The sequence below is a fragment of the Acipenser ruthenus genome, chromosome 16, assembly GCF_902713425.1.
Source record: "Acipenser ruthenus chromosome 16, fAciRut3.2 maternal haplotype, whole genome shotgun sequence".
Lineage (NCBI taxonomy): Eukaryota > Metazoa > Chordata > Actinopteri > Acipenseriformes > Acipenseridae > Acipenser > Acipenser ruthenus.
The window spans coordinates 27,005,104-27,067,581 of NC_081204.1; the positions used below are offsets into that span (position 1 = coordinate 27,005,104).

At 39.0% G+C, this 62,478-nt stretch overlaps 5 protein-coding genes across 5 annotated transcripts; 2 read left to right on the plus strand and 3 right to left on the minus strand.

Moving 5' to 3' along the window:
- Positions 1-8,322: 8,322 nt before the first annotated feature.
- On the minus strand, positions 8,323-12,299 carry LOC131697802 (cis-aconitate decarboxylase-like). The gene is made up of 6 exons (XM_058989217.1): positions 12,174-12,299; positions 11,935-11,995; positions 11,544-11,731; positions 11,191-11,283; positions 10,240-10,445; positions 8,323-9,897 (listed from the first exon to the last, which is right to left on the minus strand). Exons 1-6 carry the CDS (start codon positions 12,189-12,191, stop codon positions 8,973-8,975), a joined length of 1,491 nt encoding a protein of 496 aa, XP_058845200.1. The 5' UTR covers positions 12,192-12,299; the 3' UTR covers positions 8,323-8,972.
- Positions 12,300-12,397: 98 nt separating this feature from the next.
- On the plus strand, positions 12,398-20,227 carry LOC131697800 (uncharacterized). The gene is made up of 11 exons (XM_058989216.1): positions 12,398-12,567; positions 14,106-14,280; positions 14,649-16,115; positions 16,509-16,601; positions 16,733-16,837; positions 17,274-17,383; positions 17,577-17,774; positions 17,912-18,074; positions 18,640-18,805; positions 19,101-19,195; positions 19,297-20,227. The coding sequence occupies exons 2-11, from the start codon at positions 14,124-14,126 to the stop codon at positions 19,380-19,382; spliced, it is 2,640 nt and encodes an 879-aa protein (XP_058845199.1). The 5' UTR covers positions 12,398-12,567; positions 14,106-14,123; the 3' UTR covers positions 19,383-20,227.
- A 7,486-nt stretch (positions 20,228-27,713) lies between these two features.
- LOC117963477 (uncharacterized) lies at positions 27,714-34,345 on the minus strand. The gene is made up of 9 exons (XM_058989218.1): positions 34,204-34,345; positions 32,910-33,023; positions 30,783-32,465; positions 30,564-30,663; positions 30,014-30,162; positions 29,655-29,767; positions 29,446-29,535; positions 29,075-29,197; positions 27,714-28,682 (listed from the first exon to the last, which is right to left on the minus strand). Exons 1-9 carry the CDS (start codon positions 34,268-34,270, stop codon positions 28,503-28,505), a joined length of 2,619 nt encoding a protein of 872 aa, XP_058845201.1. The 5' UTR covers positions 34,271-34,345; the 3' UTR covers positions 27,714-28,502.
- Positions 34,346-38,038: 3,693 nt separating this feature from the next.
- LOC117963469 (glutamine amidotransferase-like class 1 domain-containing protein 3, mitochondrial) lies at positions 38,039-43,235 on the plus strand. Its single transcript, XM_034903662.2, has 5 exons — positions 38,039-38,490; positions 38,980-39,104; positions 41,581-41,752; positions 42,085-42,286; positions 42,591-43,235. The coding sequence occupies exons 2-5, from the start codon at positions 38,997-38,999 to the stop codon at positions 42,781-42,783; spliced, it is 675 nt and encodes a 224-aa protein (XP_034759553.1). The 5' UTR covers positions 38,039-38,490; positions 38,980-38,996; the 3' UTR covers positions 42,784-43,235.
- A 3,643-nt stretch (positions 43,236-46,878) lies between these two features.
- On the minus strand, positions 46,879-51,253 carry LOC117411819 (L-threonyl-[L-threonyl-carrier protein] 4-chlorinase-like). Its single transcript, XM_058989220.1, has 6 exons — positions 50,955-51,253; positions 49,773-50,007; positions 49,061-49,152; positions 48,646-48,785; positions 48,121-48,225; positions 46,879-47,639 (listed from the first exon to the last, which is right to left on the minus strand). The coding sequence occupies exons 1-6, from the start codon at positions 51,088-51,090 to the stop codon at positions 47,544-47,546; spliced, it is 804 nt and encodes a 267-aa protein (XP_058845203.1). The 5' UTR covers positions 51,091-51,253; the 3' UTR covers positions 46,879-47,543.
- Positions 51,254-62,478: the final 11,225 nt, after the last annotated feature.

Consider the following 62,478-nt stretch of genomic DNA (forward strand, 5'->3'; position numbering starts at 1 on the left):
ATATTCATGTTATATATATATATATATATATATATATATATATATATATATATATATATATATATATATATATATATATATTGAAACATCTTCTGACGGGAAAATATGGTATGCTGTGATGAATAAAATCTCATTTTTAAAGCGGTAGTGATGACAATATCAGAGATTTCACTGTGAAGCATTACTATGTGTTGCTACCTGTTAGCAATGTGTGCAAAGCTTAAATCCCAACTGCAATACTGGTATGGGTTCTATACACTGAAAAGACTGAAAAGACTATGACCATATGGAACATTTTTTAAACTTCCATACTAATGTACTCAGGTACTTTTTACCTGTCATCATTACAATAGCCATATAATAAGTTTTGGTTAAAATTCGTCCTCATATTTTGCTATAAGATTATCAAATAACTGTGTTGACCTCCTTCTAACTTGCACAGTGCATAAAAAAGTCTACATCTGTACATGTAGATTACTGTACATGTTGATTGCTCCTAGCATTAATAAATTGTAGGGCTAGCATCAAATGCACATATTCATTATATTAAAGGAACCTGCCTTCTAAGCAGGTGTAAGTACTATTTATTTATATTTTAATTTGTTAACCAGGTATGGTGAAAGGGAACAAGGGGTTTTTTAAGGACCCTGGCAGCAGCTATAGAGAGATAAATACATATGAGCACCATTTAAATGTGTAAAGCAGCTAAGATACATCTAAATAAATAGCAATATACAATAAATGCAAGAAGAAAAGGTGTGAGTCGCAGTACCTGGGATGACCTGCAGGACCCCATTCTCTCAGTCTACGTCGTCCAGGGCCAGCCACACAGAAGCCACTGAACCCCCCTCAAAACCCCAGTACCTGCCATTCAAAATCACACTCAGGGTCAGTGATGATTTAAGCATCATCTCCACAACTACAAGACCCCCCAGCATCATTGCATTAACAAGCACCCTCTTATTTTCTTGTTTTAAGGTTAAAAAATATTAGATTAAGTCTAATGCCAGACAAACTTCCAGTTGAACTGTGACAAAAAAAAAAGACAGGAGCACTTTTCAGTAACCAAGTTTGATTCAATAAACAATACAGCACCTTCATTATGTCAGTGTTTAATGTAGACATTTAATCAAAGGTGCAATAAACAGGATTGCTATAAAAAAAAAACCTTAAAGCTTTGTGGCCATAACTTTTAAAGGGAATGTGGAAAGAAGTTTGTAAAGGGAAGTGGTTACATTTGCCTCTACACGTAATGCACAATATCGCCCTCTGGTGGACATGAAACAACCTTGTGGCCAATTATTACTATAATTAATAAACTTCATTCCATACATGTGTATATGTGTATAACATGAGGCATGTTCACCATAATAATTGTATTGATATTTTTCTACACTACTAACCTGATATCCTGGTGCCAGGCAACAAAGGGAAGCCCGTGATTATGCTGACCTCCACAGGGGGCGCTGTGATATTGCAGTTCCCCACAGGGAGTGCTGCTGTTCTGTTGTTTTCCACAGGCAGCTTCGGGTATTTGCAGATGAAGCGTGAATCAAGGAGGATGACGTTGGGTCCCAGGATCCCCTTGATTGGCTCCAGCACCTTGGGATGGGTGGCCAGAGACATCACCCAGCGGTACTTCAAGTGCACGGTATGGAGACTGTACTGGGCATACTCCAACCCTACAGTGGAGAGAGTAATAGAGGTGAGGACAGGCACTCAGCAGTGCATTCATACAAGCCATGGCAAATGAAGAGATTTTACATTTATTCAAATTGTACAACCAAACAACATCCTAGGCATATACTCACCAAACTCCCTCTCCAGTCTACTGAAGCCCTCTGTAGCTCTCTCCAGCTCTTTGGGGTCTAGCACTGGCACCCCTGTTAGGAAGCCACGGTTGCAGTAGGTGGCACACAGTTCAGTCAGGGAGGGGGTCATTGTTGAGTTGAATTGGAGGTACTTACAGCTCCAAGCTCCCGCCCTTGTTTCCCTCAAAGCTCGCTCTCTTTGTTTCTAGTTTACTCTGTACTGTCTCAACTGACTCTCAGCACTTCCAGCTCACTCACTGAGCTCACTCTGTACATGCCCAACAACTTAGGAATTACTCTTCCCTTGCTCAAACTTCACATTCACGCACACAGCTTATGCTATGCAATGTGAGTTCTCTCTACTCTCTTCAGAACACAGATTCTCCTGTTTTCAGAACAATACTCACACCCGCTTGACCTGATCTCACTTTTTCCCAACAGCACACGTGCCACACTTTGTACACTCCCACTTTGCAGGATTTCTGCTCACTCTTTTAGCACTTAATGTTCACTTGCCTAAATCTCTATTCCTTATCTAAACTGGCTTTTTTTTTTAAAAAACTCTCTCATTCTGCGCACTCTTAGTTTACACAATACAATTTTAGCTCACACTCCAAGCCCTCTGTTCCCTCACTCGCCATGCTCACTGTTTTTTTTTTTTTTGTTAAATCTCAGGTCACCCAACTCAATTTATTTTCTAGATCCCCTTGTGCACTATAGCTCTAGTGCAGTATATTACAATCACACTGAGCTCACCCTTTCACTCGTAGTGCACTCTGTAAACTGGCCCACTCTCTACCCTCACAGCTGTCTCCTCAAAGTCAGAGTCCCAGCAGATCCAGGGGCTGCTTTTTAAACCCCGCTGGATCATTTTTTGAGTGTTTACGAGTTTTTTATTTGATAATAAAAAGACAACACCTGAATTTGCTTTAACAGATGAATATCTGCATTACATTAAACATATGAGTAATTCATTTATAACTTCTGGGTACAGGTGCTTTTTTCCAGCTAGTCAACTTCCTTGTGTCAAGAAAGTGGAGGAAGCCAATTACATTGTTATAGATTATTGCGGTCAATGCTTTTTCTTTTGATGCACATGTTGCTACTGTTACAATTACATGTTTTTATATAATTTGGCCAGAATTTACATGTGTACCGATTAAAGCAACTTTATATCTGATGTGTAGGACATTCACATTAGCAGTTTTGTTGCAGATTTAACATTTCCCTTGCATCCAGAACCTCTTGATTCTGTAACATCATACTAGCACTACGATGTATGATCGATCAGTCAAAAGAAGAAAAAAAAAATAAGCCTCATGGTTTAGGAACTTACAAATCTTAGAGGGTTGCTCACCAAGAAACTAAAGTATTACTGCTTTAAAAAAAACTAGTATGTTGGCGTTTGTAATTTTGATTTATGGTTATCCGTTGCATAACGCCTGTCTGATTACTTTAATCTACCTACCATTTAAATTTAAAAATAGAAAACAAAAGAAAAGCACAAACATGCTTATGAGATAATAAGTGTGCCACTAGCTATGCTGTCTATATGACATCATCTTCACCTATTCACACCTAATTCAATTTGCTTTAAGTTTTTTTTTAGTGATGCTATTATGATTTACATATTTTGTATGACAAAGGGGAAACTTTATGCAGTTACAGAAAACCCAGTTTTTCTTGCTTTACTGGTAATATAGGTTACATTGTGTGCTTATGTAATGATGGTATCTGGGTCTCTGGCAACACATATGCTGGCCTGTTAGATTTAAAATAGAAGTTTTGTGGTCTTTCTTTAAAACTCTTCAAAAAGGGCATTAAAGTCAAATAAAGATCCCTCTAGTCCATAGGTTAAACCTCAGTTCAGAAATTCAGGTTTTTTTCTGAGCTTTTTGAGAAACGTTAGTTAGTAAACCTGATAAATACATAATGATCAAAGCAGAAAAAGCAATCACGAATGAGACAAAACAAACCCAGGAGTCTATTTCAATGATCTAAAGAGTGGCATATGTAAATACCCCTGCTCTTTATCTCAGTGTTAACCCAGCTGGGATTTACTTACAGTATTAACATTACAAATACAGTGTGACAAAGTCGTGAAAAATCTAGATTTACATTTTTAAAATAGACCCCATAATACAATATAAAAGAGAGTGTTAATCATGTATTCTCCTTGTTGCTTAGGTTCACTTTGCAAATTAAATAATTTCAGTCATTACATCCTGGTGGCTTTTTAAAAGAGAAGTTTAAACAAGCCCTCCCCAGACTAAGTGTACAAATTATCTAAGAGGGGCGTCTAGTTTGTGAAGTGCATAAAGTTTAAAGGAAACAAAAACTAAAATAAGTAAATAAATAACACATTGATGAAGCAAAATGAAAGAAAAGGAAGAATGACAAATAAACACCAGTGTAATGAAGAGGTGAAAATGAGAGAAAGGGGGGTAAGGGAAATGTCTCTGGGGATATTTTTGTTTGTTTGTTTTCCAAATGGTTAACAAACTCTTTACTTAAGAAAAAATGAGCACCACTGTTGGTCCAGTTCAGGAAATGGCAAGGGTCTAGAAAGGGGATTTTTAAATGAGGCACAGATTGTAGCAGGGCAGCACGTATGTCATACTAGAAGGGTGTTTGAGGAAATACTGTAAAAGAAGAGTAATGGAGAGTCCTGCATACCTTCACTGGGTGGGTGTCCTTCCCCTGAATGCATCTCATCATTTACATATACAGTGCCTTGCAAAAGTATTCAGACCCATGACCAATTCTCTCATATTACTGAATTACAAATGGTACATTGAAATTTTGTTCTGTTTGATATTTTATTTTAAAACACTGAAACTCAAAATCAATTATTGTAAGGTGACATTGGTTTTATGTTGGGAAATATTTTTAAGAAAAATAGAAAACTGAAATATCTTGCTTGCATAAGTATTCAACTCCCACACATTAATATTTGGTAGAGCCACCTTTCGCTGCAATAACAGCTGTAAGTCTTTTGGGGTAAGTATGTACCAGCTTTGCACACAGTGTCGGAGTGATTTTGGCTCATTCTTTTTGGCAGATTTGCTATAGGTTGTTCAGGTTGGTTGGACGACGCTTGTGGACCGCAATTTTCAAATAGTGCCACAGATTCTCAATGGGATTGAGATCAGGACTTTGACTGGGCCACTGTAGGACATTCACCTTTTTGTTCTTTTTTTCCACATGGTCAACAGACTCTTTACTTAAGAAAAAATGTGCATGATGAGGAAAGTCAGCGTGCAACAATCTCTGTCAGTTCAGGAAATGGCAAGGCTATAGAATGGGGATTTTTTTTTTTTTAAATCAGGCACAGATTGTAGCAGGGCAGCACGCATGACATACTAGAAGGGTGTGTGAGGAAATAGTGTAATGGAGAGTCCTGCATACCTTCACTGGGTGGGTGTCCTTCCCCTGAATGCATCTCATCATTTACTCATAAGCTTCCCGAGGCAATGTAACACAATCCCATTTTACTGACAACCTTTTACTATTTACAAGTGTTTTATTTGATAATAAAAAGACAACACCTGAATTTGCTTTAACAGATGAATATCTGCATTACAAATTACACCGTGTAACAATTTTTTTTTTTTTTTTTGTTCCTGGTTAGTAAGTGTTATTTCCTAATTGCTTATGCCTCAAAAGTATAGAAAATGGCTATTATTCCCCACAAACTTTGCTTTTGTGACCAGGGCAGTGATATTTTGAAATGTACCTATTTTCCAGAACATTCCAGATAGATTCAATGCTGAGTAAACTTGGAGTAACTTCTAGAACTTTCTAGGACTTTCCAGTAATATAAATAGTAGTACACATACAGGGGCCTTAAGCCCACCAGTTCAGTTTAGTTCCAGCTGCCTAAGTGGATACATATCTGCATTTTTCTGAGATGGCATCAAGAGGCTGCAAGCATCCGGCAGACGCATTTTGAGACTTCAAAATGGTGGCATTCCTGATGGGTCTCCAAGGCGGTTTTACCAAGTTTCCATGCTATCTTTGCCTTTGGGACAGCAGGGACACCAAGGCGCACTACCACAGGCGGGACTGGCCACAGCGGACCCTTGTTCTCTGTGGGGAGGAACAACGTCAAGTGGGAGCCACTGGTGGACCCCCGGAAGGTGCTGTGCCACCACTGCACATCAAATTTGGCCTTATGAAACAATTTGTCAGAGCTCTAGATAAGGAGTCGGCAGCCTTCAAGTACCTTCAAGACTTCTTCCCTAAGCTGTCTGAGGCAGAGGTCAAAGCCGGTGTCTTCGTCGGACCACAGATAAAGAAGATCCTGGAGTGCAATGAATTCCCCAAGAAGCTCACTAGTAAGGAGAAAGCGGCTTGGAACAGCTTTGTCGCAGTGGTTCGGGGATTCCCGGGGCAATCACAAGGCCGAAAACTATGTGGAGCTGGTTGAGACTCTGGTGAAGAACTACGGCACAATGGGCTGTAGGATGTCCCTCAAAGTCCATATCCTTGATGCTCATCTTGAGAAATTCAAGGAGAACATGGGAGCGTACTCGGAGGAGCAAGGCGAGCGCTTCCACCAGGATATACTGGACTTTGAACGTCGCTACCAAGGACAGTATAACGAGAACATGATGGGAGACTACATTTGGGGGCTGATTCGTGAAAGTGATTTACAGTATAATCGTAAATCTCGACTTCTACTCACTTCTAAATCTTTTGTAGTCATTTTTGTATTACTTTAATATAAATACATGTTAATTTGGATTCATATGTTGTTTTTTTCTGACTTTATGTGAACGAAAAGATACAAATTCGCCTGTTTTCTCATTGGAAATAGGTAAATTTCAAAATATCACTCCTGGTCACAAAAGCAAAGTTTGTGGGGAATAATAGCCATTTTCTATACTTTTGAGGCATAAGCAATTAGGAAATAACACTTACTACCCAGGAACAAAAATTGTGTTACATAGTGTTATCTAAGAGGGGCGTCTAGTTTGTGAAGTGCATAAAATTTAAAGGAAACAAAAACTAAAATAAGTAAATAAATAACACATTGATGAAGCAAAATGAAAGAAAAGGAAGAATGACAAATAAACACCAGTGTAATGAAGAGGTGAAAATGAGAGAAAGGGGGGTAAGGGAAATGTCTCTGGGGATATTTTTGTTTGTTTGTTTTCCAAATGGTTAACAAACTCTTTACTTAAGAAAAAATGAGCACCACTGTTGGTCCAGTTCAGGAAATGGCAAGGGTCTAGAAAGGGGATTTTTAAATGAGGCACAGATTGTAGCAGGGCAGCACGTATGTCATACTAGAAGGGTGTTTGAGGAAATACTGTAAAGGAAGAGTAATGGAGAGTCCTGCATACCTTCACTGGGTGGGTGTCCTTCCCCTGAATGCATCTCATCATTTACATATACAGTGCCTTGCAAAAGTATTCAGACCCATGACCAATTCTCTCATATTACTGAATTACAAATGGTACATTGAAATTTTGTTCTGTTTGATATTTTATTTTAAAACACTGAAACTCAAAATCAATTATTGTAAGGTGACATTGGTTTTATGTTGGGAAATATTTTTAAGAAAAATAAAAAACTGAAATATCTTGCTTGCATAAGTATTCAACCCCAACACATTAATATTTGGTAGAGCCACCTTTCGCTGCAATAACAGCTTTAAGTCTTTTGGGGTAAGTATGTACCAGCTTTGCACACAGTGTCGGAGTGATTTTGGCTCATTCTTCTTGGCAGAAGAAAGCCAACAAAAAACACTGCTCACAGAGCCAAATAAACACAAATACCTCCACCAAAGAAGTAACAATTGTCTCTTTTCTTTTGATACTTTCTCCTTCGCTTACTTGCTTGCTTAGTAGCTCGCTCACGCTCCTCCTTCCTGCGCACCCACCCAGGTCAGCAAATGCTGCGGGTTTTTATAGATGTGGTCATCTCCGGATTAGCAAACACTTAATCAATCTGGAGATGACGAGTTTGCACGAGTTTATGGGGGTGGGTTTTTAACATTAACAAACATTCACCCGTTCTAAATCAACACAAACAATACATTTAAATCATACAATAATAACATCATTTGTTGCTGAATGCATGTCAATGCATACCCTGCATTCGTCTGTTTCACCCGCTAGACACAAATTACAGCACCAGCTCAATTGGAGCTCCAACTCTTAGCTAATCAACCTCTATCCCTCAGGGATAAACCACACCCGGAATTGGGGAGATTTCTGGGGAGATAACTATTTTGTTAGGTGAGGAAAGACTTATTTGGGGAAGTTTGACAGGTTATTTACATTCCCAGATGATTCTAGGTTAGGTAGAAGCTGGCTGCAAACACTAATATTAAAAATGATCCCATAAGTTTACAGAAAAGTTCATTTGAAGTTTAAAATGTTATTATTTTTGGTTAGGACATTTCTCATTGTAGTCTCACACTGCAGTTTGTCTATTGATGTAATTTGAAGGAGAGGAAAGTAAATATACCCTTGCATGAGCAATTGATTTCAAAAGAGAACACTTCATTTTACCAATTTATTATCTGCAGTATATACAATACATTTATATCACTTAACAATGAAATTACTGTATTATTGTACACCTTAAACACTGTAAACTAATAATCTTTTTCAATTAAATAAAATATAAACACCAAAACAATTACAATTGTTTCATTTGTATTATATTTGCACACTTGGGGCATTACACTGATTTCACATTTGATGATTGAATTGATTGAATTGACAGATGATATCTTCCAAACTAGTGACCTGTTACACAAATCAACAGTATTGCAATCCCGATACAAAAGTCTGAAATTACACACAATAAATCTTTGTAAAAGATCAAATAAAATAACAAGAATTCAATAAATAGGGCAATAGTGAGATTCACAGTGCTATCAGAATTGAGAGTATATACATTGCATAATCCATGTGAACTGTGCTTTACTTACAATTGAGTATGACTGGCAAATAATCACTAAAATTCTGCACTATATAACAACAACAACAACAACAACAACAACAACAACAACAACAACAACAACAACAACAACAACAATAATAATAATACAGTAAAACAAAACACAAATGGCATGAAGATCGTTTCCCCAATCATTTCATATTGTTTTCTTCAAGTGTACGTCATCAAAGGATGTCATGAAGCCCTTCACTCCAGGTGCATGGTGAGGTGGGAGCAGTCCTGCATGTCTTCTATGTTCTCCACAGCATCAATGATGGCCTCCACTCTCTCTCCTGGCAGGACTGCCCCAGCGTTGGCCCGGAACTTTTTCAGCAGACTGTCACGACTCAGTGGCTTCCTCCAGTGTCCATAAAAGGTGTCGCAACGACCCTTCAACACATCGCCAGTTGTGAGGGTCACCAGCACCTCTGCGTACATCTTATTGAAATTGGCAGGGTTGTCCTGGGGGTGCTCGACCTGTACTCTGCTCAGGAGGCTGAGCAGCTCAGGACGGTCCAGGAAGGCTGGGCTGAAGGATTGTACACTGACCTCGCCGTCCAGCAGAGCAGTGCAGGCGTTGAACTGGAAGGAGTGTCGGGCCTGGTGCTCGGATTCAGGGAAGGGCCGGTTGATATATTTGGAGAGGGGGATTCTCAGTAGGATGTTCTGGATCATAGAGGGGTGGAACCCCCCTACGGTGTTGACCAAAAGCTCCCGTGCTGCGCACGCTGCGTCTGCCACCCAGTGCATCCCCAGGTGTGCAGGGAAGCGCTTGAAGGCTATGTCCTGGTCCTCCAGCAGGAAGCGGGGATCCTGTTCCACCGGGGAGGGCAGAGCCTGAGGCAGGTAGTCGTTGTAGAAGGCACTAAAGCCAGCGCAGCCTGGGGTCGAGTCCAGGATCAGTGTGCTGGCCTCCAGGCCCCGGGATGCCAGCAGTGCCGCCTCCAGACCAAGTCGGGCTGCGTTCCCAATATGAAGAGGCTTGGATTGAGTGGCAGCGTTGGCCATGGGAGCCCCTGCCAGCGAGGCAGCAATCGCCAAGGCGTTTGAGCACTGCGAGCGATCCAGGGAGAGCAGACGGGAGCAGGCAGCAGCACTACCCAGAGGGCCCACTACAGTCGGGGGATGGAACCTGAAGGGAGAAACACTGGCATGACCATCCTGGTAACTGAGAGAGTATTTTACATTATATATGCTTTTAATGGTTTTAAAATTCTGATTTAAAAACAACCTCGGGTAGACAAACGTTTCTTATCATGCCTTCTAAAAAAACATGTTATTTTGCTAGGAAAGTGTAATAATTTCCAATAAAAACAACATAATCACTGTGAGGCTAAAAAACCACTGAAAAACAGATTAAGATTTGCTTTCAAATTCAAACACGGTCTCATTCATGCTGGAAGAATATTGGCACACTTCCTTCTTGGCAGCACTACAGTATTGTGCCAAGTTTGTTCGGCAGCAGTCTCCTCACCTGTTGGGGATGTTTTGGGCTTCGTTGGAGAACCTCATGAGCCGACCCTGAATCTCAATGCCCACGTTGAAGGCTAGCAGGAGGTCCATCCCACTGGGCTTGGCGTTGCCAGGTAACATCTCAGCAATAGCGAGCAGGGCAGGAAGGACTGCCCCTGAGGGGTGGGTGGCTGGGTGCCAGGTATCATCGAAATCCATTGAATGGACCTGCAAAGAAGAACGTGCGGGCACAGTAAGCACCTGGTACAGTGTGATCTCCACTGACATTCCTGATTGTGAGGAAGCCTGGCAGTGCCCCATCTTTCTACAAAAGAAACCTCAAGGACATGAATACAAACCTGAGCTTTCACTTTTCAAAAAAAAAACAAAAAAACAACAGGATAAATGGAATGTGTCCTGAATACAGTCACTCCCTGATGGGCAAATATCCAGTATAATGAACAAATTAAATTATTTAAGTATTATATTTAAACAATTAAGGCATTACATTGGTTTTTAATTTTCTGCATTATGAAAATGTTTAGCCTCAGATCTCAGAAGTTTTTCTCCTTTGACTTTCTCATAGAACTACTCCTTAATCATCTGTTAAGTAACCTGTAAAGTGCTCTTGTTTGCTTTTCTCAAACAATTACTTAAAACTTGAGATAAAACAAACGTTTAAACTATTTTATGTTGAAATAATAACACATCATCTCTTACAAGATCTACTGATTTGTGTATGTACTGTATATACTAACATTTTGGAATGCTGTATTTCAAGAGGTGTTTTCACGGAAATTAGTTGCAGGCAGTGTAATGAGGAAATGACCAGCCACAGACATGAGCTGCAGAGCTCGTCAGCTGCTAGAATGTGCTCATTTCATGGACTACATTTTTACAATTTGAAAGGGCTGAGCACTGTGTAAACAAACCTGACATTAAAATATGCCAGCCAACAAATACACTGACTTACCGCAACTCCATTGACAAAGGCTGCCAGACTTGGAGAGAGTCTTGTGTGCCTTCGACCAAAGACTGAACTGATGTAATCTGGAGCATACATTTGCTGCAAAGAGAGTTAATCACAGATCATTATAGGGTCTCAATGTTCTTTTAGATGGAAACAAGCAAGTTAAATTCTTGATTATCATCACCCTGGTTTGACAATGCAAACCTCAACTGGAACGGTGACTGTTCAAAGAAACTTTTCAAAAATGGGGTAAGTACTGAAGGAATGGTTGATATTAAAATTGTACAGCCAGGGCCCACTTCTTTGGCCATCATTTTAGGACCATAGCCCAGTGTAAGCCTCAGCTGAAGGATTACCTGGCAGTGCTGCAGAGCCAGCTCAAAGACATGGGAGCTGCTTCCCAGCAGCCCCACCCCGATGCTGTCCAGGATCATCCTCTTACTGCGGTGCAGCACAGTGTCTGACAGCTGGCCTGGGTGCACCAAGTGGATGAACCCTCCAAAACTGCTGGTGATTGTCTCCTCTGGGGCAGGTCTTTCTTGCACTGCAGGACAACAAACAGCAGATCAGTCTCTGCCTGTGCTTCACTTTAGTATTCAGAGCATCAACTCTACAATAATGCACTAAAATAACAACACTTAAAGACAACTGGGTCCATTGAATTGGTGATGGTATGAAATCCTTAAAATTAACGTTATTTACACAGTTTTTTTTTTTTTATTAAATAGCTTTTTAAAAAATGTTTACCTTCAACTGCAGATTTATGTAGAAGTCGCAGGCAGGAAAAGTGCCTTGAGGTTCTCTGAAACTAATTTAAAAAGGGAAAAAAATGAAATAAAATCAATATGATATATGACAGAAAATACTACTACGACTACTATGACTACTAATACTACTACTACTACTACTAATAATAATAATAATAATAATAATAAAATAAAAAATAAAAATGCATACATTTCTAAGAGTTTCAGCGCAATAATTACCTTGAGTGCTGAGAGCATGATGGTGTTCAGTAGATTGCTGTGTACAACAAAGTTCTGTCACTGAGCTGATATTTTGCTGTGGTTCCATCCTCTCTTTATATTCTTTCATACCTGGATGCTGATCGTCCTCCAGGTTCCAAAACCCCTCCTTCTTTTAGTGAAACTATTCAACTAATTGGGGGGATTTTTCTAATTTGACCAGGAAATGGGTTATGTATTGACCAAGAAGTGGTCTGGAATGTTGGGGAATAACCCTCTTTCTGTTCTGGGAGGACACTTACTGAGAACTTGGCACTGGGAGACTCCTCCCCTGCTTGAGAGAGAGGTTCTATAAAAAATAAACTCTCACCTCCTAAAGTTCACACTGCAGCTGAAGAGACACCTTGTTGGCCAGGTACTGTAATACCAATCTTGTTTCATATTTTTACAGTTAGACAAATGCTTGTTTGATTATATAGAAAATATTTAAATGTATTTGTTTAATGTAAATTATGTTATATAGTGTGTGATCATTTTTTGTATTATTAAAAATACCAACTGTATTTTAGTTAACTAGTAGAAATGTAGATTATTATAAAACATATATATCAAATACTGCATGCATTTGGGGCGCCCATCCTCATGAGTGTGTTAATAATTATTATCACATACCATACAGTATATAATAAAGGAAACACAAAGACTGCGCAGAATATTTCCTTTACAAACACTAAAGATAAATAGATCAAAATGGCAAACTTTTTCATAAACCAGTATAATTAATGTATTACGTTTTTACGTGAACAAACAGTTAAGTTTACAAAGTATATATACAGTGTGGGTAATATATTTCATTAAAAAAAAAAAGATATATATCATTATAATCATTTGCATTCATAGAATATCTACATGGTTATCTGACATATGCTTTCATTAGTCACCATACTATATTGAACTATACTGTACTGAACAAGTATGCTTAAGACTTAAATAAAATGCCTCTGTCATAAACTGGCACTGTGGAAAATAGGTTGTGTTTTTGAAAAGACCACTTAGTTCAGTTTACTACTGACACAGATTATATTACCCACAATTTAATAAAAACATGTATTTATTCATTTATTTATTTGTTTGTTTGTTTGTTTATTTATGTAGTTTGTGTATATGTATATACAAATAATGGGGTGGATATCCCTTTTTTTCTCTTAGTACATGGTTATGCAGTTTCATTTGTATGCTTTATGGTGCATTAAGTTGGTACTGGTATTGCTAACTGTTCCTTGGCTGGCAGGCAGACAGATCACTGATAGCTAGATTCAGGAATGTCCTCATGCATGTCGACACTCCTGGGTGTTTTGTTCAAGCCTTTTCTTCTTTTTCAATAGCATTGTGTATCAGTCATGCTTGTTTAAGGAAGTAGTTTGACTCTGATTTTGCGATCAGCTGTTCAGTGTTTACCATATAAATCAGTCAGATGTGCATATGAACTCCAAATCACTTTAAAGGAAAAGCAGACAATAAACATTTTGGTGTATCCATTTAAATTGTTTATCTGGGCAGTACCAGATATCTAAATGGAACAACATTACTGAAATGCCAGTTTCTCGGGTTTGTTGTTGCTGAAAGATGCTGAGCTCCAGTCGAGCTGACAGGCTGTGATTGGCTGATTTGGCAGTTGTGGGTACAGACTGGTTGCTTTCATCGCTACAAAGTATTGATTGGCTGTTTGTGGTGGATAATACAATAAATGTGTACCAATTGTGTCTTTGTTTGGTATTTGCTGTCCAATAGAACTAAGCTTTCATTACGGCAAGTCAAAATGAAAAGCCGGCTCTTGCACTGATTGATTTTAAGTTTGATTCACAGTTGATGCTGTGACGTTCCAGTGGGCACCGTCTCATAGAAGCCTGCTAGAGTTGGCTGAGTGTACTCAATTGTTTTCTAATTTGACAGAGTTTTGACGTTAAGAAGATGGCGAGTGCAGATGAATTTGCGGCCATGTTCTATGGAGAGCCGGGGGTCCTGGGCCTCCTGGCCAATGGAATCAGTGCTTTCCTCGTTCTTCTGCAGAACTTCAACGGAGCACAGACTGGTGTACCATCCCAGGGAGTGGAGCACATTCTGGCTGGTAAAAACACAATCTATCTGTGTCTTAGGCAAAAAAGGATTCCATGTTCTCTAAACACCAATTCTTCCTGTACTGATCTCTTCTATGATATTTAAGATGTTTCTTAATATTGTATTACTCTTATATGCTTCAATACAGTCTTACAGACCATGGGTGTAAGGCTGAGGTGCAGCAAATAAAGTTGGTATTCTATTAGAAAAACAATATGAACATACAGTGACCCTGTATGCTAATTTTTTAAAAAAGAAAAGAAAGATCTTCAGCACAACAATAGTTGGACCTGTAATAGCACAGCTGATAATTACTTTGAAGTTTGTTTGTTAGGTGACCTTGCTGGACTCTGACTTCTACCTATCTACATTTCACAGGTGTTCAACTGATTCTGATTGGGGGGGTAACTCAGCTGTTGGCTGGGCTCCTATCCTTCCGGAAGTATGATCACTTAAGTGGGACAGCCTTCATCGCATTTGCTGCTCTCTGGGGCAGTTATGGGTCTACCCGTATAGTCCTGGGTGCCTTTCCACCCTCTATTAACAGCACCAACATCACTGACCAGCTATATCCAGCCAACAGCACTTTTCCAAATACAGAATTGGCTACTCCACCAATCGGTCAGTCTGCTATAGCAGGGTTAATCGCTTACATTTCCATCTCATTTATCCTGTCCTTCTGCTCTGCCACTGTAAACTACATCATGCCTTTTGTCTTTGGGGCCATCACCTTGACGCTGATCTTTGAGGCAGTGGGGCTTGTCGGGGGGTGGGCTCTAGTGGTCTCCGGGGTCCTGGAGCTGGTGATCCTCATGTGTGGGCTTTATGGAGCGGCAGCCTTGCTCCTGAAAGGTGTCACGCAACGTTACATCCTCAAGGGCTTTGGGACCCCCCTTTTTGACGTGCTGCTCCTGGGGACGGCCAATAACAGCAACTCCCAAAAAATAGGGGAAGAAAAGAAGAAGAACACCCAATATGCTGAACCCATGGCACTGGGCTACCTGTGCGACACAATCTCTCCTTTCATCTTTGCCTTCTTCTGCTTTGGCTACCTACCTTCCTTCTTTGTGGGCACTATTTGGGTCACTATCAACGCTTTCTCCCAGCTTTTCTCCAGTTACTATGCCTACCTCCGAAAAGACGTCTACCACACAACCAAGTTTTGTCTGCACAGCACCTACTGGCTGGTGAAATCATGGGAGGAGTTTGTGCTGTCAGTTCTCATCGACAGAGAGGGAGCGGTCAGCGGGCGAGAAAGGATGGTTGGTGACTGGTTCTTCCTAGCGACCGCCATTGTTCTCTGCTTGATGTCACTCAACATGGATGTGCTAGAGGTGGCCCATAACTTGCTATTCCTCCTGCTCACGGTATCCACAATCTCCCAGATCCCACTGGGGGGCTACTACATCTTCTTTGGGGTGATCTGCAGCTTGTTCACAGCCCTGTCTCTCTACGGTACCTTTGCCCGACTCATCAATTCCATAGGGGAGAAGACCTTGATCCCTGTTGGGGTGCAGCCACTATCCACAGAGAAGCTCCAGGATGTCCTGGGACTCATCAAACGGTGCTGGGTGAAACCCCAAGACCTCCCTCGCAGCACCGTTACACAGCTACCTGATGCCCTTTTCTACGTGACCAATGGCATAGCTGCCCTCTCTGCCATCCACAGCCAGGACGTGCACCCCACCTTCCTCCATCTCACCATGCCCTGGGTACTGATCCCTGGAGCAATCATCCAGGTTTACGTGAGCCGACTGGGCATCCAGAAGGGAAGGCGCTTTGGGCCCATTATCCCATCCTGCTATGCTGCCATCTGGGCTACCTGGACCTGGTATCGGTTTGCAGGTATGTTTTAATAAGGGGAAAAGGCAATGCCAGTTGTCTTTTTAAGTAAATTCACATGATAACTTTACAGTGATCGACCAATTTGTTATAATAAACCCCTGTAGTAGGCAACAGTCATGTCAGTGGAAGTGCAACCTGTTTTAATTAAATAAAGTGGTTGAGGAAGTATATAGGTGTTGAAAGTAATAAATAAAAGATGTGTGTCCCTGTTGTAAAAAAGAGTAGCTCTGTTTGACTGCACACATGATATAAGGATTCTAGAACAAGCTAAACACTTTCTATTTGTGAAATCCCCCTGAGGATGTCCATGACTGTCCTGCACCTAATTCATGATTTTCTTAGTTGGGAATGTCTTGCTTTTAAAATTAGTAAAATAATGTCTTTATTTTGTAGGTGTGTTACTTGGCATTTCTACTGATTTTGCTGGTGGATTCACAGCTGGGGCTGTAGCATTCTTGGTACTTAATGGCTTCCTAATGCTTATAGGTAAGTAATTTTAATGGAATTGGATCTTCGTCTAACATTTAGGGGTTTGTTTAGTTGGAGTGAAAAGTGTCAGAGTAAATGGATGGAAAATATTAATGTGTGTTGCTGTGTGTTTTCCTCTCTTTCTCAAGGTGCCTATGTAAATGTTGTGCTGCTGTTGCTGACTCTTGTCATGGAGGTGATTGTGGTGTGTTTCCTGCTCTCCACACTGGGCAGACTGCCTTACCAACTGGAAAGTAAGAGTCTCCCCTTCTCCTTCCCCAAAGTCAAACCTGGAGCAAAGATTAACAGCAACTTGTTATTTAAACAATTTGAATTAGGAAGGTAGACATCTATCACCCGAACACCATACATAATGGCTAATAATTTATCCTTAATGAAAACATATTCTGTGTTTGGATTGGCAATCAAACGGGTTAAGTTCTTGACTAAATGTTTTCCTTAGACTAGAGTATTCATCTTTGGCTTTTGATTGAACTGAACTCAACAGATCCTAGACTTTTGGCTCACCCACAGTTCACGCATGGCAATCTCTCCTGTTTCTCCCCAATGTTACCATTGTTGGGTCTGTTTTGTTACACACATGCACTACCTCTATGGAGCCTGCCTGTAGACTCCAGTACATTTTCTTTCCAAGGATGGTGATAAAACTAAGTTGGTTTTCCATTACAGTTGCGATGCTGGCCATCTTCTCTTTGATCTGTTTGTATGGTACTCTGGCCTCCCTTGCAAATTCCATCTTCAGAAAGGAGCTGCTGCCTCTCGGGCCCCCATTGCTGAAGGTAAAGTTGTCATCCAGCTATATCGGAATTAGTTTTAAAATAATGTTTTTTTTTCAAAATAATAAAGATTTTTAATAGATCCTTAAACTAAGGTATGTCCACGAAGCCTTTGAATTCCCAGTGGTCATTACAAAAGTGCTGAAGTGGATTGTTGTAGATTTGAGCATGCTTTTAAATGCACTCTTTCTTATAGGCTACACAGGAAAAAGCTGACAAAACTCCCCCTCCTCCTCCTTGTTCCATCGCCACCTCAAGAAAGACCAGTGGGCTGCTGAGCATCTCAAAACTCCTGGATGCTGGTGGGGTCTGTGGTATTCCCACTGATACTGTGTACGCATTGGCAGCATCCTGCAAACACCCACAGGCTATAGAGAAGATCTACAATATCAAGGTATGGACTGGCGTATTTATGTGTTTGTTTGTCTGTGCTGTACAAAATAAGCACTCAAGAGTTATTTTGCATGGAGGCAGGAGTAGAGTCACTTTCCAGAGCCATGCTCTCAGCTCACACTTCTGTCCCTCTTTCAGGATCGCCCACAGGAGAAGCCCATCTGTATCTGCATCTCCAACTTGGAGCAGCTGTCAACTGCCAAGCCCCCCTTCAGCCCCCTGCTCTGGGAGTTCATGAGGAACGTCTACCCAGGAGGCATCAGCTGCATTGTCAAGAAGGGCGAGTGGCTCAATAGGCTAGGTGAGTTCAGACAGGCTCTTCCATCTAAAGGAAATGATCCCTGCCACCGTACAGGCAGTTAGGTCAGCTACCGTTTGTATGTATATAGGATTTTACACAGTACGTTTTTGTTATTTAGTTGTATTACTGATATTACTGGCAAATGGAAAAAAAACTTAAGTGTAATATGAACTATTTAAACACCTGTTAATTTAATGAAACTACTTTAAAACTCCTGTTGAAAGTTTAGTTGTATGTTTCTAGTTTTGTAACATTAATAGATGTTTTTGTCCTTCCAAAAATTGGAATGTATAATTTAGAGAAAAAAGCGAGGTCTGTGTTTCAAATCCTGGCAGTCACTGCATTGGTCTAATAGTTTATGGGTGTTATGGCAATTTCTGTGTAAAACCACAGGTGACTTCACTCTCCCTTTTATAGCACTGCTACATCTGTTGACTCTTTTACTCATATGGAAGGCTATCATTTGTTTCCTTTAAGAAAATCCAAAAACCTGTGTGAGTTTAGTTTGTAAGAGAGGCTCTGTCCAAAGACCCACGCTCACAGCCTTCTCTTGGTTCTGGTTTAGGAGTCGGGGCAGCCTATAACAGAGTGGGGACTAAAGAAAGCATCATGATCAGAGTCCCTGACCACACAGTGACCGCCCATCTGTGCAATATGACTGGACCACTGGCCATCACTTCAGCCAATCCAAGTGGAGAGCCTGATAGCACACACCATGACATGGTGATAACGTAAGTATTTGTGCTGTATGCTAATGACCAGGTGACAGCCACAACAGCAGCCGTTAAGGAAGATTCATTTCTATTCTAATTGTTAGATACTATATTCATGGCAGTGTGAGGTTGGTCCTAATTATCGAGCGTCTACTGGGTACTAATGGGAAAAAAGTGTTGTATCATGGATACATAATATTGCATGTTAGAATAATATTTACCTGCATTAAAGGACCTACTGGGCTAGTGTAGGAAAGCTAATATTTTGTAGTCACTGTTATAAATGCTATAATTTCCTTTTTGTTTCCCACAGGCGTCTCGGGCACAAAATCAGTGGGGTTCTGTGTGACGGAGAATCAAATGAAGCGGTCGGTTCCACTGTGGTCAACTGTTTGAAGATAGATGAAGGTATTTCCTTGATATTTTTCCTGTTCCCTTTTGTTTAAGGCAGCCTGGACTGAGAGCTTTTTTTACTGAACACTGTTACTCAGTTTTATTTTCTCTTTCAGGTACAATCACTATTATACGAGAAGGCTGTTTTCCTGCTGCCCAAGTTAGACACATTTTTGAAAAAGTCAAAAATTCCATGGAGTAAAGACAAGGAACACTCACTACAAATAACAGTAACGTAGTGAATCACTTCTCAGGATGTGAGAAGTGTACTAGCTGGTGAAAATGTGAGCAGTGATCTTCAATTAGAACTGAGATGATGTAGTGACATCACTAGGATAATAAATTATTATTATAGTATTTATAATTATAAAAACTGTGCCATTTAATTTATTCTTAAACTTGTTTCTGTGAAGACTGGCAACATTTACTCCTGAAATGAAGATTTCAAATTTTACAGTCCACATTTGTGAATAATGTATATAGTAATAAAGTATAAATAAACATTTTGTGTGTGCATATATTGAAAACACTTTGATGGTAAATTATAATACAATTTGTGTATGCTATGTACTTTATGTAATTATATTTGTTATAGGTTTGTATTTATAAACTAATAAAACAAATCAAATAATTTGGTGAATCTTACCCCTGAATGCTATTTGCTATGATTGTCTCAAAATCCTGGATATAAAAGAACTGGTCAAGCAATTAAATGCATAGTATAGGCATTTGAAAAACATGGCCAAGTGTTAAAAATTATATTTGTCCGGGGTGACATTTCTGTTTTGTATCTGCTGTGAATTTCCTTCCTTAAACATGTACTGTTTTATTTCATAAGACATTTTTAATACTGTGTATATATGTATATAGATATTTTTTTTTCTATTCTTATAAAGTATACTATGTCTAGGAAGAAGTGACTGGATTTTGAATCTGTAATTAATCCTTGTTAAAACTGTATAAACTGTTCAATGTCTTATAATTACAACATTTATTCTGTGATTGTCCTTATCAATGACCATCAATAAAGTATAATTAAGACTCAAATGACTAATACTTGATACTTAACAAGATTACATTTATTTAATTTCCAAAGCACAACTTACATGTATTAAACTTCCATTACATTTAGTTGCAGCATCCAACAGCAGATTTAAGATAATGGCCAGGTTACCTGTTTTCTGCTGGGAGGTGATGGTATATGACTCCTTCACATGGTGGATAGGAGATCTGGAGGTGTTGGAATCATCTTGGGATGTCTCACTACCCTTATATCTATACTGAAAACATGTTTAAAAATAAGATGAGGCCCCTTAACTATTTCCTTTTAGCTTTTCTCATGAAACTGGTCATAAACCAATTTCTGTCAAACAAGTCAATATGTTTATATCCCAGCCATCACCTTACAATATATACCATAGGTTAACTATCGGTCAGTGCATATATATTCTCCTGCCAAAGCTTGATATAATACATCTGCCGAAGCCTGAACGCATCTTTGGTACACTCAGGCATTTCCCCTTGACATTTTTACTTTCTATACATAGTTCACTGAGGACATCATTAAAACTCCCTCTATGTGTTATCTGGATTTGAGACTTGAGTTTTACAGCAACTCAGACTTTCTTAATTGGTTAAACTCAAATCGGTCTCTTACTCACCTTTCATCATAGACAGTTCTAGGTGTATCGACAGACAGCTGAGAAAAAGTCAACTTTTCATTATAACTAAGGACAGTAGATCTAAATCATTAAACCAGTCAATTACACAGTACAGCAGTCTAGTCCAGTACAGCTCCAAATTATGCTGTATTGCTAAGCAGGCGCGCAGCTTGATAAAAGGAAAGTAATTCTGAATTCAGCTGTTTAATTTAGGTTTGGAACATACTAAATACAGACCAAAAGGTTTGGGATGAATCCTGAACTAGGATCGGTAAAGTGATATCTTTCACTATTAAAAGTTAGAAGTATCAAATCCCTGAGAATTACCCCTGAGAAGTACAGCCCAACCCCACCACCGCATGACCCAGTACATCACAACCCCACCACTGCGTGACCCAATACAGCGAGACACCTTTACAGCGACAGACCTCCATCATGAGCCCCGTTACAGCGCATCACTGCGCACAACTTTGTAGCTATACTTGCTGCCTGCCTGAGATGCATTCAGGGTCTTAAGTTATTGTGAAGTAGCTGCCTGGTTTGTTTCAAGTCATTATCATTGTTATTATTTATTATTTTTATTTTATTACACATTACCTTAACAAGTTGCTCTTCTTCAGTAAATACGTGTTTTCCATGCAGAGTTTCGATAAAGGACACTTCAGAAGCAATTCATGTTCAAAGCACTCTTTTTTTATTATTATTTGGCTTACAGTACCAAAATAAATAAGTAAAGTCAAAACAAAGTGAAACGAAATTCTGCTTCCCTCTCTAACAAAAATAGTTCCAGTGTCACACTAATATCTGCTCGGTTGGAAAATAAAACTTAAAAAAAATAATAAATATTATTATTAATAATAATAATAATAATAATAATAATAATAATAATAATAATAATAATAATAATAATAATAACCCTGGCTTCAGGAAAGAACAAAACAAAACAACTCCTAATTACAAGAGAGGATGACAGACATACAAATACAAGTGCTCACATCGAATTAATAAAAGTGTACATAATTAATAAAATAAAGTGCCGTTCCAAAATATATAAAGTAAATAAAGCAAAAATGAATACATTTACAAGACCATCACTGTGTTACATCAACATAAAAATAAGTAAAACGCAAATGTGATTACAAAACATGCACCCTGTTAGCAACTTTAATATAATATTTCTCTCCATGGCCGTAACAAGCCACCTTAATACAGAACATGTTGAATAAAGTTTAAATAAAGTATTTCACTAACAGCTTCCCCACCATACAATAAGCTATATCACTGATACAGTGCCGCTAACTAAAAAATACAGAAATAATAATAATAAACACAGCAGGTCAGGGTTATGATATTGATTTCCTTTCCATTCATGTTCTTTTTAACAATAACCACCCTCCCCCACAGACTATAAACATGCAACGTTTGCACTGAACTTTAATTAAAATGTATAATTTAAGCCAGTTCATATTATTAATGTTAATTCTGGCGGCTATCTACATTTTAGTTGTACACAAAGCCTCAAATCTAATTCTGTATTTCAGATATGTGGAACTATTACGATGCGGTGGAGCAGCACGTACCACGCACAACCAATTCGGTGGAAGGATGGCACCGCGCTTTCGGGGAACTTCTGGGATCCCGATACCCCTCCATTTGGACATTCGTTGAGGGAAAAGGAACAGACCCTCAATGAACTGAAAATGGAGCAGCCTGTTGCTGGCAATTTGCCACCAGAGGGGTTGTCATTGAGTTGATTGTCGCTGATTACCACAATCGTCCTCTATGCGACTGTTTGCGCGGCATTGCACATAACATTGAGTTCCAGGTGTAACTTCACCAGGTTAATTATCAACCAGAACCCATTCCAACTGCAAAAAAGCTACAGAAACATCTTATTATACAATACAGTTTGACCATTTAAAACAGTTTTCCTTTCACCGTTTCCACAGCACAGTCACATTGTATAACACAGTCCCAAACTAACATCACTGATATTTCAGCTATTTTACCAAGAGCTAAGAATAGCACTAAGAAAATACGGTTTGTCATGAATCTGAACAGCAGAGTGTTTGTGATTTCTGGACTTTCCAGACAAGGATATTTATGACACTCCTTGAACTTGTTGAGCTCAAGAAGGATAATATTGTATGTATGATGTTCCTGTCTTGTGTAGCAACCACAAAAGGAAGCTGGGAATTCACAACTCAGGAAGAAGACATGTTTTTCATGCCCATTACGTGCTATTTTAAGATTCTTACCAATGTATCTCAGATCAAGAAAAGCCAAAATAGTACTATAGAGAGGATATTGCAAAGGTACCGTGCTTTTCATTATTCTGAATAACGTATCTTCTAAAATGAGACAACATTTTTTTTATTTTATTTTAGTGTGTCACCAAATAAGCAAAATCCATGAACACTAGTCTACAACATATTTGAGGGATTCTGGAGATAAAACCAGAAAATAAGAACTTACACCAAAAAACAGCAAATCTTTATTGGCATGAACAAACTAACATGCCAAACTGAAGAATGTCTTTGGTAATATCTCAGCATAGGGCATACTGTGTATATCCGGTGTAAATTAATACACACAGAACTGAGAACATTCCTTATTTACTCTGAAATACCTTCAGTACCTGTGTCCTTCAAAATTTGGGCACTTGGTTGACCTAGGCTGAGGTCCACAAGGAGCGCTACCATCGGATCTTTCGCTCCCATAGGCCAGGCAAGGGAAACTTGTCTGGGGATGGTTTTTCTCACCATTCCATTGCAACCCCTAATGGTCAGGTGTCACAGGAGGCCTGATAGTGCGACCAAGCTGAACCCTGTCCTCCTGGGATCAGTACAGTAGCATTGGGAACATCTGCTGCTTAGGGTCACCAGGTAAAAGGAGATGTTTAGTTTCAGGCTTCAGTTCTCCTTACCATTGTGGGTTACATCCATGAGGTTACATTTAAAATGGTCATTTCAAATAGGGGAGAAATGGGAGGTAAATAGCTGGATGGCACTTCAATTAGAATAAAAACATATAATTAAAAGATGCTATCAAAAATGGTTTATAAAGTCTTTAGATTGGTCTCATTGAGGAATGTTTAATTATGTTTTTTGGGTCAGTTATGTACTTTTTGTTAAACGTTCCAGGAAATGACTACCTAATCCAAGCAGTTATGTAACACAGAACTGGATGTGCAACTTCACCATCAGATACCAATGACACAATTGATTTTAAGTTTCCAGAGGTGTGGTGACACATAATGGTACAGTATGGGCTTCTCTAGATGGGCCAGTACACCTCAGGAATGTCATTTGTCTGGAACAACCCATTACAGATGCTCTTCATGCCTACAGCCAAGTTGTTGCCTAATTATATACTGTACACAACTGTGTTCTTGTTCCTAGGTCTGTACAATGACCAGTTTTTATTGTGTTATTGTTCTTGGCAAGAGAATGTCAATCCATCATGGCTTTCCAGCGAAACATCAGCACACCGTCTGGGAATTCACAGCTCTGGGGAATGACCCTGGACCAGGAAACATACCTAGCCAGCCTCTGGAGAAATAAATAAACAGGGGGGTCTAACTGACAAAGGTACATACTCTCTCTGTGCTACATAAATATTAAAGTACCAAACACATATAACACATCCATTGTGAAAAAAGAAAACATGATAGATCCATCTGTTCTGATTATCCTCCACCAAGATTATTTTATACTTCATTATTTGTTGCAGCTTTGGTAACATGTTAATTTAAAAGGCTATTTTCTTTATCATCTTCATTTAGTTTCCTGTTTAATGTCATAGTATTCTGTATAATGATCCATTGCTGTTCCTCCTAAGATGAATAATTGCTTACTAACTACTCCAGAAAATCGGAGGGAAAAAACCCCCCAAAACATTAGGGTGATAAATTCATTATGACAGAGATGCATTGGAAGGTGTTCACAGGAAAATACCTCTCTCAGGAGGAGTGTTGCTGTGTCGTTCGATTTAATCTACTAATGCATGACAGATAACTAGAGTTGCCCATTAACCGTATAGGGCGGAACAAGAAAATTCATTGTGTAACTAGAAAACGAAACAAGTGGATTATATAACAATGATTAATTTGCACTGGCAAGGTGTTAGAGGATGCCTGACGGAAGCTGAACTCTCTCCTTCTGGGAACAGTACAGTAGCTTTGACAACATCGGCTGCTTAGGGTCACCAGGTACAAATGATTATTACTGGAAGAGAAACAAGTGGATTATATTACAATAACCCTACATTTCCTGTTCAAATACATTAGTCAATGATGCTCAAGTTGGAATTTTTTTCTAATTTCTTTTGGGGCTTTATACATTTATTTTTTAAGAAGTCATTGAAAGGAAAAACAAGAGAAAATAAACAACAGTGCATGCTTACATCATGTCTTTGAACAAAAAAATAAACATAAAATGGCTTGAAAATGTCCAGCATTCTGATTGGCTGCTGACATTCCAAAGGTATACATTTAAAACAGTATAACCAATGGTTCAAACCTGTTTTCATTCCATGCATTCAGATCAATGCATTTCTGGGTCAACAGCTTTTATGATTGCCAAATTGCTTTCTCTCAGCTTTTTTGTCCCTGCCCACTGTAATGCAACATGTTTCGTGATTAGGGCCCTGTGTTTTATGCGACCTGCTTTCTTAGGCTGCACTTCCTCCCACCGCAAGGTGGTCATGTAGTCTGCTTAATTAAACCACTTACTGGTTAATAATCTCCTGATTCCTTTAATCATCTCAATTAGTCATTCTATTAACACGCATTGACGCGTTGATTAGGCGGCAGCAGCAGCTACGGACATTTATTTAGTCATGCATCCCTTTATTACTAATACGTCTTATTCAATATTATTTCTTAGAATGTGTAAATAAATAATTTAAATGTTTCAGTTTACTATTAGGAACACATAATTTGTCAACAAATATTAAAAAAAACAGCACTGATTCCCGGAACAATTTATATAAAATACTGAAATCATAACATCAATGCTGTAACATACATATTACAAATATAACATAATAATAATAATAATAATAATAATAATAATAATAATAATAATAATAATAATAATAATAATAATAGTAATAATGCAAGGTTGTTCGCAAGCAACACATTAAGTGCTTAAGTTTAATAGCAAGTGTCACTTGCTATTAAACTTAAGCATCATCAGTTGGTTAACCCTGCCTTCTTTCAGATTGACGTTGTTCTGTAAAAACTTGGCCATAAGAAGAAACACTTCTTTCAGCATCTACAGAATTGGTAACAACTGACAAATATATTTTAGCCTTTCGTGTTAAATTGGGAAATAATTCTTCAGCTTTAATCCAAACTTAATTCACTTCAAAGTCATTCTACTGCTGTTTTCTTTTGCATATGGTAGGTATTTGTCCATTTCTGATTTACAGTCAGCATCAAATCCTGGAATAGAATATAATGGGAGGTATTCCAGATCCAAACTACACACTTATTGTGGGTCGAATATCCTTACTGCCATCAGAAAGTTATGAGCTGGTTGAAGAAAAAAGTGGTTTCTTTTTGCATTGATCCGGGTTGTAGTAATCAGTTTTTCAGAAATGTCAAGGAAGGTTTTTACACATAGATTGTTTATTGTGGTGTCTGTGCTGTGTACCTCTTGTGCCATTGGTCGGTATGTATTTATTAATTCTGCAACTTTATTATATCTCTGATGGACTCTCAGTTCATGGCTTTCAAACCACTGTATCAGATCCACCAGTGCCTTGGCATGCATCGCAAGTAAGGAGAGATGAGATTTTAAACTTTGCACATCTTTAAGCAATTTCTGGAGGTCCAGTGTTTGGTAAAATGTGTATTTCCTTTTCCACGAAGCCTGCTTAAAAAGGGATGTATTTGGAATGATATTCAACAGCAGAAAACCAAGTGCCCCATCGTGTTATGCATGGCTTAGGTGGCAACTTCATGGGTAAAGTACAGCCTTGTTGGATTGCCCCTGTCAGGAGGACAGATCTCAAACCCCAGTGCACCAGAGTGGCCATTTTGAAAAGATCTTTGAAACAGACTTTCAAGTTATAAGAGTAAAATGTTGTCAGGATGTTTAGAATGAAAATAAAAATGACATGTACGTCATTTAAACAGTTGTAGCAACACATGGGGACGTATAACGCTATATTTTTCAGAAGGTTTTATAGGTATTGGCTCAAAAAATATATTCTTCAAAAAGATGAGTGAATTATTATATTTTCACCACATGATTTACGCTGAGCCCCAAATACAATATACAGTACACAAATCTATGATTACAGTACTCTAAATATATTTGTAAATGTTTATAACGTAATGTGTAAAATTTTAATCCAGAATACATTTGTTGAAACAGATGTGTTTAACGTGGTAATGAAGGTATAGTGGCAAGATCAATTCAAAGGGCAGCAGTGTGGAGTAGTGGTTAGGGCTCTGGACTCCTGACCGGAGGGTCGTGGGTTCAATCCCAGGTGGGGGACATTGCTGCTGTACCCTTGAGCAAGGTACTTTACCTAGATTGCTCCAGTAAAAACCCAACTGTATAAATGGGTAGTTGTATGTAAAAATAATGTGTAAAAAATAATGTAATTGTATGTAAAAATGTGATATCTTGTAACAATTGTAAGTCGCCCTGGATAAGGGCGTCTGCTAAGAAATAAATAATAAACACTAGCTTTTAAGTCTGTTGTAAGTGGAAATTGAACACCTGGTTCCTTAAATATCCACTTACTCTACAGCTGAAGAAGAGTCTTGAAAGCTAGTATATGTATATTAGAGTTAATCTAATAAACAGCATCAACTCTTCAAATGTATTAGTGAATAACAAAGTGACCACACACACATGTAAAAAACATAAAAGCTTTATTCAAATAATCTATTGACTTCCAACTGTAATTGTCTCTCGCTGGAAACAATTTGACTGTAATGTTGCTGTTCCTTTATGAGTTACGTCCAAAAGTTATTAGCAAACCGTGTGTGGGTGTTTTATTTGTGTAATCCTGAAATAACACTTAAAAAAGAAATACAAAAATGATATATATAAATAAAAAGCTACATTGAAAAAAACAAACTCACAGACATTAATCACATTGATAGCTTCAGAAAGCATAAAATGATAACTGGAATAGCTTTACAAACCAGTACAATCTGCTTTAAAGCTTCCTTTATTTCAACACTACTATTATGTTCAATTAAACTTTCATAGGATTAAGCCTGTGGCCCCCTGCCAAGATTGACAGCTCAACACAATCGTATACCTCAACAGCGTATTTGCTTTGCCTACATCTAAATAAGAACATATTGACTTCACTCATTTTTGTGTGTGTTTACAAAGGCAGTTGCCTATACAGTATATACAGTGAGCAGGATTGACAGAGAACAGTAGCTGGGTCTACTTATTTACAGTAATATTATTTTACCTGTGCAACAAGTCAGGCTAGCTCAGCCAAGCAGACATGTCACAATAGTTGCTATTCAACCATAAGATACCTGTATGTTTGAGTACTTCTTAGGAGTATATAGCTTGTGAGCATCCTCATCCTCAGGTATCCACTTCAAATAAGAATCTGTTCTTGAATGTTTCACCTTGTGTAGAATCTTTGAAATAATAGCCTTGAAATTCCTATAGACCTCCCTATTTGTCTTGCCCCTCTTCTTGAAGTTCGACCTCCTCCTTCACAGAGCTAAGCTCTCCTTTGGAGCGAACAGCCATCTCGGGAGTTGTGGTCTCCTCAGCGATATCAGTCACGAAGGCAGTATTGTCCACTCCTCCTCCTTTGTGTTTTCTCTGAACCCTCTCAAAGATTTGCAGCACCTTTGATTCAGAACATAACTTTCAGCAGAAATACACAGATACCATGCAGACCATTTTGAAATGGAAATCACAATGCTGCCAAGAATGGTTAACCAGAATGAATCCTAGCAGACCAGCAATGGCAACAGTACTGCACAGTGGTAATGATACAGTAGCACACTGGTACCAATGTGATACTGGTGCTATGAATTACCAGTGTGTGTACTGGTTCCTACCACTGTGAAGTACCAACAATTGTAAGAGTTTTGGGTAATTTTAGCTGTTGTGATATAACCATTGCAATTATATTTCACTGTTTTTGTATAACAGTAAACAGCAAAGCCAAACTCTAATATTAAAATGGTTTGAAACCACCACTGAAGCCCACACTGTCCGAGGTGGCAGGGAGGTACCTGGGATTTGGGGAAGATGCCCACTCTGAAGAAGCCAATGTTCCCGCTTTCTATCTTGGTGCAGTCCACAACGGTGGAGGCAATATTCTCCGGGGAAGGCCCATCACACAAAACCCCGTCCACCTGCGAGAGAAAACAAGCGACTTCTCTAATAACACGTTAACAACTACTACTAATAATATAGCTGCTTAAACTCCTTATTTACTAAATCACGACATCAATGTGTAGTCATACTCTTTCTTTTTCAAGTCCAACTGTTTTAAGCTGCCACAGATACCTGTTGATACTGGGATTGTTTGAGTGTTTTGGTCCAAGCTTGGTTTGTTTCTATATGTGTGTGTATCTCTGTTACTGTATCTCAGCTGCCCCACCTTATCTCCCAGTTTAGCGTAGACCTGGTTGTGGTGGGTAGTGTCTGCTTCTCCTGTTGGATTTGCTGACGTCACTGCAATGGGACCCACCTGTCCAGAAAGAAGTGGTTTGTTTAGATAAGACTCTCCAGGGGTATTATCATATCGCTCAGGGATTTAGGCCTCGACCTCATACAGTTGGTCTCAACCTTTAAACCAACACTCCTTACCAAGTCGATGAGGTGCGTGGTGACGGTGCAGTTGGGGTTACGGATGGCGATGCTCTGAGGGGTGCCGATGTACTTTGCTGAGTCTTTCAGACCAAAGCACTCAAGCCATTTACCTAGGAGTTAAAACAAGCACCAACTGTTAACAGAGCATGACAACACCAACGCAGAGAACTACTGGGGTGTAATACAGAACGGAAGCACAGTTCACTTACTACATATAGATAGTCCACTGTCCGTGTACAAAGCAAAGACAGACCAACCATAAACAATGCAAGCCACCAATGTAGGAATCAGATTAATCCTTACCCACCCAGTCCTAGCGGTACATGACCCCAACCCAGCTCTACAGTGCCTCTTACCTCGCAGGATGACCATGCTGATGGAGGAGGGCCAGGCTGCCTCCATGAAGTCCCAGAGCAGTGGGTTAATGAGGTGTCTGGCTGGCTCTAACTGCTTAATGCTGGAGATCCACAAGGACATGGGCCGGTCCTGAGCATGCACCTTCGCTCTGGAACAGAAAAATAGCAAAGTTTAGGCAAATGCATACTGAGACATCAAACTGTAGACATAAGTGCTCAAGGTAAACGTAATCTTTACTACATAAGTTTTCATTTCTCTATGACCCATATCTGTGAGCTGGTCGTGACTTTTAAACCACCCTATGAATTTGTCTTTCATGTCTAATATTTGTTGTTTCAGCTGTTGTGAAGGTGATTGCAATACAACTATACGTCTGAGCTGCCTTAAAAAGTAAGGGGAAGAAAGTATACAGTAGATAAGACAAGTTGATAATATTGTACATGATTAAGGCTCCTATTAAAAGACAGAAGACAGATGGATGAAATAATACACAGATAGAATGATAAGATAAGACATGGAATGCGTACTGTAACCTCAGTAAAAACTTACTTGTATGCCTTTTCTACAGCATCGGGCCGATTGCAAGCAGCAACCAGCACATAGACTGTGTCCGTGGGGATCCCACAGGTGCCACCGTTCTTTAGGATGTCTGAAACCAGGGGGGATAAAAGTTTATATTCACTTTCAGATATCCCTGCTAATATAAAAAATAGTGAAATTAATGAGTAATAATAAAATTTAACCTCATCACCACAGACGTCAAAGTACCTGCAATCTTCTGAACAGAGGTAGCCTTCCTGGCAGGGACATGGGGACACTTGCCACTGCCGCCCCCGTAGCCGCTCAGCTTGATGAAGGGCTCGCCGACAGGCAGCTGGGGGCTCTGGAAGCTGCTGTTGAAGAGGTTGGCCAGGAAGCAGTAGAAGCTGACCAGGCCGAAGATGATGGTCACCCCGATGTCGTAGCCAAAGGGGAGCGCGTTGACTGCGTCCAGCAGGAAGCTGATCAGGATGAGCTCGAAAGTTAGAGCGTAGGCAAACCAGGCCTTGCTGAGGAAGAGGGTCCCCACCATCACAAAGCAGTTGAAAAGCATGAAGCAAATGATGCCCACGGCCACGTTGAAGCCCCTTGTGGCACCATAAAGACCGCCATATCTGGTCAGCCCCCACACCACCCACATGATGCCATAGAGGATGAAGGCCGTGCTCTCTAGGGTCTTGCCTCGTGCGAATGCCACCGAGCCAGACAGCAGTTGGAGGGCTCCACCAGCTACCACTGCCCAGGGCAGGATCACGATGTCCAGGGGTCCACTTGGGCCGACAGTTGCAGTAATGGCAAAGGCAGCTAGCACACTGCAGGCATGGCCTAGCACTTCTGCATCAGCATATTTGGAGTAACCCAAGTAGGGCGCGTGCAAGTCCTTATCTTGCTCTCGTAGGTTTAAGGCACTGGTCCTGGAGACTAAAGCCTTGACCAGCCCTTCTCCAGTGGGGATCCTCCAAGGTGATGCCATGTTGTGGAGAGAGACAAGTACCATGATGGCAGAGACAATGAAAATGGCGGCTTGGACTCCCTGGGTACCTCCCTGGAAGAAGCCTTGGGGCTGGGCAGCAATGGCAATGCAATAGGCCACGTAGAACAGGAGGTAGAGCCCATCTGCCAGACTCTTCTGGGTAATGAAAAGGGCCAGCACAAAGAATAGGATGGAAAAGACAGCAGGGAAGGGGACTGGGAAGTAGGGCTCAGTTGGGCTCCAGACAGTCAGAAGGAGGGTGTAGCCTTCAGCGAATTTCAGTACCGAAGTGAAACCGTAGAAGGTGGCAGAGAGTGTGTCAAGGCAGCGGTAAGACAGGATGCACACCCCAATCTGGTAAACCCCAGCTGTCCACAGCCATGGAACCTGACCTTGGAAAAGAGTGGAGACCACCCCTAACAGAGAACAGGCGAAGACGCTGGCCGAGAGCAGGTTCATCACCAGGCCAGTTATCACAATGTCGTTCTTGTCCTGAGCTTGCGAGGCTGTTAGCTTGTCTTTCTTCACCAGGCCGGTGCCTGGTAGCTGGAGCTTGCTCTTGGTGATGTATTTGAGCATTCGCCCTGTGCCAAAGTATGCCCCCAAAAGGCAGACCAGCAGGTAATTGGCGGCCGTGGCCCCCTGTCCAAAGGAGCGATCATACAGCCCAGCAATTTCATGTGCACATGCCAGGCACACTGCGAAGGAGATGACCGACAGGACAACCTCCCTCTGCATGACCCCCACCACCCCTATTATCAGCAGAGCCAGGGTAAATGCCGCCAGCCCTGGAACCAGGGCATCACGCAGCCCAGCTTGCCCCACCACCACCCCCTGCCCAGCCAGGATATGAACAAGTCCTGAGCCACACCACAGGGCTGAGATGGTAAGAAACACTGACACAAACAGAGGGGCATGGTTCAAGCTCCGTCTCACACCTGCAGTTTGGGGGGGGTGGGGGGGGGGGGGGTGGAGAGATAAACACAGCAGTCAGCGCCAACCCTAGTATACAGTCAAGATGACCACCTGTCCAATTATTTCATTAAAGTCACTTTGCTATTTAGATTAAAAGGTTACCCACTTGTAAATGTTATCTCTCATGGCTGTGTATCTTTATCAAGCGGTAACTTTGTATAACATTACTTTCACTCAATTGACTGCATACACTTGTGGTTTATAGAAAATTGAATGCTGCAGGATTCATCAGACACTGATACCAGAAGGGATAAAGCTATACATATATAAGTAACATGTGCGGCTCATGTGATCCACATGTTTGCATGTGGTTGACATAATTAATATTGCCACAAATGGTTCCCCTGCATGGGTTACCCTAGTTATTCATTAAGTGTACTGCAGAGCCTGTGGCGATCACCACTTACCTGCATAGGCCAAGAGTGCAGCAACGATGAGCAGCAAGATTCCCAGTGCAGTGCTTGGAATAAATGGGCCTGTCTGGGTGTGACTGTAGCCATTTACCAACAGCAAAAGGGCACCTGGGAGTATTGAGACATTATTATATACTAGTCGTTAGTCCTGCTTATTGGTTTTCACACTACACATGCATTTCAAAATCATTAGAGAAGGAAGCAATTGTTACCGTTATTGTGTCACCTTTTCTTAACAAATTCTTAAAAAAAGGCAGAATGACGAGACATTGTGTAACGTCCAAAAATAAGGAAACACTGCAAAGTGGTTAACCTGTTACAGAAATAAACATTACTGCATTATTCTTATTATATTAAACGGAGTAGTTCAGTTACATAAATTAGTACTACTGCAGCACAATTAATTTAACTGCAAAAGAGATTTTGACTGAGTCGTGGTGTAGGGTAGACTGTCAGCTATACATACATCATTGACGTGTTGCATGATATCATTTCAAATGGACCGAACAGTTAATCACAAATAGTAGTTAACTATCGGTGACAACCATAAAATCTATCGAAATAAGCATTAACACACAGAACAAGTGCTGTTACAACACATGCCTTATTGCGTATTGTACCGATTAATTAGTGTTCAACGTGCTGTATGCCGTATTCTGCTACCGTACTTTACATTTAAATAACGTACAGAAAGGTACTTGCATGTAAAACGTGAAATTCTATGTTTTTAATTGACTGAATAATTGGTGGAAATCAGGTGTATGGCTGAGTGATGATAACCGGAGTGTGACAGAATCGGAACTATTACTGTGTCCCCTTTTGGCCGTGGTGATAATAAGCGGGTTTGACGGTATTTACACAGGTAGACTAAATTACACAATAAACGAATAGATAAATAAAGCAGTCAGATGTACGTTGTAAAACGCACTGAATTTCTATCCTACAAGTATTGAATTAAGAGTCGTAAAAATAAATTATTAAATATTTCACTACTACATCCCTACATCTGACTGAATCATTTAGTTTAAAATAAACTATTAATTTACTGGGCAAGAAAAAAAAAAGTACTGTACTAAGCCATGTTTTGACAAAATGTAACCCAGTACAGAACACGTTAAAAAAGAAAAAAAAAAAAAAAAAAAAAAAGCACTTGTAAGTCTTGAAAGGGATATTTTAATATATGTATAATAACTTAAGTATGACACACAAAGTTATTTTCACATTGTGGTTTTAACTTCAATTTTGTAATAACACAAAACTTAGACATTGGGTTCATATAGTTTCCTACCTGCGGATATTCCAAGGATGCCAACAGAGAAATGCAGGGACTCAATCTCTACCCGTGGCTCAGTCATCGCGGACGCTCGCAGTTGAATTCAGGAATACTAACTTGCTCAAACTTCTCCACCCCAGTATCTATATAGTGCTGCTGATTAGAAAGACTCCCACTAGAACGTCACTCTAAAACACAGGGAAAAAAAAAAAGAAAAATCTTTCCTCTTCCGTCGCCGTAAATCATTTGCATCAGTTCCCCAACAGGAGAGGTTGTTTTAATAAGGAAGTTAGTGTAGAACATGCAACTTATTTCTTGTGAAGCCTCTGTTAATACTGATTTAAATACAAAATAAAAAAATACACTGCTACCTCAGACAGACTAGTGTGACCTCACCTGCCTGTGGAATTCATTTTGTCAAGGTGGGTAAATAAATACATATGTTTGTGTTATTTGGATTAAGGGTACAAAATGGAATATAGAAAATTCAGTAATTTGCTGTATGAGTCAACAATCCCAATACAGTGGAACCTGCATAAGAGATTACAGTACAATCACTTATTTTCTATAGATTTCCATAGGACATATGTCAGATTTCAGCAGCACTAAACAGAGACGTAGGTCTGCTTTTAAGCAGGATAGTTGTGCAACAGGAAACCAATGTGAAGCAGTTACATTTACACAACCTATCCCTTATGTGCAATCTATAGCTACCTGAACTTCAATGTTATTTTAAGGTTCTATATCCCCAGAAATCCCACCCCCCCCCCCCAAAAATGGATGTACTCACATTTTGGACAGGGGACTCTTTAGATGCAATTCTAACATTTGATCACCAGGTTGCACTGTTTTCAATGTTATTATTCAAACTGAAATTGCAATATTTGGTCGCCGATGAGGCAATGTGTGCAAAGCAAAAATCATATTGGATCGAATAAGAGTAATGAAGCTCTGAAAGGCAACATATGATTGTACTTCAAACCTACAGGGGTATTGAAGGTTTTTATATGCTGATTCTAAAAAGCGATCAGCTAAGAGTGGCACTCCCCCACACACAATACTGAATGACACTTCAACTCCGGGGGCGCAGTGTGAAGCATGAATAAGATTCATCACACTCCTTAAATACATGCACATATACATGAGTGTTTAGAGTAGTACATTGTTTTCTAAAAGGTTTTATTAACATATCACCAACCCACCTAACATTCAGGTAGACTATCACACAAAGACTTCCCATAAACATTTTGATTGCAGAAAACTACCTTGTAACGTATACACCCAGATTAGATTACTGATTAAGATGCTTCTTTCAGTGTTACTGAAACACTAAAGACCAGCTGAACGATGCATTCAATAAAAACAATTCACTGCTAATCTTTCCCAGGCTTTATTCAGTCAAACATCCCTGGGTGTAAAGCCTGGCTACCCGACCCGACTGTATGATAAAAATACTGATACTTTTATTTTCTTAATAAACATCAAAAATATTGTAATTTTCTTATTTTCATTGTTTTTATTTGGAATAAGTGCAATAACTCACATTTTTGTAAATAAATGTGTAGAATATATTTATGACATACAAATCAAGTTACATCATATTTTTAAACATATATGTTCACAGTTTGCTTTTTTTTTTACATTAGGAATATATGTACATAAATATACGGATATGTGCTGCATATAGGTAACATATAAAACAGTATACAATGACTATATTTATAATATACTGAAAATATGTGTTCTTTCCGTATGGGTGTGTCGGGTTCGGGTCGGGTCGGGTGTATATTCTGTGTCAAGCGCTCGGGTCGGGCCGGGCCGACTCAGTATTTTATAAATAAATGCATTATTACATTTTAGCGAGTGTTTTTTTTTTTCCTTTTGCAAATGCAAATACCTTACGATTTATCATGGATCCCATGTGAGCAAACCGTAAAGCGTGCAGTGAGAGGCGTCTCTGCGTTCTCGTGTTTATGCTGTAAAAATATACAGCCAAAAAGTGATTCTACATTATTAATATGGAGGCTGTTGATATAAAAAGAAAGCTGTCTACTGGAGAATGTTTAGCAGTGGAAAGTGTTGTTGCTGGAAAGGGTAAATATTCTGTTTGGAAACATTTCGACGTTGTTGTTTTCCGCGATAGTGAAAGTTCAAGTGGATTTGTACAGTGCAAATCTTGCAAACTTTTACTTAAATATGACAGCAAAAAGACGGGAATTCGTCTTTGCAGCGGCACACTGAAAAAAGTCAGTTGTACGTGGTAATTCCGTGGTTTGAGAAACTTCAATGACATTGTTGTCACCAGTTTTGGCGTCCACCAGTGCAAGCATTGTTGTTGTTAAAACTCTGGCATTTAGTTTAAAGTCTGGTGTGATATAATGAGAAGTCGTCGACATGTAATTTGATGTTCAACGTTAACGTTGCTGTTTATTTAGCTAGGTTTATCCGAACATCATGCTATATGTCTGTATCTGAGACTACCAAGTAAAATGTTCATCTAACTGGATACGTCGCTGAGAGTATTTGTTTTCTTTTTAATTTGCGTTTGAAATATGCTTTCTGTATTTCAATAGCATGTTTGATATTGTTTTGTGGGGATATTGTGGTCGTGTATGAAAAAAAAGGGTTCAGACCTGTTTTATTTTTATACCCGAGCTGACCTTTACCCGGGTGTTCTTCATAGCCAGGTGTCTTTGTCTGACACCTGCACCAGTGTCTTTGCTGTCTGTTGTATTATTCATTCTGCTCACCATGACAACATCTGCAAACTGATGCTTCCAGGAAAATTCCCTTTGCTTCATGGTTCACCTTATCAAGCTGCTTTTCTAGTTACTCATCCAAACAGAATGCTGTGGCGGTCGCTCATGTAAGGAACTTGTGTGCCACCAGGTGTTTGCTTTAGTTGAACTTTGACACATTACATACAGTAAATTGAAATGTTTACTGATGATGCAAATACATTTAAATCCAGAATCCCCATATTCTTACAGTTCACAAAAATGGACCACTCCTGTTGATATCAATAAACATAAATATGAATGTGGCACAGCTATTTCTGAATTACAGAAAAAAAAGTATTAAACTGATTACCAATGCTATTCTTTGATTCTTGCCATTGGTTTATCAAAATAAAATTCACCACTGTGGCATCATTCTATCAGCTCTATTTTGGATGCATTTGTTTTATCATTGTGCTCGTACAGAGCCATTGCATTGCCATTGTAGGGTCAATACAGCATTGTCTGAACTACTAATTTGGTAATTAAGATTAAAAAAGCATTCATTCAAGACTTTCCTGTCACAGTGAGTGTGTTAAACATTTTGAGAGAAAATGTAGCTTATTCGAAAGGGTAGATGTTTTTGTTCACAAAGATTAACCCCACTAGGAATTTTCTGTTTTCAATTATTTTGCACAACCTCCTCTGGTAGACCTGCTGTATTGGTCTTTACAAGCTGTATGAGAGCTGTTTTTTGCAGGTGATTTTTTTCTTTTGCTTTGTGGGTCTGTCTTGAGCAAGTTCTGGAGATGGACCTGACACAATACTTTGGGTGTGGCAATAGTGTTCTAAGAAGAGGATCCTCTTTTTCTGCACCAGTCAGTGAAAGGGGAAGGATTTAGAAAAGACTGGTGTTTAGAAGCCAAATGTAATTGAAATTTCACACAAATTATCATGTGAAAAACTAATTTGAATACATAACACACTGCTTAAGGGCAGCTTCACATCTTTGGATGTGTTCAATAAAAATGCAATATTTATTGGGGGTTTGCTGCACCACCTGTTGGGAACATATGGTGACTATGCATTATTTTTTTTTTAATATTGTTAAGTAGGTAAAACTTCAAGGCAAAGTCACATTTTAATTTACTTGACTACTGAATTATCGCACAGGACTCCGTTTCTGATTCCATTTAATTTAGGAAGAACTCTCCAAGATTCTGTCTTAAAAGTGTAGTCTCCCAGTTCAAGGAAGAAGGAAGCTGTATATGATCTAGGGACACTGTTGCATGCTAATCCTGATAAAACTCTTATAATTAAACTCATATTCAAATAATGGCTGTGTTCAATTATACTGTACTAACAATGAGTCTGCAATTTTTGATTCCCTGGAAAGTCCCATTTGCTCACCTCTCTGCTTGGGGGCAGGACTCAGGCACACAGGCCCCACCCCCAAAGGGTTTGCCAGACAAAACCCATCTGGGCATATAAACCAGCTTCAAACAGAAAACACTAAATGAAAAGATCTCTGCTACACCTTAACATCTCTCTCCAAGCCTTTTAACAAGTTCAAGGAACGTTACTGGTAAGAGTTTTATGTTTAAAATAAACTTTTATATATTTGAAGAATGTGTTCGAGATCATGTGTGTGTCTTAATGATGAATATAGTATATCATAGTATATATATATATATATATATATATATATATATATATATATATATATTGTACAGTACAGTATATAGTATCGTAGTATATTGTAGGTACTGTAGTATATTAAAGAATATTTACTGTGAAGTATATTAGATAAATGACTGTGCATATTTACTAGGTTATTATATATTTGTCCTGTTGTGTCTGGGATATATTCTGTGTTTTTTGAAGCTCTCAGTCCTCTCTATTGCAATGGCATTGTGAGCTTCCACACGATGTCCCATGAGCATGCCTCAAGCCTGCCCCTGTACTGGATTGACCACCCTGTTGTGGGAGGGTGACAGAACAAGTCTGTCTCCATACAGTACATTGCACTTATAGGTTGCTTTAATGATGGTGCCCTCTGTGTGTTTGTGTTCAGAAGGAGCTCTGATCACCATGGCAAAGCGTGTAGCTGTGATCCTGGCTGGCTGTGGGGTGTACGATGGGAGTGAGATCTATGAGTCATCAGCAGTTATGATCCACCTCAGCAGAGCCAATGTGAAGGTAGGCAGACTTGGCATATATTGCTATTAGGGCTGTCAAGCGATTACAAAAATTAATTGCATATTTGCTTGATACAATTACTGCATCCATCTCATTAGCTGGTTTTATTATTATTATTATTATTATTATTATTATTATTATTATTATTATTACCTATAATAAGGCCTTACATGGTCTCGGAACTTCTTATCTTCAAGATCTGCTGACTCCATATTATGTCGCTGGTCGTTCCATGAGATTGGAAAATGCTAAAGGCGTTTATGTGACAGTTTATAAACTACTCGACCTAACGGTATGACGTCACATAAACCCTAGATGGAATTATTTTCCTGTAACTCACTCAAGCCCATCTATTATATATATATAAAGATGGGCTTATATATATATATAAATTTGTATTGTATTGTCATTGTATTATTGTAGCGCTCAGCTGCGTGGTTTTCATGATATGAGACAGAGTAAAGTTGCGGTTCAAAGAAATCAGAAAGTGCTGTGTGTGTGTGTATATATAGAACACCATTACATCATGTAAGAATAAATCATGGATTTGAATGTAAACAATAACAAGTAGTTGTCATGCCATCAAAAACCTATAAATACCTCCAATGTTTTGATTCAAACACAGGCTCCCTTTGAGCTAATATATATATATATATATATATATATATAATATTTTAGCTGTTGGTGAACAGTGGCTCTCATTCCCCTCCTCTCACTCGCAGACGAAACCTGACATCTTAACTCTCTCTCTCAACTCTTCCAGTGCCAGATCTCCCTTCTCTTTCAAACTATCATCTCCACCCACACACCCCTAAGTCCCTCCCCGTTTCTCACTCATTGGTCCAACACTCCCTATCCCTGACTGGTCGTGTTAGACCTGCTCCCACCCCCCTCAGTGATGCACTCACACACAGGCTGCACCAAAACACACAGAGAACGCTCTCATTATCAGAGTACTCTCATCCCCTTCCCCAATCCATAATCAGGTCTATTCCCACATCTTCTTGCAAATCAACTGCCTCCGTGCTACATTATTATTATTATTATTATTATTATTATTATTATTATTATTATTATTATTATTATTATTATTATTCAACAAACATCCCAGCATAACAAAAAGAAAAAAAAAACTGTTCTATTTCTGGATTAGTTGTTACCCCTTCTTTATAATTTTATATTTATTTACACAGAATTATACAGAAAACTCCATCATGCTGTTAAATTGTTTTAACCAACGCTAAATCACAATGGAGTTACTCACCTTAGTGCATTTCAAATTATACTGTGTGTGTATATATATATATATATATATATATATATATATATATATATATATATATAATATATATATATATATATATATATATATATATATATATATATATATATAATATATATATATATTTGATCAGTTTTGTTTAATATATGTATCATTGCTTATAATAAAAATAATTATTTTATAATATACAGTATATATATATATATATATATATATATATATATATATATATATTAGTAGTCATTAGACAGATCATAGGCATTGCTGTCTTTTTACAAATCAGTAAAGGTTTTATATCAATCTGTAGGTATGAGCATTCAGTGTTTTAATGTAATTTAAACCACGTTAAACTGTATAAATACACACACACACACACACGGGTAAATTATTATACATGATGATTTTGGTTAAACAGTATTTGTCAGGTTGAGATGAATTGAAAAGTTTTCAGGTCCCGGTAAAGTATAGACTGTCAGCGCTAATATACCAAAAACGTTTTTATTCACTGATATGTAAATATATGTATTTAAAAAAATGTACCTGCAATAGAGTCAAATTTTACCAGTGAGAAGAATATTCTGTTTAAAACAGGCGATGTTACATTCGGTATGATTCTTTTGTTACATATCACTGCCTCACATCAGCGGTGAAAGAAAGAGACACGTACAGCAAAGCAGGAGTTTGGTTTTTTTTGGACACACTTCCTCGCCCCTCTGTTACCTGGGGTGATCAGGAAGCAGTCGACGCAGCGCACAAACAAACTATGCTTTTAAAATCCTGGTGTATTAATACCTTATTAATACAAAAATACCTTTTTAAAAAGTAAACGTCAAGAAATAATAAAGAGAAACGCGAGATTAATGCACGTTAAAAAAAATGAATCTCCAAAGAAATGAATGCTTTAATCACAGACTTTAACTGCGATTAATTGACATTGTATTGAAAAATGTAGTGTCATATTTGACATATTATAATATACTGGCTTTGGGCCTGGGTTAAGCAGAGACGAATGTCCGCTATGAGTTGGGTTAAGGCCACCAAGCTAATTTGCTTGAGTCGTATTTGAACCCAGGCTTCCATGGAAAGACTAATGGCAAAGCTGTCATGTAACATGCACAAGCAAATGAATACATTCATGATCATTCACTCACGTAACCCGTGGTAGCTCATGACTGTTTGTGTGCTGTGTTCCAGGTTAACGCCTATGCCCCCGATGTGGCTCAGATGCATGTGGTGAACCACATAAAGGGGGAGCCGACGGAGGAGTCGCGTAACGTGTTGACAGAGAGCGCCCGTATTGTCCGCGGAAACATCCAGGACCTGGCCACACTGAAACTCGCCGACAACGATGCTCTCATCATCCCTGGTGAGTGAGAGAGGGAGGGGCAGCCGGACTGCTCTGTCTTACAGAGAGAAAGGGACCAGGCGTTCCTATCAAAATGAGAAGCTGTTGGTTCTCACTACATTTTATGTAGCAGTTGGCCAGATCTTTATCAATAATGGTAGTAGACACATTCACAGTTAACACATTGCTCTGAGGTACTTTCATTGACTATCAGCAAGTGTAAAGTTACCGTTCTACATGAAGGCATGGATGAGCACAGTGATATAAGCTGGGGTTACACCTAACCTAACCTAGTTTATCCCTTGAGACTGTTCCACATTTGTCTCGCATGATAATTGAGTTGCTTTGTTCAGGTGGGTTCGGTGTAGCCAAGAACCTGTGCACATGGGCGACGCAGGGGAAGGACTGCGAGGTGAACCCGGCTGTGGAGAAAGCCATCAAGGATTTCCACAAAGCTGGCAAACCCCTGGGGCTGTGCTGCATCTCCCCTGTCCTGGCAGCCAAGATCCTGCCTGGCTGTGAGCTCACTGTGGGCCATGACAAGGAGTGTGAAATGTAAGTGCAGCTGTTCTATTATTTAGTATTCATAAATGGGGTAATAAAGTTTTAGCTTACAGAAGTTGTAATAAAAACACATGTTTATAAAATACGAGTAATCTAAACAGAATAGATTCAGTAGTTTGAAAATGTGCAAAGGCAGCACATGATTTTGTGTGTTTAAAAGCCTTCAGTATGTTTTAATTTATAATCTGCAACATACCAAATATATTGCCATGAATACTTTTGATTCTACAGCTTGCTGAACGGCAATACCTTTCTTACTGTATATAACAGTACAGTTATTCCTCCTATCCCCTAGGTGGCCCAATGCAAATACAGCCAACGTGATGAAGGAGCTTGGCTGCAAACACGTTAACAAGCACGTAAAAGAGGCTCACGTGGACGCTAAAAACAAGATAGTGACCACCAGCGCTTTCATGTGCAACGCCCCAGTGCACGAGATCTTTGATGGCATCGGGGTCATGGTTGAAGAGGTGCTGAAACTGGCCTAGGTGGACCAAAAGGGGGGGTCCTTGTGTCTGGGGGTGCAGAGATACCATGCAACTGTCTGGAGAGAGATGTAGCATAGCTACAGTAGCATAGTATTAAACTACAGGGTCATTACAAGGCTTTTGAAACTATTGTGTAGTGGCTTTAGGTGGTCCTACAGTATATGTTCATGTTAGTTTCGCTGTGAGATATCCTGCTTCTTATTCAGTGTGTGTATATAACAGAACAACGTCCGTGTGTTTCAATAAATAACTAGACAAAGAGAAGGAGATGTGACTTTTTATTGGACTAACTAAATGACAATTAATCACTAGCTTTCAAGACCTCAAAGGTCTCTTCTTCAGGTGAAAGTAGGAAAGAGAGATTGATGCTTACATATGAATAAAAAGGTATCACATCTCCTTCTCTTTGTCTATCATCTCTGGAATAAACAAATAAAAAGAAACCAAAAACTGTCTGTCTCTGGTATATTTTGTCATAACAAACCCTGTTTATATGCAAAAAAAGGGGACTTGACATTAAAATTGAGGTTGTGTAACTTTCACTTGAACTCTATGAAGGTGAAACCTGCTTCAACTATTATTACAGCAATACTTTATACACTGTCTTAATATTTAAGTGAATGCCTGTTTAAAATATGGTATGTGTCCCCTATCATTTACTATTGCTGCTTCTGCTTAGGTCCTTATTTATCTGTTTTATGAACTAATATTTGCACCCATTCTGAAAGGACTGAATTGCTGCATTGAGGTTACTTGGAAAATGACTACTTGTGGTCAGCTGCAAGTCTAACCTATGAAATATGTGTAATTTTGTATAGAGACTTTTCATTTACTAACTCACAGATGCAGAAGGCAAAATTACAGTTGCACAGCATCTAGTGTTCATTTCTAAAAAATCCTCACTTTGGAAAGTCAGCTTCAAGTAACCTTTTTAAACTTTTTATCAGTGATTGAAGGACATTTGTAAGCCTAGTAAATAATGATACAAATTAACAATTGTGAACTATTATTGGATATTAAATAGGTAAGAAGTTACATTTGAATGAAATTTAGAAGGTATGCATTCAAAACTTTATCCTAACAGTTATTTAAAACTCTCAAAAGATACATTAATGCAATAAATAAATAAATATATATATATATATATATATATATATATATATATATATATATATATATATAATATAAATAAAACAATCCTTGCCATTGCTATAATAAGGTGATTACATTGTTTGTGCTAATGTAGTAAGATAATATCAACTTCTCCAGGTAGCTTACCTTTAGATGTTTACCATGGTATGTTGGCTGTTTCCCTGCATTTTACCACTGTTAACCATTTATTGTGCTGTGCTTTACCATAACTCTGCTTCACAACATTTTCCACCATGATTCTACCATTGGGTACCGTACCGCAGTTAATTTTTTATAAAGGTTTCAGCCACAACTGGGTGGTCTAACTTCCCAGAGTACATTTAGAAAGAAGCAACATCACATCATGAGCACCCTGAGTGGGCAGTTGAGAGGCCCCACTTTTAATTCAGCAATTTAGCTAGAAGTTGCCAAAAAAAGAAAAAATGCAACAAGATATACATATTTTCATTTTAATATATGCCAGGAGATGTCAGTGCAGTCCTTGATGTTTGAGTTGGAATAATAACTGCATGAGAACTGAACTGCTGAAGTGGGGAAGTTAGTTAACAGGTTTCTGTATCAGTTGTGCTCTGTCAAACTATATATCAGCCAATCCAATAGGTGGCAGTCTTGCATTATTATGTATTTGCATCCTAATATTACACCTCTCTTTATCAGATATGGTACTCCAAACACTGAGACTTTTTACCTTTAACTCTGAAATTAAAGTAATCTTCAAATTACAAATAATTACAAATAAAGAACCTCATTTTTAGTTTTTTTTCTCTTGATAGACTGGGACTCCTCTCCAGGCCCTTGTAGTGACATTTATCTGACCAAAAACCTTCCCCATTATACAAATGGGTTATGCAAATAAAGATGTCCATATACTCAAATGTACCCATAGTACACAATCATTGCAATGACAGTGCTTATGCATTGCTGTTGATCACATGACAATGGGATAGCTAACTAACTGAAAAGCATGTATTTTTATTTATAATATTAGATAATATCAGGGCCTTATTTCAATATGCTCTATTGAAATTGTTTCCATCAGACATGGGTTTCCTTGGCGACCAGCTCACACTGTTTACCGAGCGCCTGGCAGCAACAATCTGATGTAATTCCCTGAATGCCTGCTCATATTTGTCTTTGGTAGAGGAAACATAAGCTTTGAGTAGACAGACAGTTTCTGTGAGATGTTTATCATCAGTTTATATACAGACATTGTGGGATTCTTAAAGTCAATGTTAGTGGATTGCAACCCTTCAGTGGCTCTATAGGAACAGTACTGATCGAGTACAGTATATAACACAGTCATCTTATTTGGCAGGTGGTAAAGGCCAAAAACACGACCAAGCAGGATGCTAGATGTTATCTAATGAAAGATGAATAAGGGGACACATATTGTATCAACTGTGTTACTTGGCGAGGTTTTTGAAGGAAACAATTAAATACTACTATCACTACTACTACAACTGCGAGTACTAACAAGACTACTACTAATAACAGCAGTAACACAGTGAATAATGTTCAACATCATTTGTGACATAAACATTTCAGTGTTATCAAAACCTGAGATAAGTGCAGCCTTATTATGCCCAGTCAGAGTTACGTTATTTGCTATAATAGTTGTACATGATTTTATTAGTTTCTCATTTTTCTTGCATTCGCATTCAATTTGTGTAGCGCTCAGAGTGTTTTCAGGCCTGCAGCATGAGCAGATCATTTTGTGACAGATAGGTGTCTGCTTTGAAAAGTAGCACACACTGGATACTTACAGATGAATGTTCTATAATTGTTGTTGGTTCAAATGTGTGCACTTTCTTTTATTTTTTGTTATAAAATACATAAAAAATAGTTTTTGGTTATTTTCTTCACTTGTTTTCTTTGTTAGATATGTCATTGATTTACAGTAAGTTTGGAACCTGAGTGATTGCACTAAAGTAACTCTAACTCAACAGTTTTTTTTGCAATGTTCCCCTGTGACAGAGATAGAATGATTCTTGGTGTTAGATTTCCCTCCCGACCTGTGAGGGCGCTATGTAAAGGGAACAGAGTGCCCTGGACTGGATGGCCCAACAATTCTTTCCCAGGGTTAGGCGGACATCGGCCATCGAGAAAGGGGGCGGAGCTACGGTACACTAAATCATCGACCCGGAAGGGAAACGATGTGTCAGCCGCGGATTGGAGGAGCGGTTGCACTCGTTAACCAAGGGGTCATGGTTGACGGTATATAAGGGAATGTAGTGAGGTGATCTGTTCCTTATTATGGTTACACTGAAACTGGAAGGACTAATTGTGAAACGACTGTTTTGTTTGTTTTGTCTGTCTTGTCTTTAATATAACTGTTTGTTTGTTATTAGATTAGACGGCTAATAAGATCCGGAACTGTCGCTTAAGGCCAGCACAAAACCTGGACAACACTGCACTTTGTATCACAGATAACTTGTACTTCACCACGAGCACTACAGCACTCACTTTGTGACCGTGTTTGTGTTTATTATTTACGGGACTGCAACCCATAGTTATTCCCTGTGCAATACACATTGCTGTGTATTGCCAGCCCTCCTATTGTTTTATTTCATTGTTGGATTACTGCAGCTGCACCTGTACTGCACCTGCACCTGTACTGCACCTGCTCTACACCTGCACACTAATTACCACTTTGCCACATCCCCTCATATAAATAGTAAAAAAATTAATAAAAACTTGTTTTTGGTTGAAAAAATTGGTATAATGTTCCTTCCTCAGAGTATTACTTTGACAGTGATTTGAAACATGTTTATGTAAATAAAGTCACTTTAATTCAATTTGAACAGCACATGGTCTAAAGTGTTATTTTGTTCCCCAAAATTAAATAAGACCTGACCAGCCTGACAGGGTAAAAATAATTGGACTGCAAAGGGTTCAATTAACTTTCTGTTAGTCAATTTATATCACAATGAGTACAAAGTACTATTTTAAATTACACAATTCACATTTTATTTTAAGTCGAAACATCGTTTTAATGATTAAAAGCTTATAAGCAATGAAGAGAATCAATTCATTGGTTCAATCCACATCACATAGTTAGGACATACAGTAGTATAGTTTTCAATTATACATTTTGCGGTTATTTATCAAAATAGTAACATTGCTTTAATATTTAAAAACAGAAATGTGTACAAATGTGTACAAAAATACTTTAAATAAAGTTCATCATCTAGACCTTTCGGCTTTAATGTATCTAATTTATAAATCCAGTATCCCTCTCTTTAAACTATTTTTTTTTTATGTTCCCACCTCTCTGAGACGCATCACATGTTCTCTCCCAGGTATTTTAAGGAACTAACATTTTGAGCAATAAAATGAACATATGATTCAAACTATTTAAATACTCCATAAATGGTTTAATAAAAACATTTTTAAAAAGAGTTAGATAAAGGTTCAGTTATAGACCATCACTGAAGTCACTTAAATAGAGTAGCAGCGTATCAATTAGTTACATCACCAATAGAATGATAACATTTACAACATTATAGCTTTTTTAATCTTAATAATAGGGTCAATAAAGAAAAGTATAGAGCTATTTAGATCCACCACTGTTTAGATCACTAAATAGGCCCCATGGTCTGCATTGCACCTCACTGAAGATTGGGGGCATTGTTTGGAAAGTGATGGTACTCATCAACACCAGAGACTAGGACTGTAGCATTAAAGGTGCGAGGACGATCTGGGTCCTGTAAGAAAGAAAAAAAAGAAAGGTTTTCAAACTACTTTTAAAAAGATTGTGAATGTAGTGTGATAATTCATTGCCTTTTACATATATGTTTGAATCCTGTGTTAATGTGATGGTCTCACCCTTTTACCCTTTCATTAGTCCACATTATAAAACCCAAGTCTGTTCTTGAAGCCCATGCAGGACCTAAGGTGTTCAGCACAGACGTGAGCGTGCAAGGATGTCATTTTTAGTTTTTTCAAAAATATTGGTCTAAGCTAATTTGGCCTGTTGACTGCTAACACTGCACAACAGTACTGTATTTCCTCATGAGCAGATAGTAATCAAGTCTGTGAGTATATGAAGCTTTAATGTGTTTTACAAAAATTATCAGTGGGGTATGTCTCATTTTGAAGATATTTGAGTGTCTCCAAAATTTTTAAGCTCCTCTTTGGCAAGCTCAGGTCCAACCCTCTCTCCCCTCTCAAAAGTGAAGTGCTTACCTGAACAGGATAGGCTGTGGTTGGCACATAGCGAATAACGAACCCACAGCGCCTCCGAGTGGACAGGTTGGGCTCACTGGCATGGACTGTCAGACCATCGTGGACCTGGGATATAGGGTATTAGAGTGAGCAGAGTGCCCTCTTGTGCTGACAGGAGCCATGACTCTGATGACAACTGGTTCTTGCAGTTTTCGTGTGAATTTAACTGTTTAGTTCAATAATCATGATTGGTGGAGTTTTGGACATTATTTACTGTATGATCTCCTGTTAGAACATAGAACACTTTGGAGTTTCTCAGGGATGTCCTTTTTTGGTTGTGATAGCCCTATTTGAAAGTGAAGGCCACAATTGTCAGCATACATGTGGACATTTATTGTTCCTGAGATGTTAAGCTTTCTTGTGATACCACATGCCTAAATATATACGAAAACTCAAATATTCAAAAGCACACTAACACTCTTGAAGTTCAATTTCACCGAGTCAGCCCACTTCTCAGGTGTTATAATGTACATAGAGGTTACTTACAGACATTTGTCCGGCCTGTAGAGGGCACTCCACAGCTTCACTCGTGTTGAGGAGGTGTTCTGGGATCTCCTGATTGGCTGTCAGCATGTTCCCCAGGCGGGGTGAGGTGATGTGGGGCAGGAGACCTTGATGGTGACTTCCTAAAAGATATAATGGAATTAAGTTTAATTTAAAGACATTGAAATTGCTTTAAACTGAACACAAGTTTTTGTATTCAGTCACAACATTTAAAAACATGCCATTAAAAATGTTGATGAAAAATATGTTTATTTTAATTTGTTAATCAGACCCTGGCAGCAGCTGTAGAGAGATAAATACATATGAGCACCATTTAAATGTGAACAGCAGCTAAGATACATCTAAATAAATAGCAATATACAATAAATGCAAGAAGAAAAGGTGTGAGTCGCAGTACCTGGGATGACCTGCAGGACTCCGTTCTCTCGGTCTACGTCGTCCAGGGCCAGCCACACAGAAGCCACTGAACCCCCCTCAAAACCCCAGTACCTGCCATTCAAAATCACACTCAGGGTCAGTGATGATTTAAGCATCATCTCCACAACTACAAGACCCCCCAGCATCATTGCATTAACAAGCCCCCTTGAGGTGCTTGTGTAATTAGTGCAGTCACTGAGTTTGTACCAAATAAACACCCTCTTATTTTCTTGTTTTACCTTTAAAAAATATTTGTTTTTTTCTAATACTAGACAAGCATCCAGTTGGACTGTGATAAAAAAAAAAATACAGGAGCTATAAGCTTTGTGCATGGACTTTTCAGTAACCAAGGTTGACTCAATAAACAATACAGCAACTGCATTATGTCAGTGTTTTATGAAGACATTTAATCAAAGGTGCAATAAACAGGATTGCTATAAGGAAACCTCAAAACTTTTAAAGGGAATGTGGAAAGAAGTTTATATTTGACAGGAACAGTGTGGTCACATACGCACCCTGTACATCATGCACAATATCGCCCTCTGGTGTTTGTGAAACAAAATCTTTTAGGTTCGTTATTACTGCAATGAATACATTTCATTCCATGTTGTCTTCAAAATGTCTGGCTATAAAACAGCTTTGTACAGTATGTATGTGTTTAAAATGAGGCGTTGTCGTCCTACATTACTGACCTGATGTCCTGGTGCCAGGCAACATAGGGAAGCACAGGCTTCTGACTTTCACAGGCAGCTTTGTGGCTCTTCTGTTTGATCGGGTATTTGCAGATGAAGCGTGAATCAAGGAGGATGACGTTGGGTCCCAGGATCCCCTTGATTGGCTCCAGCACCTTGGGATGGGTGGCCAGAGACATCACCCAGCGGTACTTCAAGTGCACATTATGGAGACTGTACTGGGCATACTCCAGCCCTACAGTGGAGAGAGTAATAGAGGTGAGGACAGGCACTCAGCAGTGCATTCATACAAGCCATGGTGAAAGATTTTACATCTATTCAAATAGTACAACTAAACAACATTACATTATTGAAATAATCTAATAGAAAACACTTTGGTAGGGTTATAAAGTGTATATCATAAGCAGCTGTTATTGTATTGTATTACAATTGTATTGCATTTTTATATTTCCATTAGTATTATATGGCAATCACAATCATTTAGAGTGAGCGGGTTCTGTTGTTTCAATATTGAGTTTAAATCTGCCTTTACTAGGCATTGAATTTGCTTTGAGCTTGTCTGCAGAATCCTGCACTAAACAGCCTTCCTTCCTCATGTGACAATGTGACCTTTCAACTCCACTGACCTCACCTCCTGTACTCTCTGTGGCAGATAGAGTTGAAAGGTCACTATGTCACATGATTTGAATGGAATATGCAGGTGGGCACTTGGGATTCTGTGAACAAGCTGGAAGCAGTTAAAAGCCAGGTAAAGGCAGATTTATAAAAAACATTTCAATAACTCAGCTGAACCCAGAACCACTCCAAATGATTGCAAACACCATCCAGTATGAATGTTAAAAAGCAATTCATATTGGAAGCTTCTTCTTTGTACTTGTTTGCCCAGTAGTAGCAGTTATAGTACAGATACTCTGATTAGTAGAGCATCCCCTATCATTTCCCATGACGTGGATAATTAACACACGCACACGCCTCCTAATGCGACCATTAAAAAATCAACCACACTTTATCAGTTGGTGGGGGAGTCCATACTACAAAATCACATTATGTGAATCCAAAGCAGTTCCAACATTTGAAGACACTGAAAAGGACTTCTAGTCACAAGTTTCTCATTGAATTGAATTGTTTCTTTTAGTTTTTATACTCTCTAAACATCTCCTCACCTCCTAGGCATATACTCACCGAACTCCCTCTCCAGTCTACTGAAGCCCTCTGTAGCTCTCTCCAGCTCTTCGGGGTCTAGCACTGGCACTCCAGTTAGGAAGCCATGCTTCCAGTAGGTATCAGCCATTTCAGCCAGCGAGGGGGTCATCGTCATGTTGAATTGGAGGTACAGCTGCAACAGGCAGGAGAATTCAGGACTCAAGAACTTCAGCTATATACAGGTAAAAACTAGGAAACAAAATAAATTATGAAAATCAGAGTAATGCAGGCTTCAACACTTCTTTTAAGCAGGCTTACACAAGGCTTAAAGTTATCCCTAGTCTATCTCCAGAGAAGCTATTGAGTCTAATATATACCTGCACAGGTAACCCCACCTCCTGACCCTCCCATGTGTATGGGTGAACTTTTAAAATTCCAAAAGATTTCAAAATACAAATCAAAGAATACATATTACCTTCCCCCAGTGACTACAGTGGTATTGTCCAATTAGCATGACTCATTCTAGCTACACAAGGATTGAGCAATTGTTCAACCAGTTTCTGCTTAAAATACATTTTAGAGTTACTCAGGTATCACAAGGAAACTGACAATTTAGATGACCATACCCAACCTGTCAGTACATTTTAAACCCTGTTTCGTGCACCTCAATGCCAAAATAAGAAAGTTAGCATTTGTATTTGTGGTACACAATGTATGTTGTAAAAAATGTATGAAAGTTCTTAGGTGGGAACTGCTTGAACCACTCCGTGGAAAGTTGAACAAAAAAAACACAATTAAACCTATGAAACCAAAGAAGTGGAGTTATTTTTTTTTTTCTTACTGTGGTCAAGTGGCATATCCTATGATTCTGAATTGTATGCAGGACCAGCACACCATCCAGCTCCTTTGTCAGATGTCAATGCCAGTTCTCAAGTTGGACCCCCTCATCAGTTTTACTTCCAAAAGGGATTAATGATTGTTTCAAAATACAGCTGTTTATATGTAGCTACCTAATTAGTGAGAAGTTTGTTGGAATTAATGCTGTGTCAGTAGGTACACCATTTTGACTAACCTATGTTAGTTCGTAAGCCTGATGAATAATGATCAAAGCAGAAAAAGCAATAGAAAATTAGACAAAACACACCCAGGAGTCTATTTCAATGTTCTAAAGAGTGATGTATGTAAATACCCCTGGTCTTTATCTCAGTGTTAACCCAGCTGGGATTTACTTACAATATTAACATTACAAATACAGTGTGACAAAGTCGTGAAAAATCTAGATTTACATTTTTTAAATAGACCCCCCCCCCCCCCCATAACATGATATAAAAGAGAATGTTAATCATGTATTCTCCTTGTTGCTTAGTTTCACTTTGCAAATTAAATAATTTCAGTCATTACATCCTGGTGGCTTTTTAAAAGAGAAGTTTAAACAAGCTCTCCCCAAACTAGGTGCACAAATTATCTAAGAGGGGCGTCTAGTTTGTGAAGTGCATAAAGTTTAAAGGAAACAAAAACTAAAATAAGTAAATAAATAACACATTGATGAAGCAAAGTGAAAGAAAAGGAAGGATGACAAATAAACACCAGTGTAATGAAGAGGTGAAAATGAGAGAAAGGGGGGTAAGGGAAATGTCTGTGGGGATTTTTTTTTTTTCAACATGGTCAACAGACTCTTTACTTAAGAAAAAATGTGCATGATGAGGAAAGTCAGCGTGCAATAATCTCTGTCAGTTCAGGAAATGGCAAGGGTCTAGAAAGGGGATTTTTAAATCAGGCAGAGATTGTAGCAGGGCAGCACGTATGTCATACTAGAAGGGTGTTTGAGGAAATACTGTAAAGGAAGTGTAGTGGAGAGTCCTGCATACCTTCACTGGGTGGGTGTCCTTCCTCTGAATGCATCTCATCATTTACTCAGAAGCTTACCGAGGCAATGTAACAGAATGCCATTTTATTGACAACCTTTTACTATTTACCAGCGTTTTATTTGATAATAAAAAGACAATACCTGAATTTGCATTTAGCACATGAATATCTGCATTACATTAAACATATTAGTCATTAATTTATAACTTCTGGACAAAAGTGTTTTTTTTTTTTTTTTTCCCCAGCTAGTCAACTTCCTTGTGTCAGAAAGTGGATGTTGTAAGATTTAAGTTTCATATAAAAACGTAATCATTAAATGCCCTCTCCCTGAGTAGCTTTGTTTACAGGGACTAGGATAGCAGGACAAGATCTGTTCCCTTTGTAGTTCAAAGAACCCTTTTGTTTTCCAAGTGTTGTTTAACATAGGGTTTATCAAACCCAACGAAAGACCGGTTCTCACAAACAGACAACTGGGTCTGGAACCGGCATTTATCACAGACAACATAACAAACTGTATATCATTGGTTTTTTACCTTTTTGTCTCAAAATTAAACTGTTTCTGTTGAAAATAATATCAAGAGGACTGGAATTATTATTTTTGAGAAATAAACTTTTATTATTACAAGGTTCTTGCAGCAAGCCAATTATCTTGTTATAGACTATTGTGGACAATACTTTTTCTTTCTTGCTTTTTACTTGTTCATGATACACACACGTTGCTACTGTTACAATTACATGATTTTTATATAATTTGACCAGCATTTACATGTGTACCTATTAAAGCAACTTTATATCTAATATGTAGGACATTCACATTAGCAGTTTTGTTGCAGATTTATCATTTCCATTACACCCAGCACCTGTTGATTCCGTAACATCATACTAACACTATGATCGATCAATCAACCTCCTCCCCCCCCCCAAAAGAAAGAAAACTAGAACTTAGAAATCTTAGAGGTTTATTTATTAAGAAACTCAAGTATTAATGCTTTAAAAACAAAAAAAAAACAATGTATGGGATATGCCTGCCTATTGGTAGGTATTTTCTGAGCCCTCTGTACCAGAGCTGTCGATAGGCCCTTCCTAGGATGACTCCCTCGGTTCCGCCTACTGAAGGGTTAATGCCATCATTCCACGAAAGCCATTTCTCTTTTTGCCTCACAAGACGATAAGGTAAGACCCTCTGTGATGGTATCTGAGCGTATTTTGAAAAAGAGCTTTGAGTCTACTGCAGTTCCCTTGCCTTCAGACTGGAAGCTGACTTGCTGCTTTCATGGAATCAGTGACTCCTAATCCAGCCTTTTTCTTTCTATCTTTTCTCAGCAACCTGATGCACATGGTTCTCAGTGCTCGGTGCACACGGTGCTTAGTGCACGCATTGCGTGGTGCTTGGTGCACTTGGTGCACACGGTATTCAGTACCCTCAGTACGCATAGCGCCCCAGTGCGTACAATACCTGGTGCACGTGGTGCTTGGTGCACTCGTTGCGTGCAGTGCTCTGTGTACTCGGCGTGCATAGCGGTGCTCTGTGTGCACATTTACTGGTGCATGCGCTACTCGGTGCGTTTCACACGCAGGGCGCTTGGTACACGTGGTGCACATGGCGTCTCCCGTGTATGCGGTGCACTCGGTGCACTCGATGCAAGCGACGCTTGGTGTACGCCACGCTCAGTGCAATTGGTGCACACAGTACTTGGTGCACTCGGTGCGTTTAATAACTCGGTGCATACTGCGTGCACAAGGCTCTCAGTTCACGCGGTATCCACCATGACGAGCCTTCTGTGGTTGCACATCCTTCAAGGAAACATACTGCACAATGATGGGCACTCTCTCTGCGTGAGGTGCCTTGGGGTCCAACATGCCACCGAGGCCATAGGGAACAAGGACTTCTCTGACATCTGCTCGGCTTTTCAGCCCAGAGTCTGTCGCAATAGTCGCAAGAGTCCTCGCACCACTAACCTAGGGTTAAGCGACGGCTCTGGTATACATTTCCCATACGTTTTGTTGGTATTCTTTAAATTGAAAGGGAACGTTAGGCTACTTACCATAACCCTGGTTCCCTGAAAGAGAAGACGACCACCAACCAGTGAGGTCGCATCTCGACCTCACGGCTTTGATGCAAAAAGAGAAATGGCTTCCGTGGAATGACGGCTTTAACCGCTCAGTAAGCAGGACCGAGGGCGTCATCCCAGGAAGGAGCCTATCGACAGCTCTGGTAGAGAGCTCAGAAAATACCTACCAATAGGCAGGCAATAGGTGGTTGTCTTCTCTTTTAGGGAAGCAAGGTTATGGTAAGTAACCTAACGTTCCCTTTCAATTTAAAGAATACCAACAAATGTATACCAGAGCCGTCGCTTAACCCTAGGTTAGTGGTGCGAGTGGTGATGTCATGATGATACTTGGGCCTCTGGCAGCACTAATGCTGGCCTGTTAGACTAAAAATATAAGTTATGTGGTCTTTCTTTAAAACTTCAAAAAGGGCATTAAAGTCAAATAAAGATCCCTCTAGTCCATAGGTTAACCCTCAGTTCAGAAATTCCGTTTTTTTTAGCCTTTTCTCAAACATTACTTAGTAAGTCTGATAAATACATAATGATCAAAGCAGAAAAAGCAATAGCGAATGAGACAAAACACACCCAGGAGTCGTATGTAAATACCCCTGATCTTTAACTCAGTGTTAATTCAGCTGGGATTTTCCCCTAGTGGTGATTTATTGACCCACTTACATTAAACACCCAAGATAAACTTTTCAGAATAGAGGTGCGTGCAAATGAGAGGGACTTCAAACAAGGGAGGAAAGTCTATTGACATGACAAGAAAGTCATGGGTATGAAACAGCAATGTGTGTTGTATGGGAGAATTGGACTGGGGATATACATGGGTGTCTGTCTGTCTGTCCATGCCCATGGGTATCACACTTACAGTTCTGCAAATATCTGGAAACATGAGCTCTCTGTCTGTACATCTTCCTAACATCTTGAGAAGACAAGATGTTTTTCCACATAATGTAAATAAGCCATTTTATTATACTTTACCATGATACTAACTCCTCAATTGCTTGCCTAATGAATTCTACAATAGGTCTTACCACTTATCCAGTTATCCAATTTTGAATCTGCAGCTGTAGCAGCAATGCATGTTGCTGATATTGTTAAAAATGAAAATAGCAGCTGATAAAATAGTATAAGCTTGAATCAGGAAGAAACTGTAATTTCAAAAGAAACTATTCATCTTCACTGGAATTCATTCAAGTGTTTAAACTAATATGGCACAGCTTACCCACACCCACGTTATCTAGAAGGAAGTGTCTATTCATACATTATGGAAATTGCATTGCCCTCCACTCATTTCTAGTGATGTTAATGACTTATTATGCCATATCGTGTAGCAGTTAAGTGGTTTATATTTGGCAGAAGAATGTTTCTAGTTTTGCAATAAATTCCTGATGGATGATTTCTTCAATCCGAATCAATCCTGTATTCTGTCACTCTTATTTTGTTACTCACTTCACATATCTTTTATGTCCGAGCTCCTCACATTCACAAAAAACTCAGAGTAGCCAGCCGAGCAAGCAAGAGCACCACCATACAACTGGTGCTGACTTGACATGAAACTACAAGATGGTCCAGTGAGTGGCTGCGTGTAGAAGAAGAGTAGCGGGTATTTTAAAGTGCTCTGGGTCCACAGGGTAGTAGTTATGTGTTGATCAGTCATGTCAGGGACACCCCATTTACAGAGGCTCGTCATGCCTAACAATGTACCCAAGTTGCCTAATTATATACTGTACAGAATATTATTATATTCTGTATTTTGTTATTATATTATTATACTATACAGAATATTATAATATTAATATGCCATAGTGTGCCTCTGGAGAGATAAATAAACAGGGGGTCTAACTGGTAAAGGTACATACACTCTCTGTGCTACATAAATATTAAAGTACCAAACACATATAACACATCCATTATGAAAAAAAACAACATTATAGATCCATGTTTTCTGATGATCCTCTCCCAAGATTACTTCATACTTCATTATTTGTTGCAGCTTTGATAACGTTATTTTAAAAGGCTATTTTTATCATCTTCATTTAGTTTCCTGTTTAATGTCATAGTATTCTGTATAATGCTCCATTGTTGTTCCTTCTAACTACTCCAGAAAATGCTTCTGGAAATAATCATCTTGGGTGATTGTGGTAAAAGTGAAATGGGGGAAATATTTCAATGTTGTACAGCCTTCAATGCACTATACTTCAACTTTGAACCTATGCACAACTAAATGGTAATATGCCTCTCCATCTCGGTTCTTTATGTTTCCGTGGTAACCATTTTATGTTGCATATGGAATAGTAGATGACAGAGAGTGTATTATAACTATATGTACTGTAATATAATGTACTGTAATATAGAACTCACCATTTAGACTGGTGTATTTATTTTTAGACTGTTACAGGTTTCTGATAAAGAAGCAGGCTCTGCTGCTTCATGTGCTAACATTCAATACAGTTGCTGTTTCTGACAATCTGAAACATAGCCTGACTTAAGTGCAGCAAAGGCAGAGAGAAGAAGGACTGCAAGCAGACAACCTGGGTAGCATTCATGTCTAACACACACCTTGTAGGACTTAGAGCAAGTCAGGAGGTCATGTTGGAAACCCTTACTGGAAAATGAAGTCAATATGGAGGGAAAAAAAAAACCAAACATTAGGGTGATAAATTCATTATGACAGAGATGCATTGAAAGGTGTTCACAGGAAAATACCTCTCTCAGGAGGAGTGTTGCTGTGTCATTCCATTTAATCTACTAATGCATGACAGATAACTAGAGCTGCCCATTAACTGTATTGAGTGGATTACTGCAACAGTTTTAGCACTTCCTGGAACAAGGTAATCCATTGTGTAACTAGAAAACAAACAAGTGAATTATAGAACAATGATGAACCTGCACTGGCAAGGTGGAAACAGGCCAAGCTGAACCCTGTCCTCCTGGGATCAGGACAGTAGCTTTGGGAACATCTGCTGCTTAGGGTCTCCTGGTAAAAGGAGGTGTTTGGTTTCAGGCTTCAGTCCTCTTCACCATAGCCGATTACATCGATGAGGTTACATTTCAAAAGGTCATTTGAAATGGGATATAGCTACATGGCACTTCAATTATAATAACAACATATCAGAAAAAATATGTTGACAATGGGTTTCTAAATTCTTTCTCTTGTAATCTCAGTTAAATGAGGAATGTTCAAGAAGGGTTAAGGTTTTTTGGGAAAAGCTTTACCTCAGTTAGGTACTTTTGCCAGCAGAAAATCCAGGCAGGAGGAGGTGTGGTCCATTGGTTAAAGAAAAGGGCTTGTAACTAGGAAGTCCCGGTTCAAATCCCACCTTAGCCACTGACTCATTGTGTGACCCTGAACAAGTCACTTAACCTCCTTATGCTCCGTCTTTTGGGTGAGACGTAATTGTAAGTGACTCTGCAGCTGATGTATAGTTCACACACCCTAGTCTCTGTAATTCGCCTTGGATAAAGGCGTTTGCTAAATAAATAAATAATAGTTATAATAAAATTCCATTGCATCGACAAAAATGTAAACTGAGCGCCAAATACAACATACAGTACATAGTTCTATGATTACAGTGTTCTAAATATATACATTTGTAATGTAGTTTTTAATATAATATGTTACTTTTAATCCTAAATACATTTTTTGAAACAGATGTGTTTAAGGTGGTAATCAAGATGATAGTGAATTTGAAGAGTTGATGTAGTTATGATACACAAACACTAGCTTTCAAGACTTCATCTGTTGTAAGTGGAAGTTTAACTCCTGTTTCCACTTACTGTGCCTGTGAAGAAGAGACTTGAAAGCTAGTGTTTGTATATTATAGTTAATATAATAAACAGTATCAACTCTTCAAATGTATTAGTGAATAACAAAGAGACCACACACATGTAAAAAAAAACAAAAAACAAAAAAAACAACATAAAGGCTTTATTCAAATGATCTTTTGACTTCCAGCTACAGGTCTACTTGGAAACAGTTTGGCTGTAATGCTGCTGTTCCTTCATATGTCGCAACCAAAAGTTATTAGCAAACCATTCTAAAAAAAAACACACATCCGTGTGTGGGTGTTTTATTTGTGTAATCCCAAAATAATACTTTAAATAATACATAAAAAATGACATAAACATATCAATAAAAAAAGCTACACTTTTTGCTGTGCTTCTACCATTGTGTTCCACAGTGAATTTGTACAAGGGTTTCAGCAACTACTAGGTTTTCCAACTTCCAAGAATACATTGAGAAAGAAGCAACATACATCATGTATACTTTGAGTGGGCAGGTGGGAGGCTTAGCAAGTTAGCTAAATGTTGTCAAAAAAAGAAGAAAACAAATCTGGCAACTATATACATATATATATATATATATATATATATATATATATATATATATATATATATTATTTGTTTATTTAGCAGACACCTTTATCCAAGGCGACTTATAGAAACTAGGGTGTATGAACTATGCATCAGCTGCAGAGTCACTTACAACTACGCCTCACCCGAAAGACGGAGCACAAGGAGGTTAAGTGGCTTGCTCAGGGTCACACAATGAGTTAGTAGTGGCTGAGGTGGGATTTGAACCAGGGACCTCCTGGTTGCAAGCACTTTTCTTTAACCACTGGACCACACAGCCTCCTATATATCCTCCTATATATATATACAAAATAACATGACCCCCCCCCCCCCCCCCCCCAGTCTGTTTTGAACAAATTTAAATATGAATGTTCACTTTGTCTAATTACCAAGTCTGGTACCACCTTCGCAGTCAGCATTCCTGGAACCCTTTCTTTTTTTTTTTGGACTTCATAAAATTGTTGTTTAACCTGCTTCAGGTTTTCTCAAGTGTACTTAATACATTCTGTAAACAAGTTTGCTGAACTGTCTGATCAACATATTAAAAATGAATGTGAGATTCTGCTGCTGACCAGTTATAATACATAGCATAGCAAATATAAAAGAGAATCACTATTACTTGTCTATAGTTCTATAAAATAAAAATGCTGTTTTCAAAGACATAGTTCAAAGTCACCAGTCTCTGTGTCAACACATGCTTGTAAGCTATTAAACCACACTGTAAATGAAGACTTTTATTTGCCTTCCTCTTCTGTAACAGTAGACCTGCTTCTAATATTTCATCCTTCTGCTATTGTGAAGGTAATTGTAACAGAACTGTATAGTACAGCTGCTTTAAAAAAGTGAATAACAAAGGTATAAATTAGACATGATTAATAGGCATGATAAAGCTAGATAAGGCATGTGATTTACAGTATGCTGTGAACTTACTGTGCCTTTTCTACAGCCTTGTTCATTCTTCACTCCATAAGGGGGCAAGCTAGAGCTTGAGGAATTCAGAGTGTGTTAGACTCTCATTTGGTGCTGCAGACATGTAGAGAATAGTTTATCCCAGCATTTTTTAGAATAACATGAAATAGTGCCATTAGCCAAAATAAATAAGGACAAAAAAAGTCACCTTCATATACAAGAAATGTCATGCAAGTGCTATCCACTGGTTCCCTGGACCCAAATACCCACCTGTGTGGCAACTCAGAGTAGCCAGCCCAGCAAGAACGGCACCATACAACTGACACTGAATTGACATGAAACTAGAGAGTCCAGTAGCGTCTGCAAGCAGCAGAAGAGCAGGGGCATTTTAAAAGTGGGTCCCCAGGATAGTAGTTCAACAGGGAACTTCAAATTTACACTGTTAACACATTTTCCAGTAAAGTGGTTTATTTTAATGATCTGAACAATGCACATTCTAATACTGCCTCTCTAAAATGTATGACCCTGATTTTTTCCAGACCTCATTTCACTATTTCACTGGGGGCAAATGTACATACATTTACTGTCACATTTCTGCATTTACACGTCTACATTTACCCTACTGTACCTTAGGTCTGATTGTAGGGCAGCAGTGTGGAGTAGTGGTTAGGGCTCTGGACTCTTGACCGGAGGGTTGTGGGTTCAATCCCAGGTGGGGGACACTGCTGCTGTACCCTTGAGCAAGGTACTTTACCTAGATTGCTCCAGTAAAAACCCAACTGTATAAATGGATAATAATGTGTACAAATAATGTGATATCTTGTAACAATTGTAAGTCGCCCTGGATAAGGGTGTCAGCTAAGAAATAAATAATAATAATAATAATAATTCTGTTTTAATTCCAACTTTAAGAACCACAACCCCTACATGCCTATATACACACTGTGCTTCTGCATGGGTTATCAAATCATTGTGCACAGGCTGCAATTGAAGACAATGTGTTGCACAGTTCACCCAGGCCAGGTCTGTGCCCTCGTTATGTGTTCCACCCCAGGTGGTGTACATAACACAGGACTAGCTGTTGTGCACACTTTGCAATGCCCAGACTATAGGATCAAATATCTACTCTTATTAGATTACAAGTTAAGCCAATCTGTTCTTTTTCAGTGTTACCAGGAAAGAAATAAAGAAAGATTTGTATCGTTCAGAGATGATGTTCCCTTTTATTTAACCAACTCACTGTGTCTTCCTTGTCTTTTCTTACGATGGTTGGCAGTTTACAGCATGCATGGCGCTGCCTGTTAAATTATTCATTTTGTCACACTGTGCCAACCTTCCATGGAAGCTGCCTGTTCTCACCTTCCCCTTGCTTCCTGTTTCACCTTGACAGGCTGTATCCATCTACAGCAATATACAGGTAGTGTACAAAAAAAATGGAAACACCTGGGTAAATGAGGGACACCAAGTATATTGAAAGCAAGGGCTTCCACACAGGTGTGGCTCATGAGTTAATTAAGCAAATAACATGGCTAGCATGACTGCAAGAGGAGACCTCAGTGACTTTGAAGGAGGGGTGATTTTTGGGGCGCGTTTGGCAGGAGCTTCACTGACCAAGACAGCTCAACTTGTTGATGTTTCACGAGCAACGGTGTCTAAGGTGATGTCGGCATGGAACTCCAAGGGAAAGACATCGGCAGCAAAGGGCAACAGTGGACGGAAACGCATACTTCTGGATCGTGATATCCGTGCATTAATTCGAAGTGCAAGGCAAAACAGGCGAGCAACTGCAGATCAATTGACTGCAAATTTCAACCTGGGGCGCGAGCAGCCAGTTTCATCAAAAACAGTCCACAGAGCGGGATACCATAGTGGCCCAACGCCCTGTTAAGTGACTTTACATTGGTGTTTCCATTTTTTTGTCCACTACCTGTAGCATTGCCATTGTTGGGGCACTACTGCATTGCCATTAAAGATTAGGGTTATTGTTAAATATGGCATTATCGTTGGCCAAGTCAGAATTGATAAGATTCAAACAGCATTCATTAAGATGACTTTCATTTGTGAATTTAAACTGGATTCAAAATGGATATTAATGTTATAATTCAAAGACCCCTTTGGTGCAGTAGATGTGCTCTTTTGGTCTTCACCAGTTTTTGTAAGTACTTCTTTACTTCCATTTTGAGCAGTTCATAGGGGTTGCAATACTGTTCTAAGATGCTCTGTTTTGTCCCATTGAGTAAGAGGGGAAAGATGATGAAAGGACAGTGAGAGATTTTAGTTAATTGTCATGATAGTGTGTTATGTCATAAGTTAGTGGCTAACATTAATTCCTCCTTGATCCCAACACTCCATCACAAATTATTTGATGAAGGTATTAG

Bases quoted from the DNA above. Each gene is read 5' to 3' on its own strand.
- LOC131697800 (XM_058989216.1), top strand. From the start codon at position 14,124: ATGGCGAGTGCAGATGAATTTGCGGCCATGTTCTATGGAGAGCCGGGG. The intron at 17,384-17,576 runs GTAAAGTTGTCA...TCTTTCTTATAG, and splicing joins TCGGGCCCCCATTGCTGAAG to GCTACACAGGAAAAAGCTGA. The intron at 18,075-18,639 runs GTGAGTTCAGAC...GTTCTGGTTTAG, and splicing joins CGAGTGGCTCAATAGGCTAG to GAGTCGGGGCAGCCTATAAC.
- LOC131697802 (XM_058989217.1), bottom strand. The intron at 11,284-11,543 runs GTAATCCTTCAG...CTCTCTTTGCAG, and splicing joins TGGCTCTGCAGCACTGCCAG to CAAATGTATGCTCCAGATTA. The intron at 10,446-11,190 runs GTAAGTCAGTGT...TCTTCTTTGCAG, and splicing joins CCTTTGTCAATGGAGTTGCG to GTCCATTCAATGGATTTCGA.
- LOC117411819 (XM_058989220.1), bottom strand. From the start codon at position 51,090: ATGACGATGACCCCCTCGCTGGCTGAAATGGCTGATACCTACTGGAAG. The intron at 48,226-48,645 runs GTAAGTAACCTC...CCTATATCCCAG, and splicing joins TACAGGCCGGACAAATGTCT to GTCCACGATGGTCTGACAGT. The intron at 47,640-48,120 runs GTAAGCACTTCA...TCTTTCTTACAG, and splicing joins CCACAGCCTATCCTGTTCAG to GACCCAGATCGTCCTCGCAC.
- LOC117963477 (XM_058989218.1), bottom strand. From the start codon at position 34,270: ATGACTGAGCCACGGGTAGAGATTGAGTCCCTGCATTTCTCTGTTGGC. The intron at 33,024-34,203 runs GTAGGAAACTAT...CAATACTCCCAG, and splicing joins CATCCTTGGAATATCCGCAG to GTGCCCTTTTGCTGTTGGTA. The intron at 32,466-32,909 runs GTAAGTGGTGAT...CCCAAACTGCAG, and splicing joins TGCACTCTTGGCCTATGCAG to GTGTGAGACGGAGCTTGAAC.
- LOC117963469 (XM_034903662.2), top strand. From the start codon at position 38,997: ATGGCAAAGCGTGTAGCTGTGATCCTGGCTGGCTGTGGGGTGTACGAT. The intron at 39,105-41,580 runs GTAGGCAGACTT...GCTGTGTTCCAG, and splicing joins TCAGCAGAGCCAATGTGAAG to GTTAACGCCTATGCCCCCGA. The intron at 42,287-42,590 runs GTAAGTGCAGCT...CCTATCCCCTAG, and splicing joins CATGACAAGGAGTGTGAAAT to GTGGCCCAATGCAAATACAG.